At 38.2% G+C, this 72,089-nt stretch overlaps 2 protein-coding genes across 2 annotated transcripts; one reads left to right on the forward strand and one right to left on the reverse strand.

Moving 5' to 3' along the window:
* Window positions 1-22,012: 22,012 nt before the first annotated feature.
* On the forward strand, window positions 22,013-27,900 carry LOC104248926 (protein NRT1/ PTR FAMILY 8.3). Its single transcript, XM_009805283.2, has 5 exons — window positions 22,013-22,246; window positions 23,657-23,762; window positions 23,839-24,056; window positions 25,639-26,195; window positions 26,901-27,900. The coding sequence occupies exons 1-5, from the start codon at window positions 22,196-22,198 to the stop codon at window positions 27,721-27,723; spliced, it is 1,755 nt and encodes a 584-aa protein (XP_009803585.1). The 5' UTR covers window positions 22,013-22,195; the 3' UTR covers window positions 27,724-27,900.
* A 17,870-nt stretch (window positions 27,901-45,770) lies between these two features.
* LOC138873693 (secreted RxLR effector protein 161-like) lies at window positions 45,771-46,160 on the reverse strand. Its single transcript, XM_070152169.1, has one exon. The coding sequence runs from the start codon at window positions 46,158-46,160 to the stop codon at window positions 45,771-45,773; it is 390 nt and encodes a 129-aa protein (XP_070008270.1).
* Between the last annotated feature and the right edge of the window lie 25,929 nt (window positions 46,161-72,089).

Below are 72,089 nucleotides of genomic sequence, written 5' to 3' on the forward strand. Positions count from 1 at the left end.
ATTTCAAACAGTGAAGGAAAGCAGAATTTTCTCAGCTTCAATGGAACAACAGAGGTTTTTCTTTTGCCTCTTTTTTGTTTATTGTCTATCTAGGATTCAAGTCAAGAAATGATCTTTCTTCACTAGTTCAAAAATAGACTCTTTTAAGTTCTCCAAAAAAACTCTCCCTTTCTTGTCCAAAATCCAGTCTATTTAAAGACTGAATTGGCCATTCTTTTTTTTTTCAAACATTTCACTTTAGCCTGTTTTATTCCCTCCTCATGTGCATTTCTACCTTTTTATCATTAAACCCATGTTGTTTCCCACTAGTAAAGTCACTAAGCCAACTCAAGTAGTACCTTTTTCACTAGTTAATTCAAAAACCTGTCAGTCTTTTAACTGGCCATTTCTATTTTAAAATTAAACCCCATGCTATTTCTGACTTCCAGCCACTAAAGGCACTTAACATATTATCACTCCCACTATTGATCCCTATTTTATTCATTAGCTTAGTGGTATATTAGTATTAAACTGACAGACCATTAAAACTGAACAATTTGCAGGTTTCTAACATCCCAACCTGTTAAAACTAATTGACGACATTTATCCAATCGACTATATGAATTACAACATATATAGTCAATAGCTAATGATCAGAATCGAACAGTACACATAGGTGATTCAAGTTGTACTGACAAAACAGGGAATTACCCTGGAAACTAATTAATCGACCAAACTCATTCCAATCGATTATATAGTTTAACACATACACTTAACAATGAACAGACGAAAATTTCGACCAAATAATAGGTCTGATTTGGAGAAGAAGAAGAACAAAGCACAGAAATTGGAAATAAAATCATTCTAACCACACAAACGAATAACAAAACAAACAAAAAATAGAACAAACAGAAAGGGAAAATGAATACCTCAAGTAAACTAGATGACCCAGGTCCGAACTCAGACTCGACTTTTTTGAGGTCGAATGGACCTTAATCAAGTGTTCTCAATGGAGAACACTTCAACTAAGGTCTATTAGACCCCACACCCTCTGCTAATTTGGACAAATTCTTGGTTCTTGGATTTCTAGGGTTCTTTGGGCTCAGATTAGGGGTTCGAGCTTTTCTGGTTCGATTCGAACCAAACCAGGCTTGGTCTGGTCACGAGGGAGGTCATGGGAGTAACTGGTGTGAATTTGGGGTCGGTTAGTATAGGTTGAGGTTTGGCTCGAATCTTCAGATGAAGATTCGAGACGATGTAGGTTGATTCGAGCCAAACAGTTTGTAGATTCGTGTCCAGGGGGTCGAGGTGCACTAGGGGTGTTAATTTGATGGTCACCGGGATCGTTGCCGCCGGGTTTATGGTGAGGGGGTGGAAAGGCGGTGCTGGGGTTCCGAGGTCATTTGGTTCGTCTCTTTCAGAGACGGAGGGGGGTAGTGTTTGGGAATGAAACGGGTAAAAGGGTTTGGGGGTTTTTGGGTATATTAAATGTGACAATTAATTTGAGCCGTTAGATCAAATGATCTTAATGGCTCAGATTAATTGGTGAAGGACGGGACGGGGTTGTTTGGTGTAGAAACGGGGTCGTTTGGTTTTAATGAGGGACTGGGTCTATCCGGGTAAGCGGGTCGGGTTATGGGGTGAGATCTTGGACCGTTGGATGAGGATGGATGAACGGTCGAGATTCGCCGATCTCAAAACAATGTCGTCTGAGGCGTCTTTGAGAGCTGAAGGTTTGGACCGGGTATAGGTCTCGTTTGGGCCTGATTTTGGCCCAAAAAGGGAATGGCCCAGTCCAAATTTCTTTTCTATTTTTGTTCTTTTCCTTTTTAACTCCTAGTTTAAATTCCGAATTTACAAAAATCCTAAAAATAAAAATTATATCACACAGACATTAATTGATTCTTAGCAATAATTAACACACAATATCAAATATTAATTAAACAAAATCAACCATTAAACAATAAAAATGACAAAATTACCAAAAATAATATTTTTTGTGATTTCATTCCAAATATGATTTAATTAATTCCTAATAGTAGAATAAAATCCTAAATTCATGCAACATATTTTTTTTGTATTTAAACAATCATAGACAAAACTACAAATAACTATCTGAAATGCCGCACATATTTTAAAAATTACGCACAAAGAAAATTTTGTTTTATTTTTTGATTTCTTTTCGAGTAATTGTCGTGAGAGCAAAAATCACATGCTCACACATATATATACATAAACTTTTAAAAAGCATACGCCTCTGTGGGCATCATTATCATCATATCGTACTCGGCCTCAAAGAAGACTCGGTAAAAAAACGTTCCCGGCCATCATAAGGCTCGGTAGAATCGTACCCGACCACGTGGAGCTCGGTAATCCCAACTGCTCAGTGGTTGCACAATAGGTGTCGTACCCGACCGACTATAGCGCGACTCGGTAGAGTAAAATAGATACATACATACATACATACATACATACATACATACATACATATATACATACATACATACATACATACATACATACATACATACATACATACATACATACATACATACATACATACATACATACATACATACATACATACATACATATATACATATATATAATGCATGCTCGACTCATGGAATCACGTTCTAAACCTTTCGGAGTGATGTAAGGTCGGTATCCTCTGTACACGTTATTAGGACTAACTCTTCACTACGAACCTTATAAGAATCAGGAAGTATCAATAACATTGATAACATAAGAATAAGATAAGCAACATCAACATCAATTGTTCCATAAGAGGGGAAACAATGTAAGTACTATTAGCTTCTAAGAGTAGAGTATCTTTGGAAGCTCGTTAATTACATTATGTACAATCAGAGTCATGCAAAAGAAGGAAAGGGATAGCCTCACATACCTTGTATATGCACTGCCCAACCTCAAGCTACACAAATGTCACGACTCCTTAGTCTATAATAAGAGAAATGACACTATTGTTATCGTTTAAGCATCGTAACTATTATGTATCGACCACAACCTATTTTACAATGAAATGGACAGCACCTACCCTATATATATGACTTCACACAAGTCAAAACAATCACAAATAGCCCAACATACCTCTATCACTTCATACACAACACGACAACCATAATAGTGTCAAACAATCCGAAAATGTTACGACGAACGACCAGCAAAAAACCTTGCCATTATGTGGTATTTCTCTACATCCTTCCTCCTCTAAACTCCATAAAAATAGTAGCAAAAGATACAACCCAATACCAACACTAAACAGCCCAAAAACAGTCCCACAAGTTTATCAACTCAAAAATAATTTTTCAGTTTACTTAGACACGTTTCGACTGTCTTTTCTTTCAAATTGAGAAATACAACCAAAAGTACATCATTATACCTCCTATACAATAAACCATCCATGAATTCAACATAAAAATAAGTTCACAACCAGCCAACCATATACAAGAACAAACAACATACCATTCTTTCGAAACTAGCTAGGTCTATTCTTTACGATCGAGTTACAACTCGCAAACGCATAGATAATGGAAGGAGAAGCATAAACTTACCTTGTACTAAGTATAACCCACGAAACCTGGTATTTCTTCATCAAAAATAAGTTCCTAAACATGGCTACAAGGAGAAAGAGAAACTAGCAAGCTGTCCGGACTTTTCAGCACTAGAATCGCGTCGTAACACCCGGAATACCCTAGGGTTTGTGTGGGATTTTTGGGGAGGAGTTGTAGGGGTTTAATTTGGTTTTCTTGGTATGAAAGATAGGTGAAATAACTGAGTTGACAATCCCTTAAAGTCCCCTCTTTGTAGACTTTAGGTCTTTTAATTTTGTCATCTCATTTTGGCAAGTAGGTGATGCACCTACTTGTCACCTTACCAATCTGCGCAGGCTCGCGAAAATATGAATATCTCTATACTCCGAGACCGTATTGATGAACAGTTTAATGAGTTAGAAACTAGACTCATAGATATTTAATTTTATATGTAGATAATCCCTTAATTCCAAGTATATTGGGAGAAAAGTTCAGTTACATTTGACCTAATTTTCAGCACATTTATGAATGGAACTTGTGATGACCTTTTCCAACTACTGTTCCATAACTCACTTGACTTCAAAACATAACATCAACTATCATACGACTAAAATAACTCATATTATAATCTAATTATAATGTTAATAACCCTAGTTTCACCCCAAAAGTACATGGCAAAACATTCCAACTTGTCGACTTTCGACAAAACTTATTTTCTTCAATTTGTTTAGCTTCTAAGCCTTCAAACCCTCTTGCTACTTGGTATCAATGATCTTAAATACTTTTAACCTCCACGTTAACATGATAAAATAACTTTGTAAACTTTTCAAAGATGATTCCATTTCCGAGCTTACATTAATTGACTTATGACGTACTCTTACGTACGAAAACATGGGGTGTAAAACCCGGTACCTTGCTTAACCGAGTAACAACATAACATATCTTTCTTATTGTATATTCACTGGCAAATGGGCTAACGAGCCATAGGCTAACTAGAATAAACATAGGGGAATACTCAATATAAGACGACCCAACTTGATATAAAAATTTATATATGTGATATACGGGTCTATAAGGCCAACATAATCATTTGTAAACGCAAAACATAGGCCGGCAAGGCCATACAAGCATTCGTACACATGACATCTACCTACAAGCCTCTAAGAGTACACACTTAACATAAAGGTCGGGATAGAGCCCCGCTATACCAAACAATACGCACCTAAATCATACTGACCAAACAAGCAGCTCCGGAGCAAATGGAGCGCACCAACATCTTTCGCTGAGTTGATAGCCTACTTGGAGGACTCTCAACCTGTCTATCGAGACCCGCGGTCATGAAACGCAGCGTCCTCAAGCAAAAGGGACATCAGTACGAATAATGTACCGAGTATGTAAGGCACATAAGTACATAAAAGACATGGAAGAAATATAGAGTAAATGACTCAACTATAAGTTTGGATAACTCTGTAAATCATGAAATACTTATGGTGTCATGCATATGCGTATGAATATCATGTCATGCATAGGTACATGTGTTCATAACATCATCAAGCCTCTGAGGGCATCCTATCATATCATCTCGGCCACTGTGGGCAAAATCATCAACGTATACCAGCTGATGATGTGGTGGTGTCTATATAACGCTGTAACCTTTTCCCATATCCCATATACATATAATATACATATATACGCATATATAATGTCATCTGGTCATGGGTCAATGTACATGTATAAATGAATGTGATGCATGAGAAGTACGTCAATAAAATTTCTCTGAATGTCATAAGACCATTATGCCTTTGAATACTATCATGAAGTAAACTTTTTCAACTTACATATTTTCTAAGACCCATGAACAGAAGATGTAATAATAAAACACATGGGAATTCAAGAACATAGGTACCTTTAATACTTCTATGAATAGAGTTATTTATGGAAGTTGTGCATTTTCTCGTTTCGTTTGTATCGTATAGATCATTCCAAAAGGAAATAAGGGATAGCCTTAACATACCTGGAGTAGGAAAAAATTCGTATGATATTCTTAGAATAGGTTGCACCGTACTCCCTTAGAATCGCAAAATCTCACGTTGCTAAGGTGCTAATAAATCTCGTTGGAATTTTTGTTTCAAGAAATCTTGTTGAACCCTCGATGGATTTATGTTGCTAACGTTGGAATCCTTGTAGATGTTATGAATTCTCTTTGTTTTGTAATCTTTGCCATAGGAAATCATTATCATATTACTCACTTGAATATCTAAAGTCCAAATGAAGCCAAAATGCCAATCTCTTTAAGTCTTTACACGTATAGGATGTAGTGTTTTGTATTTAACGCTTTAGCTTGCCACCTTTCAATCTAGATGTATGAGTCACTCAATTTGAAGGGGGGGGGGCTGCCACATAATGCAGTTTTAATCTTATCCAATATATTCCTAACTAATTAGGTAATATCTCATTACCTAATAATTAACCAATTACTCACATAATTAAGAATTATCTCAACTTACTTGAAATACTATTCACTTTTAACATACCTTGTACACCTTACTATTATGGTCATGTGGTACCTTGTATGACACTAGTCCACAAATACCGGGTATTTATAGCCCGGACCGTATTTTATCTCAAAATGCCAAATTTCGACGAAATTTATTTTCATCGATTTGCTTACCATCTCACCTTCACGAATTTACTTATCACTTGCTTGAAATAGCATAATACTTATAATCTCAAAATAATCTCATTCCCAAGCTTACATCAATTATGTAACATCTTATTTTCCGAGCTTCCATCAATTTATTAATGACGTACTTTCATGCACGAAAACACGAGGTGTAAAAACCAGACCTACGGGATAACAAGTATCTGGGCGAGTACACATCATAGCGTACATAAAGCTCCAAACAACACTTAAATACAGAACTTGAGACATATATTCCTTTTCATTTTCAGTCTTGGGACACATTTCAAGGCTTAAAGTTCAACCTCTCGCTATAGGAGTATCCATGGATTTGAAACTATCCATGCAAAAATGCTCCAAAATTTTCTTTATAAGTTTCTTGAGATAGACTTAATAACGTTTTGGAACAATCTCTTTGGATCTTAACTCCCTGGATATAGTCTGTCTCACCCATATCTTCCATGTCAAATGACTTTTAAAGCCATGAATTGATAGTTTTCAAATACTCCAAATTATTTTCGGCCAATAAAATATAGTCCATGTAAAGAGAAAGAATTACAAATATCCCATTGGACTTCTTCACATAAATGTAATGGTCTTCATTGATCATGGTGAAATCATACGAGATTACCTCCTTATGAAATCTCAAATACCATTGCCCTGAAGATTGCTTTAGGACATAAATAGATCTTTTCACTTTACAGACCTTCTTTTCTTGGCCTTTAACGATGAAGCCTACAGGTTGTTCCATGTAAATTTTCTCGTTTAGTTCTCCATTGAGAAAAGTTGTCGTCACGTCTATTTGGTGTAATTCCAAATCCAAATGTGTAACAATAGCCAAAAGTAAACAAATTGAGGTAAACCTCACAACTGGTGAAAATGTTTGTTCCCAATCTATTCTAGCTTCTTGAGTAATGCCTTTTGCCACTAATCGTGTAACGATCCGACCGGTCATATTGAGCATTTGCACTTTGCTTGGTAGTTTGAGGGCATGAGTAGCTCCATATGATGTATTATGACTTGTGTGTATCGTCAGTTTTGGTTTTCAGGTGTTTCAAAATTAGTTTGGAAGAATGAATTTCTTGTTTGAAGCTTTAAGTTAGAAGCATTGACCAAGTTTGACTTTTTAGTAATTGACCTTGGATCGGAGTTTGGATGATTCTGTTAGGTCTGAATGGTGATTTTATACTAGGATATATGCCCGAAATTTAATTTGGATATTTTTAGAAGGTTTCCGCGCTAATTGGCGATAGTTGGAAAATTTGAAGGTTTAGAATGTTCATAAGTTTGACCAGGAGTTGAATTTAAATATATCGTGTTCGGATTGCGGTTTTGGGAAGTGAAATAGCTTCTTTATATCATTTGGTACTAGTGTGCAAAGTTTGAGTCCATTCCGAGTTAATTTGATATATTTCGACACGAGTTTTGGAGGTTGAAATATTCAAAGTTCATTAAGTTTGATTTGAGGTGTGATTCATGGTTTTGATGTTGTTATGCGTGATTTGAGGCCTGGAGTAATTTTGTATTATGTTATGGGACTGGTTGGTGTATTTTGGACGGGGTTCCGAGGGGCTCAGATGAGTGTCGGACGAGGTTCGAATCATTGTGGATCATTTTGGCTATGCTGGTTGGCAGGGATTTTGGTGTGGCCGCACCTGCTGAGCTATGGGAGCAGGTGCGGAGCCACAAAAGAGTTAAAGGAGTTGTAGGAGTGGAAGTGTAACTGGGAGCAGGGCTCCACAGATGCGAGAAATGGGTCGCACCTACGGAAGCGCGGAACCAGTGCTTTGGGTTGCAAAGGCGAGGTTTTGCGCAGGTGCAATGGCAGTGCCGCACCTGCAGGCGTGCAGGAGCGAAGTGAAATTCCACAGAAACGATGGCTGCTGAGTTTGGTTTGTTCGCAGAGGCGAAGATTGGGACGCATGTGCGAATTGGCATAAGCAAAAATTGGTTTGCAAATGCGAACAATGCTGGGCAGACTCTATTAATTCCCATTTTGAGGGTTAGAGTCATTTTATCATATTTGGAGCTATGAAGCTCAAATTAAGACGAGTTTTGAAGCGATTTTCACCATATGGATTGGGGTAAGTATTTTTTTACTCTATTTTGGTGATACGTGAATCTTTTTTTGTGTTTTGATAATTAGATTGTGAATTTTAAAGAGAAAATTGAGAGTTTTTGTCTAAAGTTTCATAGAGAGAATTTTTGAGTTTTGAACATCGATTCGGAGTCGTATTTGAGTGAAACTAGTATAGTTGGACTCATAATTGAATGGGTTATCGGGTTTTGTAAGTTTCGTCGGGTTTCGAGGCGCGATCCCGTGTCTAACTTTTGATTGACTTTGGGCTATTAATTAAAGATTCGAACTTTATCGATTGAGTTTGTTTCCTTTGGCATTATTTGATGTTCTTGAGTTGCCTTTGGCTAGTTTCAAGCCATTCAGAGGTCAGTACAAGCGGAATGGTATTCTTGGAGCATCATTTGTCTTGCTCGGTGTTGGATTTGGCTTGTTCGAGGTAAGTAACACTTCTAAACTTGGTGCTGAGGGTATAAACCCCTGTATATACATGTTATGTGTTTGGTGATGGGCGTATGGGCGTGCACCGTGTGAATTATGACTCGGTTGATTCTGTGATACTGTGTAGTTACCTAATCTTATTTTTATCCATGAAATATCTACGTGCTAGAGTAACTGAGTTATGATCTCTGTTAGAAACCATGTTTAGGTTATATGCTTATTATGTTGGGAAACACTGAGATCATACCTGCTGTTGAGTTAACTGCTTAAATTGCAGTTACATACTTAGTCATACTCATTCATTTGCATATCATCTCTTAGTCTCTGTTGCTATTTATTGATACATCATATCATCATTTTTGGGCTGATTTTCATGACATTGTGAGCCCGAGAGACTGGAGAGATAGATGAATGAGTTGGGGCCTGAGGGCCGGATTGTGAGTGATATTGATGGGATCAGGCTACACGCCGCATCAAGTGTTATTGATTTATGATAAGATCGGGTTGCATGCCGTAATAGGAATTATTGATTCATGATGGGATCAAGATGCACGCCGCGACATGCATTATTGATTCACAATGGGATCGGATTGCGCGTCGCAGCAATATTTATTAGTGCTTGGGCTGGATCTGCCCCTCCGGAGTCTGCACACCCATAGTGAGCGCAGTTGCTATTGATTCATGAAGGGATCGGCCTGCATGTGGCAATGGGTACTGTACAGTGTTGAATGACTGAGTATGTTGAGTGATTGAGCTTGATGAGTGGGAGTGTTAGACAGTGAGATTGAGTACTGTGAGAGTGTAAGTATATGAGTTCATCACCGTGATGTATTACATTTGACATGCATACTTGACATACATGCATAGAGATGCATTTCCTTATGCTACCCGATTTTGGTGACATTTATGATTTCACGTGTGCATTGACATGTAGTCATAGATAAGTACTTTCCTCATGCTATCTGATAATGAAACATCTTATTTATTGTTGAAAGGTTTTGGGGAAAATTACAGTTTTTCTGACTTACTCATACTTTGGTGTTTTCAGTGAAAGATTTGAGGTTTTAGTGTTATACCTAAAAAGCATGACTATTTTTCCATAAATGTGAACGAGTTGAGCAACATATTTTTGAGTCATTGCTTGTACTGCTTTTCTTATATTGTTAAGAATTGTTCTTGGCTATTGGTATTGGACTCTGAACTTTGTCCAAGCTCGTCACTACTTTCAACCTAAGGTTAGGATTGTTACTTAATGAGTACATGGGGTCGGTTGTACTCATACTACACTTCTGCACCTTGCGTGCAGATGTTGGATGCTAATGTTGCTGTGTATGGCGGGATCTGGATTTGGAGATGTACTTATGTTCCGGTCATAGCTGCCTCTAGTTCTTAGTAGCTTTAGAATCTTTAATTTGTTCATGTATATTTAAAAAAGTTGATATATTTATTTCATACCAGCTTTGTAAACTCTATATCTTAGAAGCTCATGATTTGTACTACAAGTCCTTGGAAATTCATTGTATAAAAGTTTAGTTGTATTATCATTACTTCTCATAAGGAATTTCATTAGAATTGGTTTATTGTTAAATGGCTTACCTAACGGGTTGGGTTAGGTTCCATCATAGCTAGTTGGATTTTAGGTTGTGACAAGTTGGTATCATATCTCTAGGTTCGTAAGTTCTACGAGTCATGAGCAAGTGTTTAGTAGAGTCTTGCGGATCGGTATGATGACGTCCATATCTATCTTCGAGAGGCTACAGGGCATTTAGGATAAACTTCTCATCTTTTTTTCCTTATCGTGCGACATTGATTCAACTTGAAGCGTATCTCTTTGAATTCCTTCCACTCACTCGTATGCGCATGTGAGCACTCGGTATCAAATGTACATCGATGACTTGTGAATTCCATGGATGTGGTGCGAGAGTTGTTCTCTGTGCTTTGATGATGGGCTAGTCTAGAGGACTTGAGGCTAGGTTTGGACTGTAGCTTAGGCTCGGTAGTTTCAGTTGCGTGAGCTTGTGCTTTTGAACTTCTATGTTCAGTGGTGTCCCTATGAGTGGATTGGTGGCTCGGTGAGTGGTTGGACGACTATATGATGAGTATGATGTGACTGCGAGATGTGTTCGGATGTTCGAATATATTGAGGAGAGTTTGTTTGAGATGCGAAAAGGGATATTAGGTGCTTGATTTTTGTGATATGTTATACGGTAAGGAGTTATAAGGGTTTTGAGGGATTCTTTCATGTTATTTCATTTATGGAATGAAGTAGATTTTCATGTCTTGTTGATGAGTTCTAACTCAGGAAGATTAAGCGATTTCATAGTAGTTGTGGCTGTGAAAGTGTATAAAGAGATATCAGTTTGAGGCTTAGTAGGTGAGTTATTACCTGCGAGGTAATCTACGGATGTGTGGCCCTTATGATGGTTGTGTGGGTAGTTTCTTGCTACTAGTAGGTGTTATATGTTGCGATCTGGTTTGGATCGCTTAAGGATGAATGCGAGCTTAGAGGATGATTTGAGGTATTTTATGCCTAGTATTGCATGAGCTTGTTAAGAATTTAGTTGAATCTCATAGTGGTATGATGGAAGTAATAGAGTATGTATATTGTGAGTTATCGAATGCTTAATCTTTGGCTTTGAGCCAAGTGGGGGAGCCTGCTATCGACGATTTGATTGCATAGTTATGTGTTAAATATTAGTTTTGGTCTAGGCATACTTGTGGATCAGTTCTTGCTTGCCGAGGTTGAGATCGAGGATGACCCGAGTAAGGTAATTTTTGGATACAGGTTATATTACACTTTATGGGTATATGGAAATCATGGGATAATTTGAGTCGTTATTTGTGACGGATGTAGTGCGCATAGAGTAGGAATTTACTCGGTTGCGCTAAGATGGGGTTACTTTCTTGGGTGGTGTTGTGCTAATAGGGCACAAGTCGTTTGGTCTCTTGGGTGGTAAAATTGATATTTGAGTAGAGTGGATGATTCTCGAGAGGGTTCTAATGGATTCAAGATTTATATAGCAATTGAGGATTTTTTTTCCGGATTTGTTTATGACTAGAGCCTGATTTTTACATTACATGGCGTCGAGACTCGCGGTATTTCTACATCATTATGGATTCTACATTTCAATATCAAGAAGGTGAAGGAAACGACACTAGATTCACAGAAGGTCTATTCCGAGTGGGTGTCTCAGTTTTGGTACTTTTGGGGTGCTTAAGAGGGAATACACGGCTTATGGGCCTTAGGGAAGTGTGGATTTATGCTAGAATCTCTTGTGGTGAGCTTTGGATAAGGATCATAGTGTTCTAGCAAGGAGAAGTGTCAACTTCAGGGTAATTTGGAAGGAACTCAGAGAAATAGGATAACTTGGTAGTAGGTTGGATCAGCATGGTAATGGATATGATTGGTTCTTTGGGTACTCTTGATATGGTGAGTCTCTACATGTGTTTTGTGGAAATAATCTTGGGTTTGGCGACTTACGTGGCTTGGTGGAGTTAGAGAGATTCAGTTATGATGGCTTGGTTATATGCAAATGGGTTTTGAAGTGTTCTAGATGATTTCTACCGCGGTTTGAGACGGATATTTCCTACCGGCGTGAGGAGCATGTTGTGTATTGTGATTTTTTTACTGGATGGGATCAAGTGAAAGGTTCCTGGTTAATTGAGTATGTAGTTTGCTTGTGACTCAGAGTTGATAATGAGGTTCTCGTGTTTCATATGATGGTCTAATAAAGGCAGCATATTGTGTAAGATTGGGATTTGCATGTGCAAGTATACAATTCAGTTCCAAAAGGAAGATCATGAGTTTATACAACACAAACAATTTCAGATGTTGGCACTAACTGGTATTACTTGAGAAGAGTGTACATTCAGAAGGCGCACTATGTTTTGGCTTACGAATGCTTCGTTGGTATTGTAGTACTTGCCTGGTTGATCGACTGTTGATATTCAGATTTTTTCTATGTGCCACGGAAAAATTATAAAAGTACTCCTCGTGGGATGATCGTGTATGCGATATGTGTTAGACATTCGGGCGGTGGAGCTGGGATCATATATGGTGATTTGTATGTTCTACAGATTTGGAGACTATGAGGTCTCAAATGCAGATTGTTTCGTGGTTGTGGACTATGAAAATGTGGCCAAAGCTAGCCAGATGATAGTATGTGTTATGGTTAGGTCATTGTGGACTTTCAGAGGGTTATTTATCTATTTGTGGATGACCAGAGTTGATTTGGGGTCTCATTGGTAGACCCAATGCAGATGTGTATTCTACATCAGGTCGAATTTGTTGACTTCGTACTGCGATTGTTAAGGGATGTACCATTCGGTTAGAATTGATTTTATTTTTATCTGATATGTTCTATGTGTTACTTCTCCATGCTACGAGGGATTGTGATTCATTGGTTATATGCACACATGGTGCGGTTTTGTTTGGGCCTTATAGCTAAATTCGAGCGAGTTGGTGATTGGGGTGTGGAATTGTTGATTGCGCCTTGGTTATGGTCTTTCCAGGTTGTGATATATTATGTTGTTTGCTTCTCCGTGGTTATAGTAATGCACTTTGGGTACTTGTTTTCAAACTGTGATGGTTGTTGATTTTGAGCATTTGTGACTTGAGGTATTTCATATGGACCAGTGTTTGGATGAGGTCGTGCATTGCAACAGAGTTGGGGTATGATCCTTAGTGATAGATTCATGTGTCTTTTTTCTACTATGTATGACAGATTTGTAGCATTGCGGTTGTGGTGGTGCTTGTTGAGCTTGCGGGACGGTCCTCTCTTTTGAGTCATTTTCCTTGTTTGAATACACTTGAAATGTTGCTTATTGGTGCACGGATTGCACTTTGTGATTCTAAGTAGTATTGGCATGGCGTGTCAGCAGAGTAGCTTGTACTTGATGAGATGGAGTCTTTGGGCCTGAAGTAATTAGTATCGAATTTGATTACGGTATATTTGGAAGGATAATATCGAAAGTCGGCTTAGAAATTGGCTATAGTTCTTGTCGAAGGAGGGAGACTCCATAACTTGTTGATCTGATGAGTAGTTATGAGTTTTTGCGTGTTTCTTTCATCATCGGTAGTATACTAGGGTGTTGAACGAGGTTTTATTTGATATGAGGTTTATTACTGGTACCGGGTTTGTTTTGAGTTGTTACTGTGATCGAAAATTTTTCTATGAGTATGCGAGTTGTGTGGTATATCTTGTGATTACATCTTGGATTATGGTTATGACTTGATATAACCTGTTCAGACTCATACAGTGTGTAGATGCAAGATTCGGGTCTTGTAAAGAATTTCGGATGTTGGAAATTGGGTACTAAGGCTTACGGATCTACGAATCACAACCCAGTCCAAACCTATTGAAACTATGAACCTCCAACTTTAAAAACTAACGTCGATTCATACCAAACCAACTCCGATTGACCTCAAATTTTGCATATAAGTCATAAATGACACAACAGACCTATTCCAGCTTCCGAAATCAGAATCCGATCTCAATATCAATAAAGTCAACTCTCGATCAAACTTCTCAATCCTCCAAACCTTCAACTTTCTAACTTTTGCCAATTCAAATCAAAACGACCTACGGACCTCCGGATCAATATCTGAACATTCTCCTAAGTCCAAAATAATCATACGAAGCTACCAGAACCATTAAAACTCCATTCTGGAGTTGTCTATACAAAAGACAAACTCCGGTCAACTCTTTTAACTTAAGCTTCCAACTTTGGGACTAAGTGTCCCATTTCACTCTGAAACTTACCTGAAACCGACACCAACCACCCCGACAAGTCACATAACCACAATATAACATAGAGGAGGCAATAAATAGGGGAAAGAGGCTAAAATACTCAAAAAAATTCTGCTAGTTCGTTACAACCAGTAAGTTAATTCAGACTTTGCAGAAACTTCAAGGTATACCTATTTGACGCTTGCAGGTCTCGGAGTCACCATCTAGTAATCTTATGCTACTGTTTCTTTTGTTTTCGAATAGTATTATATTAGAGATTCTTAGTGTATCTCAGTAGAGCTTATGACTTTGTACCACAATTTTGGAATGGTATGAGTGTAGTTCCGCTTTGGTTTTATTATGTTACTTATCAAAATAAATCAACAACTTGGTCGTTAACTGCTAAATTCTCAATGTTTGTTAGGCTTACCTAGTCTAAGAGACTAGGTGCCATCATGATTTCTAAGGTGGGATTTTGGAGTCGTGAGAGTAATCTAAGCAACCATGAACAAATGTCGGCTAATAACTTGAACGTCGAAGTTTCCAATGTGCATTCTCGAAGGTTGCAACCGCTAAGCTCAAAGATATCTGCGCGCAAGGTATAAAAGTGTAGTATAAGTACAACCAACTCAATTTACTCAGTAAGTATCTTCACTAACCTCGGTGAAGTAGTAGTATGGTTTAGATAAAAGATATTCATGCCTGTGCAGTTTATAAGTATAGAAAATAAGAGGAAGGAAACTACATAAACAAGTCAAAGAAACAAAGAATATCAACAATAAGGTACAGTTTAAGGAGAGAAAAAAATATGACAACATGCTCTTCCAACTTTCTAGGTAAAAAACATTTACCAAAAACACCAAATACATATACGGAAGAAGATACGCACCTAGTAGCACTAACTCAAATACTCCTACAAGAGGGTAGAGTGCTTATACATAATAAGGTTCCAATTCCATATTAATTACTATTCAGAACTTTTACGTATGCTTTTACATAAGTCTGGTATATCAAGGTATGAGGATTACTCTTTCTCTACATCAATCTGGCACCTCCCAAATGTTCAACAATGCATTAACAAGTCCAATACGTACCTAAGAATATGTCTAAAATCGTATAAAGGTGTTAAGCATGTAGGTTTCATGTATCAATATACGGATATACGTATTACATTATACCAACTCAAGTCAACAAAATCATAATATCGTACCAGCATACTGATCCCACATCGTACCGTTGTGACATGCAACACCATTCAATATAATATCGTTACAGTGTATAATCTGATCCAACATAATATTGTTGTGACATGCAACATGATCCAATGGCCATAATACCGTTGCAACATGCAACGCGATCCCACGATATTAACCCACACAGAAATAATAACAACCAACAAACAACTCAATAAGGTAACAATAACAAACAATGTAGAAAGCATAGATGTAATAGTAACAAACAAGGCATGAAGCATAAATATAACAGTAACGAGTAAGTCAAGATGCATACATGTGTATACAAGGAAAGGATAAACACTGTAAAATGCATGTCCCTCTTCCTCACCCACACGAAAATACTCGTCGTACCATGAACTCTCACCCTCACCTGCACAATAACACCAGTAGTGCCAATTTCGTGTCACGATTCAATTTTTCCATCTTAGAATGTCGTGATGACACCTAGTCTCTAAGACTAGGTAAACCTAACATGCATAGAGAAATAGCAAAAATAATCCTAAAACTTCAAATTTAAACCATCTAAATTATCGTAATAGATCTCAATAGTACACCTGGCCATAACTCCCAAAATCTAGTAGAACTGAGTCATAAGATCTAAACGAATATACTGTAAAATCCCTAGTACAACACTATCTAGATAAAGAGTAAACAATAGAAAAATAAGGACAGAGGGTGACTCTGAGACCTGCGAACTTCGAGCAGGTATACCTTGAAGTCTCCAAACTGAATGATCCACTCACCGATGCCTAGCCTGAGTCAAGGTACTTGGATCTGCACAAAAATATGTAAAAGAGTAGTATGAGTACACCACAACGGTACTCAATAAGTATCAAGCCTAACCTAGGTAGAGTAGTGACGAGGGCAGGTCAAGACACCTACTAGGATAAGAAAACTGAACAAGTATAATATAGCCTAATAATGAAAACGAGGAAATAGTTGCAATAAAGCAATACCATAAGGTAAGCTGCAACAACTGAATTTAAAACAATAAAGGAAACAAGGAAGGAACAAAGAATAATAAGAACATCAAGGAAATAATGCGGACAAATACAAGTGAGGTAAATGAGAGATAACAACAAGAATCACAATCGAGGTACCGCCTCGTACCCCTATTCCACAATCACAATCACAATCTTTTCTTATACCGCCGCGTGAGCCTTACATTTAGATAGTTTTGAAAAAAATATTTTTTTCCGAAATAGCTACACGCACTTTAGCCCATCTTATGTCGCCGCGTGGCTTCTAGTAATTCCCTTATTAGCAACACACACATAAATTCCACTTTATGCAGCGACATGAACATTAACTCCTATCCTTGTACCGCCGCATGTGCATCAATATCACAACACATTAACAACTCGCACCACAAGTGCCCATATGGCGCAACTTGTCAAAAGAATCAACAATACCAATATTTACACAATAAATATCCTTTGTTTGTACCACAATGTGTACAAGAATCTCAATAATAACAAAATAAAAGTGAATATCTCAACAAGAAAGATATCTCAATAATTTATCAACTTCGCCTCAATGTGATAACGGCTTTTACAACTTCAACATCAATAACTCAACAAGAAGGTATTGCATGAAATAATAACTTCAAATAAGGTAATTCAACAATTAAGAAATTAACAAGAAAATAAGGAAGACAATAACTTCAACTAAAGCATGCAAGTGCAAAATAACAAGTAAGAGATAGAGCAAGTGTTAACAATATCAAATAAATCACGTAAGGATAGATTAATACATGTGAGGGTAGATTAACAACGAAAGTTATAACATGTTATAACAATGAAATTAAAGACATGAAAATAGTCTAAATAGCCTAAACCGGTCAAATACCACATATAGCCCGTGTACCCAATCCTCGCCTTGCGTACACGGCTTTCACTTAACCCAAATAGTACAATCAACCCAAATTCTAAGGGGTAGTTCCCCAACACAAAGTTATGCAAGATACTAACCTTAAACAAGCCAAATCAATCCCCTAATAAGCCTTTTATGCGAAAATCCATCTCCGGATTATTCAAATCTAGCCAAAATAACTTAATACCATAAATACAAATCATAGGAAACTATTCCAGATAATAAAGTTGCAATCTTTAAAGAAAATCAAAAAGTCAACCGGGTCCACACCTTGGAACCCGACCAAACTTACAAAATTCGAACACCCATTCAATAATGAGTCCATGCTAAAATTATCCAATTTTGACCTCAAATCGACTTTCAAATCCTCAATTATGATTTAGGAAGTTTACACAAAAATTTCCAATTTTTCCAACTCAAAACACTAAATAAATGATAAAAATAATAATGGATTCATGAATAATAAGCAAGTCCAAGTCAAAAACACTTACCCCTATCCAATCCTTGAAAATCCCTTCCAAAATCGCCAAAAACCGAGCTCTTAACTCAAAGTGTGAAATAATACTCTTACCTACGATTTGGGATTTTAAATTCTACTGCCCAGTTATTACACTTCGTGATTGCGGAAGTTCCCCTTGCTCGCGAAGAGCAACAAAACTCTAGTGGCAAAAACCTTCTATGCGAACGCCATATCAAAGTCGTGAACGCGATGACCATTCACCCATAACTACACGATCATGTACTACCACTCGAGATTGCGATGAAAAAACATGTGAAATTCCAAGGCTTCTCCTTCCTTCTCCACGAACGCATCCCCACACCCACGTTCGTGCTGAACGACCACTCAAAGCTTCGCGATCACATCCTTAACCACGCGAACACATAGAACAAATTACCACCTGCCAGAATTAACCCTTCGCGATCGCGTCCCTTTTCTTGCGACCCCGAAAGAGAAAGCCATATGCCAGTCCAAAATGAGTCCGAATTTGATCCGAAACACACCCGAGGCTCCCGGGACCTCATCCTAACATACCAACAGGTCCTAAAGCACGATACAAACTTAGTCGAAGCTTTAAATCACATCAAACAATATTGAAATCACAAATCACACCCTAATTCAAGCCTAATGAACTTCCAACTTCTAAAACTAATGCCAAATCATATAAAACCAACTCCGATTGGCCTCAAATTTTGCACACAAGTCATAAATGACACAAGGGGCCTACTCCAACTCCCATAACCAAAATCTGAGCCCGGTATCAACAAAGTCAACTCTCAGTCAAACTTCTCAATCTTCCAAACCTTCAACTTTCCAACTTCTACCAATTTAAGCCAAATCGACCGACGGACATCCAAATCCAGACATACGCCTAAGTCCAAAATCATCATACGAAGCTATCAGGACCATCAAAAGTCCATTCCGGAGCCGTTTATGCAAAAGTTAATATCTGATCAACTCTTTCAATTTAAGTTTCTAACCTTGGAACTAAGTGTCATAATTCACTCCGAAATATCTCCGGAACCAAACCAACCACCCCGGCAAGCCACGTAACTACAAGTGAACATAAAATAGGCAATAAACAGGAAAAACAGTGCTATAATACACAAGACAATCGGCCGGGTCATCACATATAATATCAAATAACACAAAAACAACCATTGTGCCAATATCATATCAAATCGCATGAAAACACCCATTGTGCTAATATCACTCATCTTCATAGCATGAAAACACATATCGTGCAATGTGTTTTTGTGTGTGTATATATATATATATATATATATATATATATATATATATATATATATATATATATATATATATATATATATATATATATATATATATATATATCAATAACAAGCAATATGATGCATAAATACAATCAAGAGGAATAAGTAAGCATAATATAACCCATGAGAGACGATCATAACTATTTTACCAATAGGCAAGCCAACATTTCAACAGCTTCTTTGTTCAAATATCACAACGAAATCTACACATGATTAAGAAAGCTCATGTAGCACAAAAATGATAGGTTTGTGCTCGTCTAAGGCATGACTACGGTCAAATCTAGTATATTAACAACCTCAAGAATAGTCCAACATGGCCAATTAAGATATCACAAGCTAAAACATGATCTCTAGCATGGACATTGTGTTCATGTAGTCATAAAATTCAAATGAAACATAAGTCAAGAAGATCACATAGTCCAACAAGGCATCAGGAAGCATAAAATCTATCTCGAGTATGAATAACCATGTTAAATGCATATATACTCGTGATCTCGCATATACATCACCCTTTCATGTAGCAAACAATATCATTTATTAGGAAGATTGCCTCAAACTAAACTAGGAAAGACATTTATCTCATCCGGCTAGTCTAAGGCTCCAAAATTGCTTTTCCTTTTTTTGAATTCACCTCCAAATGCCTTGAATCTAACCAAATAACACTTAAACAAGTCAAAAATAAGCTTTAGGAGCTATTCTTATATCAAAAAGCTTCGATCTTTATCCAATTTAGAAAAGACAACAAAAGGTCAACCTGGACCATATGGTCGAAATCCGAAATCATGACCAAATCTCGATGATTCATTATCTCTAGAGTCCAAATATGTCATTTAATTTTCAAATTAGATTCCAAACCATAAAATTCACTCTCTTAAGTATTGGTTGAAAATCCAACTTTCTCTTGCTCAAATTCAAGTTTTGATGTTAATCTAGTGGTAGATTCTTGTGATAATCATAAATTCGAGTTATGTTTCCTTACCCCAATAAAGTAGATGAAAATCAACCTCAAAATCACCTCAAACCAAGTTGTCTAGCTCCCAAAATGATAAAAATAAAGTCCAAGTTCTAAATGGGGCTAAATATACAAGTGCAGAAATTTTTCAGAAATAATAGCATTACACCTCCTCCGCTAAAATAGTTATACCTTTATGTAAATGTATCAAAATAACAAATAGTTCAAATTTCTGAAAATTAAATTCAAAGATCTACAACTTTGATCAAGGCATATTCATCAAATTCCTCATAGATTCTGAACAGATTTCTAGCGAAATCTTGTTTGATGTAGAAAATTACTATTTCAGTATTTCAAGTCTTTCAAAACATGCTCCAAATGCGCCGAAACTCACCCGAGCTCCTAGGAACTCCATCCAATAATTCCTATAAAGTGTAAATACCCTATTTAGACTTGTCCAAAGGCAAAAAAACACCCACGAAAATATCACAACAAAGAATTGAGGTTCAATTTGAATAATTTTTTTTAAGTTGTTAAATTTTCGTTCTTTCAAAAAGTGTCCAAATCACATTAGATACTTCAGATTACTTTTAAACTTTGCACACAAGTTTACTTCAACTATATAGAGCTATCTAAAGTCTAAGAGCACATCAAAGTCAATTCTTGGTCAAACTTATATTTTTCAAATTGCCATTTTTTGACAAATGGTGTCGAATCCTTCTAGAAACATCCAAAATCCAATTCAAACATACGTACAAGTCTAAAACTATCATACGAACCTATTAGATTCATCAAAAAGCGATTTCAAGTCCGTTTACTCAAAAGTCAAACTTTGGTAAATTCTTACAACTTAAAGCTTCCAAAATGAGAATTAATCTTCCAAAATACTCCCGAACCTTTTGGAAGTCAACCCAACCATGCAAACAAGTCATAAAACTATCAAATGAACCTATTCAATATCTCGAATTGCAAAACAGAATGCTGGAACTCAAAACAACTAGTTGTGGCGTTACACTCTATGATGGAGACAATTGTATTCGATGGACCCATACGTTTTCAAAATCTAAATACGTCTCTTCCGGGCTATTTAGTCAAGGAAGTGAACAAATTTATACAGTTTGTACAAAGTTCAGCCGATCATATTACTCCATTTATCCTAAAATGACCAAATTGCCCTTCGAATCCCAAGTAGGCATGTGATGTGACATGCTATGTGCTTATTCTCCCTTGTTAGATGTTAGATACTCCCTCCATTTTAATTTATGTGAACTTGTTTGACTGGATACGGAGTTTAAGAAAAATTAAAGATTTTTGGAATTTGTGGTCTTAAACAAGTCAAAAAGGGGCTCAGAGTATTTGTGTTGTTATAAAATCTTCTCTTTAAGGGTAGAATTGTAAGTTTAAGCTAAATTTTTTTCCAAATTTTAAAAAAAGGAATTTTTTTTGGAACGGACCAAAAATAAAATAGGTTCACATAAACTGGAATAGAGGGAGTATAATATTTGGTATTCTAACGAAGTCATGTTACCTCGAGGAAACTACTAATGACCAACAAAAGAAATTGAAAAGTTAAAAGAAAAAAAAATAGATTAATAGGAGAAAAAGACAAAAGAGAGGGTGTGCTATGTAAATAGGAAAAACTTGGAGTGAGATTGTAAACTACAAAGTCGCATTATTGACCAAAATCTTAATTTAGAGGAGACGTCTCCCAATAATTTCCCCATTACGGCATTACCCAATTGGACCCATTATTGGAATATCTATTTCCACTTCTACCGGATTACCCGTCTGTTTTCTTGTGTTGTGTTGGGATCTTTCAGAGGAAAAATCTCAATTTTTAGTCATAGATAATAAGTGTGAGATCCATCAACTTGAAGGTGTGTGCATGGGTACTCAAACAGAAGCAACACCTCTTCTTGAAGATGAGATTCTAGAGGTTCTAATTTCTCCTTATTTACTTCTATATCAATTTTTTTTTCAATTTTTGCACACTTTATATTGAATAGTATATTACTTGGGAAATCCATTCGGGGGAGTTTCGATGCTTTTTCTTTATTAATAGTGTTTTCTTTATGAAGGCAAAATTTGTGTTTGGCTGATCTTCTTTTCATTTTGTTTCCTCTTTGGTCAAACTTTAAGGAATTTTCGTTTTGGCTTAATCGCAAATTATGACTCTGCCATGTTTTTGCTAGTTTCCTAGTTCTAGATCCTACTATTGGAAAAGTGAAAAGGTGGATTGAGTAGAAAATTAAACTAGAAAGAGAGCTCATTACCTTAAATTGGAAACAAGTGGAAGTCCTAATAAATGGATTCCTAATCTAGGCAGTTGAAATTAAGTGTAGGAGCAATATGAACCAACACAGACAAGGGCGTACGCAGAACTTTTTGAAAGCGGTGTCGACATTTAATATATTAATAAAACACAATTTAAGCACCAAATAGCCGTACAAAAATCCAAGAAAATGGGGCTCAAAAATCATAAGAAGAACATGTCTGCTAGGAGATTCGAACACATGACCTCTTCAAGAAAACGGAGGCAACCCACCAAGAGAGCTAAAGTGCAAGTTGTGACAAACAGGATCATTTTACGCGTTTTTAACAATATTTTGTATTTATATACTATTTACATACATATATTTACTAAATTTTTCGGTGATGACACCGCTACAATCAAGGTGATTCCGCCCATGAACAGAGATGATATTTTATTATACTTGTATTGTAATTGATCATTACCGAGTAAGTCTCTTACTTCAAACAGTACAAAGCATCATTCTCAAGAAAGAAAATGTAGAATAGGACTCATTGTTGATAAAAAGTCCATACTGGAAAAAGATTTAAGCATGAAATTGATATATTCTCAACAGCCCTTTCATCTAACTTTTTTCAAGGAAAAGCATAAATGATGTTCCTAAATTTTGTTAGACTCTACACTATTCAAACCCCAGTCTCTATAATCCTTTTGTCATGAAGATAATCTGTCACATCTTTTCTCCGTCTTTGCTCAGTGGTTATCTGTGAAGATTTGTGATTCCACAAAATATGAAATAAAGAATTGACTGGAGAAGGAACGAGGTGAAATAAGTTCTTAATTTAAAAAAAAAAGTAGCGAAACTATTTGGCGAGGCCCCTTTAGTTTCATTGGTCTTCAAACTTAGCTGCTGTATATTTTTTTTTATTATATAGATCTTTGTTTTACAAAATTGAGCTGGGCATGTATAAGTACTCTGGCTCTTCCAGATGTCAAAGCATGGAGTCTATCATTCTTATTTAATATAGAAGATGATAAGCAGATGTGAATGTGAGTCTCTTCAAGTTTCTTTTCTTGATAATTTCCTATTTTCAGGATGAGAATAGTGGACTCTACACTGGAGATGGTTCTGTTGATATCAAGGGTAATCCTGTTTTGAAGAGTGAGACTGGGAACTGGAGAGCTTGCCCCTTTATTCTTGGTATGTCAGACTCAGATTTCGCTTTTCTCGCTCTGTTTTATAGTGTGAGTGATTTGCTTGCCGACCTTGGTGTCAGGTAATGAGTGCTGTGAACGTTTGGCATACTATGGCATTGCTACTAATCTTGTTACCTATCTTACAACAAAGTTTCACGAGGGAAATGTCTCAGCTGCTAGAAATGTCACCACTTGGGCAGGCACTTGTTACCTAACTCCCCTAATTGGAGCTGTGCTAGCAGATGCATACTGGGGAAGATATTGGACAATTGCTACCTTCTCTACCATCTACTTCATAGTAAATATCTCACTTTCATTTTACAGAAAATACAAAATTATGGTGTGTGTAAGATGGTTTTAAAATTATCTTCTTGTGACTTGCATATTCATATTTTGTCATTTTCCCTTTCCTACCAGAGAGTTCCTATGACATAACTAACTTCAATCTAGTGATTCTTGTTTAGTTCTCATTCCATGGGAAATGCCAAAACTTAATTTTGATGTTTTCCTAGAAATAGTTGAAACTGTATTGGTTAGGGAAAAGATCTGAATTTGTTCCTATACTAATTGCTATACCCCCCCCCCTCCGGGGTTAAATTTTTGGTTCACTCATACCGTTGCCATTAGCAAGTCGTGTCGTATTCTTGCCATTAACAGAGCTCTAAGGTTAAAAGGGTGGACTCGACGTATCCAAATTCTTCAAGGAAAAAGGTCTAAAATTTAATCCTGAACCTTTGACAATGGATTAAAATTATACTCAGGTTGGAGCTTTGTAACTGTCAAGGTCAGAAATGAGATTTTTTCCTAATGGCAGGAGTAATATTATACCAGAACTCTAACAGAGTGCAAAGTTACTCAATTTTGGATGGTACAGGGGAAAATTTGACCTTTTTTCCCTCTTTATATTAATTAGGAAGCTCAACGTAAGGTCTGGCTAATGGTGTTGTGGGCCTTCACCTTTTCCTCGATCTTGGTGAATCATATTCTTCTACAATTTGGTGAAACAGAAGACGTACTGGTGCAGGCCGGCCATTCAACCTTGCGGTTAATCTTATTTAGACATTTAGATGACTATCAAACTATATTCACCTTTGATTACCTGTTGTGTATCAGTTAGTTTGTCATTCCTATCTGGAGCATTAGGATAGACAATGGAATGACATTCCTCGGGAATTTTAGATATCTTGAAATATTTTTCATTCCTATCTGTAACACAATAAATTACGGAGAAAAGAATAAGAGGAATATAGTGGAAATTACGGAGTCAAGTTATTCATATTTAACTTTTTTCATTTCTTTATAATTGGTGGGTGCAATTGTGGTACCAAATGATGTGACGTTGGTTCTAGGTTTGCATATTGTTATGGCAACTTTGAGGAAGGTCGAGAAACTTTCTCAGCAAACTGCTTAAGTGATAATTTTCCTGTTATGACTGGTCCAAATAGATCTGCTTTACCCTCTAATACTGTTTTAACTTAGCTATCAACATTGTGATATGGCACTTATCACAACTTTGTGAAGTGTGATATTTACAAAGTTTTAAGCGAACTAAAGTTGGGAAACAGGGAAGAAAGTAATAGCTGTATATCTGCTCAGTGCCTTGCCTCTTTAGAACTGTTATATTTAGAGGTCTCATCTTTACAACTAATACAGCTAGTCCAAGTGAGACAGTAAATACGTGTCTTGTCTTGTGAACGGGAACCTGATTGTCTACTGCCTTATCTCCCTTTTGCAACTGAGTTTTTACCTTTGCTCTAGCCTCTAGTGCAACATGAATTATGATGCATATCTTGTTCTTGCAGCCATTCTTTCTCTTGCATCTGCATGCTAGACTTACTCTTTCTACTTCATGTTTTTTTTGGTGTTGATTGGCTGTATAGGGTATGTGCACGTTGACACTATCAGCTTCAGTTCCTGCCTTTAAGCCCCCTGAATGTATGGATTCTGTGTGCCCAGCAGCAACTCCAGCCCAATATGTCATACTCTTTTTGGGCCTCTATCTGATTGCTCTTGGAACTGGTGGAATTAAGCCATGTGTCTCGTCATTTGGTGCTGATCAATTTGATGACACAGATCCAAAAGAGAGGGTTAAAAAGGGTTCCTTCTTCAATTGGTTCTATTTTTCTATCAACATTGGAGCTTTGATATCAAGCAGTTTGATTGTGTGGATTCAAGAAAATGCCGGATGGGGCCTTGGGTTTGGCATCCCTGCACTTTTCATGGGCATTGCCATTGCAAGTTTCTTTTTCGGTACACCACTCTACAGATTTCAGAAGCCAGGAGGAAGTCCTCTCACTAGAATGTGCCAGGTTTTGGTTGCAGCATTCCACAAATGGAACTTGTCTGTCCCTGAGGATAGTACACTACTTTATGAAACTCCAGACAAGAGCTCTGCAATTGAAGGAAGCCGAAAACTGTTGCACACTGATGAACTGAGGTACTAATATTTTTCTTATTGCCAAAGAGAATGTTTTTATATTCCACTCTCTTCTCCTCTGTGTTCTTTTCAATCTTCACTTCAGTATGTTTACTTCACTAGATAGTGATTACTTGGTGTATAGTTTCGAAAGAATCTCAAATTTCACTTAGCATATTTGTGCAGCCTTGCTTTTTGGAATGTGTAATCTTTCATTCCTCTCCTCTGTTGTTCTTTATTTCCAATTCTTGATGGTTTATGGCTATCTTTTGGTTCTCTTGTACATATTATCTAAGCACACGGATTTGTCTTTTTCTCTCCAACATGTAGTGATTCAAAGCTTAATGATAGCTTCATATAAAGTGAACAAAATCAGTTTATGCTACATGGCCAAACTTCTTAGCCGCTTGGACAACCTTTGCAAAAAATTTATGAAACTTTTCTTCTGAAAAAAAAAAAGTTTGTGTAAAAGGAAACTGTGTTTGGATAGTTGGATTTTTTTTTGAAGATCTGAGCGTTTTCTGAGGCCTGCTTTCAACATGACTTTCTTAGCTTGTCAAACTTTCCCTCCTTCACCAAGAAAGTTATCCGATAAGCAAGATCTTTAATTGATGTGCTTGAATAAGGCTGATCAATTCTAACTACTTGGAGCTATTGAGAAGCTAAATTTTCCTGCAAGGGTTAGAGTTAGTGTGCTTTTTGATCTTCTAACATTATCTTCTTCAGGTGCCTTGACAAAGCTGCTGTAGTTTCAGACGTCGAATTGAAAACTGGGGACTATTCAAATACTTGGAGGCTTTGTACTGTCACGCAGGTTGAGGAACTGAAAATTTTGATCCGCATGTTCCCAATATGGGCAACTGGAATAGTCTTTTCTGCTGTTTATGCACAAATGTCTACTATGTTTGTGGAGCAAGGGTCGGTGATGGACACTGCCATTGGTTCGTTCAAAATTCCTGCGGCCTCTCTTTCAACTTTCGATACCATCAGTGTTATTGTGTGGGTCCCAGTCTATGATAGGGTCATTGTTCCAATTGCAAGGAGGTTTACTGGAAAGGAGAGGGGATTTTCCGAATTACAGCGAATGGGAATTGGCCTTTTCCTTTCAATGTTGTGCATGTCAGCTGCTGCTATTGTTGAGATCAAGCGTCTACAACTTGCAAGAGACCTTGATTTAGTGGATGAAGCTGTTGCAGTACCTCTCAGTATCTTTTGGCAGATTCCTCAATATTTTATATTGGGAGCAGCTGAGATATTTACATTCATTGGGCAGCTTGAGTTCTTTTATGATCAATCACCCGATGCCATGCGTAGCTTGTGTAGTGCGTTGTCGCTGATGACTACTTCTTTGGGGAATTACCTGAGCTCTTTCATACTGACTCTAGTAACATCCATAACAACTCAAGGTGGCAAACCTGGATGGATTCCAAACAACTTGAACAGTGGGCATCTCGATTATTTCTTCTGGCTCTTGGCTGCACTTAGCTTCTGCAACTTAGTAGTCTATGTTTTCTGTGCCAAAGTGTATAAATCCAAGAGGGCATCCTAAGTCCAAGTTGGTTTTACCACCAAAATTTCATTCTGTATAAAGAAAACTTGACGTGATGATTGACTCTTATGTGAAAGAAAACATCTCTGTGCAAGTCACAAGCTAAACAAGTTAGAAATTCTGTACGTTAAACTTTCAAAATCTTTAATGTATATATGAATGGTCGGAGTTGAACTACCATCTTATTGTTCTTTCGAAGTTGCATCCCTCAACGCTTCCACTATTCAAATTATGGTAGTTTTTAATTTTCCTTCCGACTCATGCTTGCGTTCTCTTGATTATGACTTTTCGGGTGATTCCTATATAAGACTTATTCACCTTGGCCACTCGATATACCAAATCACATTCAAGTTTGACGCAAGTTGAAATTAGCATACTAAAAACCAACACTAACAATAAAGGAATTAACATATGGGAATGCTATGATGCTGAAAAAGTGACCCCAAGGACACTCTTAAGAAGGAGCAAAAGGAAGACGATGTTTTACATGGGTGGCTCAGTTCATATAATCCTTCATCGAGCCCACAAACAACTCTGGCTAGATGAAAGAGAGGAGCAACTTAAGATACTGAGATTATTTAAATAATAATAATAATAATTAAAAAATGAACAAGGAGGAGGGGTAAATTCATCTGTTAAAACCAAAACCAAGGCAAGCTTAGCTAAAAGAACCACTTTGTTCGCATAAATTACAAAAACAAAGGGAGAAAAAAAGAACGAAACCTAACCTTGTCAAAAAAAAAAAAAAAAGAAAGAAGGGAAACTAACTACCTAGAGGACAAGAAATATATATACGAGAACGACATCATGTATACTCAGAAAAAAAGACTGAAGCTATCAAATAATGCCCCATTCAACCTTTATTTTAGTTTGATAAGCAAGTCTAAGTATGCTATAAATAATCATTTATATTTTGATACTATAAAAATTCAAATTTCATTTTTGCACGAAGTTACACAATATAACTTTTATTAGTTTAATAGTTTGCTCAAGAGTTACTCAATGAATCAGTTGATTGGAATTACGGGATGGATGAATATTACAGATGATGAATCAATTTCTTTTATGTGCTTGTCACTTTATCTTTGTTAGTGTGATCTGCCAATAATAATGGATGAATCAAAAACTTTTCATTAGACTTTTTTTTTAATTCAAATTGAGATTTTGCCAATCCTCCTATTATTATTATTTTATTTTTTTTGCAACATCTGAAACTTAGGTAAGTGATGTTTAAACTTATGTACACGAAAATATATTTCATTTAATTCAGCCCTTTCATACTTACTATAACTAGTTATTTAGATTTTCTATTAGCGACTTTAACTGTAACCTTACCTCTATTTATTAGTTTGAGTAAGATACGACTTATTTAAACTGAATATTTAAAATGAACAATTTCAACCTCCATTTCCAACCAAGAGGTTGTGAGTTTGAGTCACCCCAAGAGCAAGGTGGGGAGTTCTTAGAGGGAAGGATGTCGAGGGTCTATTTGGAAACAGCCTCTCTACCCCAGGGTAGGGGTAAGTTCTGCGTACACACTACCCTCCCCAAACCCCACTAGTGGGATTATACTAGGTTGTTGTTTTTGTTGTATTTAAAATGAACAATTCATAAAAAAAAATTGTTCTGCGGGATTACATGTATTTTATATTACTTACTTTATCAGTTATCAATTCTTGTTCATTCTCATTGAGATTGATATCAATTTGGATTAATATTTAGGTACCGATAAAAATGACTGATTTTTTTCTATTTGGAATCGTGTTAGGTCGAATTTCTATTACTTTGGCTAGATTATTTGTAACTGCATATTTACAATATAGGCTTGGTGATTAGCTGGTCCTTTGATTAATTAACATCTCTTTTTGATTGATCTCCTCCTTTCTTTCATTCACAGGCACCGGAGGTCAACTTTTAATTGTTGTAAAAGTTATTGAATGAATCTATTTTATTCTAATTCGATCTAAGAAGAAAAATCACATTGTGTATGATTTAAACCTACAACATCGGATTTTGGAGACTTATGTTCTATCGAATTGAACTAAGAACGCTTACTTATCAGAATAGATAGGGCCGTAAATAAAAGGACTCTTTTCATAAACCCCAATATATTTTGTATACATATATTATGATAGCATGATAAAATCAAACATTATGTCCAATTTAAGACGATCTCAATGTCACGACCCAAAGCCCCATCAAAGCCTATGATGACGCCTAACCCGCTCGCTAAGCAAGCCAATACTCTATAGCAATAAAATACTACAAAAAAATTAAGTTTTAGCGACGGACAAATTCTGTAGCTAAACAGAAAAATCTGCCGCTAATCTCATTTAGCGACGAAATAGCAACAAATTATCAAGAAATGCTGCTAGCTACAAGTGTTTTAGCGACAGATTATCGACGACATTCGTATCTAATTCTATTTATTTTTTTGTAGTGAAAGAATCCAATTATTAAACTATCTAACTATTTCATGATGTAAATAACAATGTGGAATAAATCTCAATTCAACATTATAATTACATAGTCAATGATAAGGTCCAAACACGACTACAACCGTCTACAACGCTCAAAACCCGGTATCACTATATCACGAGAATCTAATAAGAGCAACTAGAATCAACTTAATAAACACATCTGTCCTGAAAAGAAATGCATAGATATCAATTAGGGAAAGAGGACTCCATGTGCTGCGAATTGGTCATGCCAAGCAGTTCATCACGAAGCCCCCAATAACACTCCTACTCAGTTCAAGGATACCACAAATACTAGTCTCAAAACCTGCACAAAATATATAGAAGTATAGTATGAGCACAAACTGCGGTACGTAGTAAGTATCAAGTCTAGCCTCAAAGAAGTAGTGGAGAGGGTTCAACTTCGACACCTACTAACAACTCAATAAGCATATGAAGTATGAATATAGTATGAAATAAAGTAGGATATCATTTATCAGGCCTGCCAACAAATCACAATAGACTGGAATTTAGATATACTTTTCAGGAATATCAGTCAAGGCATCAACGTTTTCACAAAAATAACTTAGACAGAAATCTATCGAGGTATACTATAGTTTCAAGCTCTAAACCTCAAATAGAGATACCAATTACCAATTAGCATGAGAAAAAATAAAACTCTATGCCTACATGTCAAATATACATGCCAAATCAGCAATTTTACATTTAAATCAACAAGTATACACAATCCCAGCACATTCATAGTGCCTGACACAAGTACCTCTCCATCATAATCTTAGCACTCTTGCGGTGACTGGCATAATGTTCCTGAATCATACTCTCAGCACTCTCAGGGTGCCTGGCTAAAGCCACAAGTTAAGATCTTTCTGCTTGAATAGATGTTAGAGACTCCGGAGGTCGGTAAATACCTCACATAGGATACCGTACAAATAATGCAGTCCAAATCATCAATGCGTGAACAACAGCTGCCAATTCCAAGCCATAGACTAAATAATTCTTTTCATGAACCTTTAGTTGTCGAGATGCGCAGGCAATCACCCGACCATCTTGCATCAACACCGCGTCAAGCCCAATATGTGACGCATCACAGTACATAGTATAAGACCCCGAGCACGTAGGCAACACCAACACTGGGGCTATAGTCAAAGCAGTCTTGAAATTTTGAAATCTCACCTCACACTCTTCAGACCATCTGAAAGGAGCACCCTTCTAGGTCAATCTAGTCAAAGATGCAGCAATGGATAAGAAACCCTCTACGAAACGACGATAAATCCTGCCAAGCCAAGGAAACTCCGAATCTTAATAGCTGAAGATGGTCTAGGCCAACTCTGAATTGCCTCAACTTCTTTGGATCTACCTTGATCCCCTCACTGGACACCACATGACCCAAAATGCCACTGAATCAAGCAAGAATTCACACTTTGAGAATTTTGCATACAATTTCTTCTCTCTCAAGGTCTGGAGCACGATCCTCAAATGTTGCTCATGATCCTCCCGGCTACGGGAATACACCAAAATGTCACCAATAAATAGAATGATGGATGAATTAATATATGGCTAGAACTGTTCATCAGGTGCATAAATGATGTTGGGGTGTTGGTCAACCTAAGATGACATTACAAGGAACTCGTAGTGTTCATACCGAGTCTTGGAAGCAGTCTTCGAAATATCCAGATGCTGAATCTTCAGCTGATGATACCCTGGCCGCAAATCAATCTTCGAGAACATTCTGGCACACTGAAGGTGGTCAAATAAGTCATCAATGTGCGGTAATGGATACCTGTTATTCACTGTAACCTTGTTTAACTACCTATAACCAATACACATCCGCATAGAACTATCATCCTTATTCACAAACATAATCGAAACACCCAAAGATGACACACTAGGCCGGATAAAACCTTTATCAAGCAACTCTTGCAGCTGTTCTTTTTAACTCTTTCAACTCCGTTGGTGCCATACGATATGGTGGAATAGAAATGGGCTGAGTGCCTAGGAACAAGTCAATACAAAAATAGATATCCCTATCAAGCGACATGCCCGACAGGTCTCTATCACGGAAATCTCTCACTACCAAAATTGACTCAACGGTAGGAGTATCAGCACTCACATCCCTCACAAAGGCTAAATATGCTTTATACCCTTTCTCAACCATCCATTGTGCCTTAAGGAAGTACGCAACCCTACTAGGAATATAATCTAATATACCTCTCCAATCCAATCACGGCAAACCTGGCATAGCCAGTGTCACAATCTTGGCGTGACAATCCAGAATAGCATATAGGGTGACAACTAGTCCATGCCCAAGATCACATCAAAGTCTACCAGATTGAGTAACAACAGATCAACTCTGGTATCAAAACCACTAATAACAACTAAACACGATCGATACACGCGGTCCACAATAATAGAATCTCCCACAGGCATAGACACATATACAAGAAAACTCAAAGAATCACGAGATATATCCAAATACGGAGTAAAGTAAGATGACATATATGAATAAGTGGATCCCAAATCAAATAAACTGAGGCATCCCTATGACAAACCGGAACCATACCTTTGATGACAGCATCCAATGCAACCGCCTTTGTCCAACCCACAAAACCATAGAATCTGGCCTGGCCTCCCCCTCTAGGGCGACCTCTACCTTCTTAACCTCCACCCCTAGCTGGGTATGTAGGTGAAGTGGCTGTAGACATGTGATTTTTGACCCTCCCCAAGATTTTTCATATTTTAGCATGTAAATATTTAATTTAGGCCTAATATAGCTATTTCAACTCATTTTTACTCTTTTACTTTATCTTGTTACAAGAAAAAAAAATTTAGTATGTATCTTTCATAAATTTTAAAAAAATATACAAAAAATAGTACCTTATTTTTATCTTTATATAATTTTGAAAATACAAAAAAATATATAATAGTTTAATGTTAGCTTTTGCATTGTGTAGTATTTTATCTTATTTTAAAATGAGTCAATTAAAGTGATGGATCACAATTTTAAGAGTTTTAGGGCCCAATTCAGATTAGTCCATTAAGCCTAGGGACCCTTCTAGACTCTTCTTTGGAACAAAAACAAATAAAAAAGACCCTAAGGACTTAACACAAAAAGACCTAGGGACTAATTGGCAAAATACACAAAAAATAACCTAAACCTAGACCTAGACTACACAGAAAAAAGAACGCAGGGACATTCTGCAAAGAAGGGAGCAGCGCAGCTTTTTACAAAAACGGGCTCCCCGTGAATCTTCTTCTTCTTCGACCCCATCCAGTTACCCTTGAACTTCCAGCCATTTCTGACCAAACGACCCTTCCCCATCTCTTCAGGCTGAACTCCAAACAGACCCGCCATTAACACCCAAAAACCCCTCCCTAGCATTCTGCCTCTTCAACTAAAACAAGCCCCCGTTCTTCATCTTCTAACCTAGCCGCACCACCATAATGCCGACCCTCCATCAGCCGTTTCCATCACTTTGAGAAAAAACTCCAAAAATTACTCCCAACACCCTAAAGACCTAAGACCTTGAAAGAACAAAAAATAGAAAAAACAAACGGCAGCTAGCCTTTGGATTTGGAAAATAAACTCAACAATTTTGGATTCTTACACAAGAGTAGAGGAGGTCACGAGAAGAACATAGGGGAATGGAATTGTTTCAGTAACAAACGAGATTTCTGTTTCTTCTTTACGATTTGAAGTTTGATTTTTCAATATGGAGTATGACTGAGGTGTTGTTGAGGTGAGTCCGAGTTCAGTTCGGCAAAATCAATCCGTCCGCGGTCCCGCTTCGAATTCGTCAACTCTGTTTAGTTTCTGCTCGGAAGTCCATATACATTTTAAAGGCTTTCAAGGAAATCCGATTCCTCTACTCTAAGGTATTGAATCAGGACTACAAGTTTTGGATCTATTCAAATGTTGATTCCATTTGTTCTGTGGTAAACTTTAAATCAGTGCATTAATGTGTTTGATGTTCTTCATGTTTATGTTTGTTTGGCTTAAGTTATGATTAAATGGTTCTATTCTAGAATAATGAATTAAATGGGTTTAGCCTACAACAGTGTCAGTGCTTGGGTTATTTGATTCTTTTTTTGTCAATAGTGGGTGCAATGAAAACTGAGAGAAGCCCATTGCTAAAGATGTTGCTCATTCTTGTATAAACCAAATGTGGTTATTTTATTTGTTTAGTATTGCTTGGTTTTAAAAGAATGACCTGGCAAGTTGTAAATTTGGGCTTTGGATTTGAGTGTCGGTTCATATTAAAAAGGATATCGGATTGATCATACCGGCATGAACCCATTTAGTTGTGTTAGCTTGGAATTGAAAGGAATCGAGGTGTGTTGTGCCAAATAAAATCTCAAAATGCATGGACCTCGCTTAATTAATATTTTTTATCTTTAGAATTCGAGGCGTGCCATTTAGTTGAATTTCCATGGCCCTCGCAAAGTTGGAAAATGCGTAGTTACTTTAGGCGCGTTATTTAATAATTAATTTTCTTAAACTCGGGTGTGCATTTCATGTGACCTAAATTCAAATCCCAACAACGTTAAATAAAATGTGTCGCGGACCGCGAGTGCATTTCATGTGGTGTGGTCCAAAGACGTGTTTTGTATGTTGTTGAAATCTTCCTAAAATATGAATTAAAAGCGGCTCAAAGTAAAAGACACATAGGTTTAAAATTGTTTTAAAATCAGATAATTAGGCCAATAATAACAGTTGAGCGACCGTTCTAGAACCACGAAAACCGGGAATGCCTAATCCGAAAGATGGTACAGGAAGAAATGACCCAAAGAGTGAAAATCTTAGAACAACTGTTGAAAAACAAGCAAGGATTGGCAGGTCAAAAGAGTGTTGCCTTCAAAGATCTATGTATGTTCCCCGATGTCCACTTGACGCTTGGTTTCAAGACTCCCAAATTTGAAAAATATGATGTCCAAACACCAAAACACCCCAGAAGGCGAGCACGAGCATCACGAAATCTCCAACAGCCTCCACAAGATTTTCAGGTGCCCTATAACCCACATCCAAGACAGAGGTATAAAAAGGAACAAAGGTTGAAAGATAATTTTACACCAATAGGAGAGTCCTATGCAAGCTTATTTGAGAAGTTAAAGCATTATGACATGATTGCACCTATTCCTCCAAATCATGTGGACCCACGTGCGAGAAGCTTTGACCCTTCTAAAAGGTGTGAATACCATTCCAATGCCCAGGGGGCACAATGTTGAAAGCTGTCGGGATTTGAAAAGAGAAATAGAAAGGATGATCCAGGAAAACCTTATTGTGATCCAAGACAGTGACCCCAGAATATCGCGCAGAATCCTTTACCTGCACATGATGATGCACACTTTGTGGGGATGATGCGTGGTGACAGGGAGTATGAGAATCCTCTCGGGAATTTGCTAACTGAAGTTAATGATTTTGAAATTGGAGAAGGCTCTGCTGATTCTGATGAGAAAATTTGTGGCTAAATATCAAGTCTAGCAATTAAAAAATCATTCCCTCCTCACTAGGAAGGAATCTTGGTAGTTTGTTTTGATGTTTTTCTATTATTTGGGTTATTTCAGGGTTGTGATCCAGATTTTATTTTTTTTATTGAGTCAAACCCCTCTATCCCCTACATTCTGTTTGTGTGAGTCTTGTCTATCTGTTCTGTTGCTATTTTCATTAGCCGGGTTATTTTAGGGTTGTACTCGGATTTTAGGTTGCTTGTTTAGTTGTCAAACCCTTCCATCCTTATTCAATAAAATACAGTTTGTCCTTTTGTGTCATTCTATTTCTAGTTCTTTTCTCGCTAGTTCTAATGACATGACATGCATGCGAAAATTTTGGCCAGATTTTAAAAACTGATTTAATCTGGAATTGGATAACAAAAAAAAAAGAAAAAAAAAACATTTTTGAGGATGAATAAAGAGTTGAAATACTTTAGAATTAAGGTCGAGTAAATTCACCTTCACATCATTGTGAAGATCGGGCTTGAGGATGTTTAATCAATTGAAGATTGATAGAAATTTTGATATTAAGGGATGGAAAGTGTCTTGTGACCACGACACACCAAGAGGACAATCATGTTCGTCAATGCTTTGATCGCGAAAAATACTATGTTTGGCATTCTCGAGGCTGGGAGGCCCTCTTTCTTCTATCCAAACACTTTATATACTTCGCTACCCGTTTTGAACCTGTGTTATTTTCTTTGACTACCCTTTTTTGGAATCAAGTTTAGAGTCAAGAGTCAAAAAACATATACAAAAAAAAAGATAAAAAGAAAAAAAAGAGAGAAAGAGAGAGAGTCTATGTCCCAAGAGTACAAACTGGGACAATTCTTAGGAAGTTCAAGTGAAAAAAAGATGAAGAAGAAGAAAAGAACTGGCAAAGGTCCATGCCTCCAAAAAATAGAAGCTGGGACAACTTGTTTTGAAAAGAAAAAAAAAAGAAAAAGCAACAGAAAGAAAAATGAAAAAAATTAGTTAGGTCATATGTTTGAACTACGTTAGACCTGATTCTTTTAAAAAGGATACATAGGCAGCCTCACGGTTCGGTCCAACCAAATAAGAATTTAGAAGAAAAAGAAAAAAATAGAAAAAATAGAAAAATTCAAAAATCCCCAACATCTGAAATTGGGGCAAAGATTTTATTTCATTTTTGAAAGAGTCGATTCCAAGAGTTGTAAGTCTACAACCCCTCATTTTGAGTTTATTTTGAGTCTTCATGCCGACCTTTCTTTCCAACCCTATCCAAAAACCTTCCAAATAAAGGCCTCCCAATATGCCTTCAAGAATGCCAAGAGACGCATGCAATGAGCAACAGTTGTCACACGACATAAAACACTGTCAAGTTGCCCACACAAGAAAGTAACAGAAAGAAAAAGAAAAGAAAAATGAGAGAGTCTTATTAGTGAAAACCCTCACGGGCACAGTAAGACGACGGTAAGTAAAGATGAATAAATGAGAGAGGCTTGTTGGTGAAAATTCCTCGGGGCACCATTAGTAGAAAGTGAGTCGTGACGCTGATGCAAAGGATTGACACGGATAGGCCCAACTTCAAAGATCATATGAATGGTAAAAGGGAAGATTTGGCCAGTTTGATAGATCGACTGTTAAGTCCAAAATGCATGTCATGATCATTAAGGCTAGTTATTGAAAAAAGAAAATAATCCTTCCTTTTGTCCTTCCGACATGGGCATTTCTTGTTAATACTTGTTTCTTTGCACCATTGTGTCCTTCACTCTGGGTCAGTCCTTGTCAAAATAAGCAAGAAAAGATTTCAAAACTGCTACTAGCTTTTCAGTTGCACAAAGTGAATTTGGCCAGCACACTCAGTTGTTACTGTCAACATGCTTTGAGGATTCATGCAAAGGCTCCCCCTAAAGACTCTTGTCAGCCTACTCGGCACAAACAAAGATAACTAGTGATTCTCTCTGACAGACAAATTGCTCAAAAGTAGGAAGTCATTCACGATATCGGAAAAGGTCACCTAAGCAAAGATCTTCAATTGGGATAAGGCTGTTTGAGCTGCAAATACAAATGGTACTGGTGTGAAACAATCAGAGTTGGTGCAGAACAAAAGTCTTTTGAGACTGACTCAAGCTGATTGAGCAGAAGCCAAGCTGCCCAAGACTCAAGGCCACAAACCGACTACCATTTTCAAAACTGACAATTTTTTCTTTGTATGAAACAGGAACAAAGCGGTGCAAGGAAAGTGATTCAAAAAGAGGAAAAAAATGAAAAAAGAAAAAAAAACAAAAAAAGAGAAGAAAAAGAAAAGACGAGGAGTCGACAAAGGGAAGTTTCTCAAATCTTTACATTTATTTGTCTTGCTATTGTGCATAAAATCTTGCCATTGATCTTCACATTTTTCCTCCTAGGATAAAAAGTCCTAGTATGATGGATTTTCCTCCCAATATAAATCTTAGCCTGATGAATCTTTCTCCTAAGATAGAAAACCTAGTCTGATGAATTTTCTCCTAGGATATAAATCTTAGTCTTATGAATCTTTCTCCTAAGATAACAAAAAAGGAAACCTAGTCTGATGAACTTTCTCCTAGGATCGAAATCTTAGTCTGATGAATTTTTCTCCTAAGATAGAAAACCTAGTCTGATGAACTTTCTCCTAGGATCACGATCTTAGTCTGATGAATTTTTCTCCTAAGATAGAGGACCTAGTTTGATGAACTTTCTCCTAGGATCAAAATCTTAGTCTGATGAATTTTTCTCCTAAGATAGAAAAACTAGTCTGATGAACTTTCTCCTAGGATCACGATCTTAGTCTGATGAATTTTTCTCCTAAGATAGAGGACCTAGTCTGATGAACTTTCTCCTAGGATCAAAATCTTAGTCTGATGAATTTTTCTCCTAAGATAGAAGACCTAGTCTGATGAACTTTCTCTTAGGATAGATATCTTAGTCTGATGAATCATTCTCCTAAGATACCAAAAAAAAAAAAAAAGACCTATGTCTGATAAACTTTCTCCTAGGATCAAAATTTTAGTCTGATGAATCTTTCTCCTAAGATACCAAAAAAGAGACATAGTCTGATGAATTTTCTCCTAGGATCAAAATCTTAGTCTGATGAATCTTTCTCCTAAGATACCAAAAAAGAAGTAGAAAAGAGACCTAGTCTGATGAACTTTGTCCTAGGATCAAAATCTTAGTCTGATGAATCTTTCTCCTAAGATAGAAAACCTAGTCCGATGAATTTTCTCCTGGGATAATAATTTTTAAAAAAAAAGGAAGTCTGAATTTGAAAGAAGAGGGTCAATTTTTAGTTATCAATGTCTAGTTTTCTTGAAATCAGCTGGCCCGCCTAGAGAATAGGGTCAGTCTTTACTTTAGTCAAGCTTAGTTTATAGTTTTCCTAGTCTATTCTTTAGTTTACTCTCATCATCTCATCAATAGTACAAGTGGTTTACAATTTCTCTAACAACTCATAAATCTTCCTAGTGCAAACTGGGGCAGAAAAAAAAATTCTTTTGTTTTGTCTGTTTTGTTGTAATCAGGCGCCCACCTAGAGAACAATGGAAGACTACTCAAGTTTCAAGGGAAAGCAGTTTCGAAGGACGATAACTCGAGTTTCATGGGAAAGCAGTTTCGAAGGAAGACAGTTCAAGTTTCAAAGGAAAATGATTCAAGGTGCAAGGGAAAACAGTGTCAAGTAACAAGAGAAGACGGTTCAAGTTCAGCAATCAGGCGCCCACCTGGAAAATAAGAGAATTCAATTCAGAATGCAATTCAGGTCAGCAACAAAAGAAGCTCGCATCAAGAATGTGAGTCTGCAGTCCAAGATGATCAACATAAGTTAGTCACAATCCAGAATAAAAAGAAAAAAACAAAAAGAAAGACAAGAAGTGAATCCAAATGCAGAAGTTAATGAAAGATGTAAGATGCTCAAGATAGGTTGAGGTCACAAGCTCTACATGTCCCGTTTTGGTCTGAAAAGCTGAAGAAGAACGAACTAGTACCTGCAACTAGCAAGCGTCAAGGTTCAAATCTAAAGTCTGCATGAAGAACCACTCAAGACTCGAGATCAAGCTTCAGAAGACTTATAGATAGGAATCTTGTAACTCGTAGTTGATAGGCTTAGCTAGTCTTTTTTATGTTTTGATTTTGGATGTAACATCAAGACCGCGGACAGGAACCTCGGCGGAACGGCACCTCGACCGGCTCTCCACGCCGGCATACTCCATCATCTCACTCACCTCCGAACTACACGTGGCCTGATTCCTTTATAGCCAAGGATATGTAGGCAACTCAGATACCAGGGCTCGATCACATTCCCCTCTTTCTTAGTTTTAGTCTCTCCAAATAAGGGTCGGGTCAAAAATCTTTCTAGTCATTCTTTGTCTGAAAATACTTCGTCTTTCCAGTCAAAGAGGGGCAGCTGTAGACATGTAATTTTTGACCCTCCCCAATATTTTTCTTATTTTAGCACGTAAATATTTAATTTAGGCCTAATATAGCTATTTCAACTCATTTTTACTCTTTTACCTTATTTTATTACAAGAAAAATGAAAATTACAAAAAAAAATATTTTAGTATGTATCTTTCATAAATTTTTAAAAAATATACAAAAAATAGTACCTTATTTTTATCTTTATATAATTTTGAAAATACAAAAAAATATATAATAGTTTCATGTTAGCTTTTGCATTGTGTAGTATGTATTTTATCTTATTTTAAAATAAGTCAATTAAGGTGATGGATCACAATTTTAAGAGTTTTAGAGCTCAATTCTTGGCCCAATTCGGATTAGTCCATTAAGCCTAGGGACCCTTCTAGACTCTTCTTTGGAACAAAAATAAATAAAAAATACCCTAAGGACTTAACACAAAAAGACCTAGGGACTAATTGGAAAATTACACAAAAAATAACCTAGACTACACAGAAAAAAGAACGCAAGGACTTTCTGCAAAGAAGGGAGCAGCGCAGCTTTTCACAAAAATGGACCCCCCTGAATCTTCTTCTTCTTCGACCCTATCCCGTTACCCCTGAACTTCCAGCCATTTCTGACCAAACGACCCTTCCCCATCTCTTCAGGCTGAACTCCAAACAAACCCGTCGTCAATACCCAAAAAACCCTCCCTAGCGTTCTGCCTCTTCAACCAAAACAAGCCCCTGTTCTACATCTTCTAACCTAGCCGCACCACCATAACGCCGACCCTCCATCAGCCGTTTCCATCACTTTGAAAAAAAAACTCCAAAATTACTCCCAACACCCTAAAGACCTAAGACCTTGAAAGAACAAAAAAAAAAAAAACCGCAGCTAGCCTTTGGATTTGGAAAATAAACTCAACAATTTAGGATTCTTACACAAGAGTAGAAAAGGTCACGAGAAGAAGAGAGGGGAATGGAATTGTTTCAGTAACAAATGAGATTTCCTTTTCTTCTTTACGGTTTGAAGTTTGATTTTTCAATATGGAGTATGACTGAGGTGTTGCTGAGGTGAGTCCGAGTTCGGTTCGGCAAAATCAATCCGTCCGCGGTCCCGCTTCGAATTCGTCAACTCTGTTTAGTTTCTGCTCGGAAGTCCATATACATTTTAAAGGCTTTCAAGGAAATCCGATTCCTCTACTCTAAGGTATTGAATCAGGACTACAAGTTTTGGATCTATTCAAATGTTGATTCCATTTGTTCTGTGGTAAACTTTAAATCAGTGCATTAATGTGTTTGATGTTCTTCATGTTTATTTTTGTTTGGCTTAAGTTATGATTAAATGGTTCTATTCTAGAATAATGAATTAAATAGGTTTAGCCTACAACAGTGTCAGTGCTTGGGTTATTTGATTCTTTTTTTGTCAATAGTGGGTGCAATAAAAACTGAACAAAGCCCATTGCTAAAGATGTTGCTCGTTCTTGTATAAACCAAATGTGGTTATTTTATTTGTTTAGTATTTCTTGGTTTTAAAAGAATGACCTGACAAGTTGTAAATTTGGGCTTTGGATTTGAGTGTCGGTTCATATTAAAAAGGATATTGGATTGATCATATCGGCATGAACCCATTTAGTTGTGTTAGCTTGGAATTGAAAGGAATCGAGGTGTGCTGTGCCAAATAAATCTCAAAATACATGGCCCTCACTTAATTAATATTTTTTATCCTTAGAATTCGAGGCGTGCTATTTAGTTGAATTTTCATGGCCCTCGTAAAGTTGGAAAAGTGTAGTTACTTTAGGCGCGTTATTTAATAATTAATTTCTTAAACTCGGGTGTGCATTTCATGTGACCCAAATCCAAATCCCAACAACGTTAAATAAAATGTGTCACGGACCGCGGGTGCATTTCATGTGGTATGGTCCAAAGACTTGTTTTGTATGACGTTGAAATCTTCCTAAAAATGAATTAAAAGCGGCTCAAAGTAAAAGGCACATAGGTTAAAAATTGTTTTAAAATCAGATAATTAGGCCAATAATAACAGTTGAGCGATCGTGCTAGAACCACGGAACCCGGGAATGCCTAACACCTTCTCCCGGGTTAACAGAATTCCTTACCCGAACTTCTGGTTCGCGGACTGTAATATAGAGTCAATCTTTTCCTCGACTCGGGATTTTAAACTGGTGACTTGGGACACCATAAATCTCCCAAGTGGTGACTTTGAATTTTAATAAATAATCCCGTTTCGATTGTCACTTAAATTGGGAAAAACTCTCTTATATACCCTCTTCCGGGGTATAGGTAAAAAGTAGGTGTGACAGCGGTAACTGGAGTAGCAACCATGACTTGTGAAGTCTGTGGACTAGGTGTAATTCGAGAAGCCTGAGTAGTTTGTGGAGGTGCACCCTTCCTAAGTCTGGGGAAGTCCCTCACCATATGTCTAGTGTTGCCACACTCAAAATAAGCTTTCGGTGGGTGTGGCTGTTGAAGCTGACTCAGGTCTGGTTGGCTAGACTGACCGCTAAAGGCACCCCATGCAAGAGGTGCACTGGATAATGGCTAAGCAAAATGGGCAACCTGAGACCTCGTAATAGTCGGAGTACCACTAGAAGCTAGAAGTGCTGAATGAACTGGATGGATCACAAAGCCCCTGCCATGATGGACTTCAGCTGGGCCACGGGCACCACTATATCCTCTAGAATCTCGAGGCCTCTTGGCGTCCCTTTCCTCTCTCTCTCTCACGGCCTCGCATAACCTCCAACATCCGTTCGATCTCTACCAACTGTTGATACGGAGTATCCGTCTCTAACTCTCGAGTCATGCTGAATCTAATACCATAGTTGATCCCCTCGATGAATCTACAGAATTGCTCTCTGACTATAAGGCAGGTACATCTCGAGATAACTAACTAAATCTGATAGCATACTTTGACACTTACATGGTACCAAGGCACAACTACTCAAACTCCGTGCGCCACGCATCCCGAAGGTCTAGGGAATAAACTCTCACAAGAATATCTCTGAAAACTGAGCTCAAGTGTGTGAAGCTGCATCAGCTGGGCTATCCTCCTCGTAAGCCTGCCACCACTGATACGCTTCTCTTAACAACTGGAATTTAGTGAAAGCAACTCCGCTCGTCTCCACAATACCCATGGTGTAGAGAATACAGCGGAATTTCTCTAGAAAACCCTGCGCATCCTCAGTAGCTAGGCCAATGTAAGTAGGAGGATGATACATATTGAACCTCTTAAGTTTCAGCTGCTCATCCTCGGATGACATTGCCCTAACCTTTGGTTTAACCGGAACAACCGGCTACACTGTCATAACTCCCAGGACTTGATCAACCTGGACCCACTACTCTGGAGTACGGGCTGCGAGAGTCTGGGATCCTCCCCTTGCCTAAGATGTAGCTGGTGCGAGGGGGATCAATCCCGCCTAAGCTAGAGCACCGAACATGCTCATAAATTGTGATAGAGTCTCCTGAAGTGCAGGGGTGACAACAGGCACCTCCGGTGCCTCTCCCACAGCTGGAGCTACTGATGGCTCCCCAATCACTGCTTGGGCAGGTGATCTAGCTGCACCACGTGCCCCTCCTTGGCATTTTCCCTGACCCCAACCTCTCGCGGCTCTAGAATGGGCGTGGGTGTTTGATCGTCGGATCCAGCAGTGCATGTCCTCACCATTTGTGAAATAATAGAAAGACAAAGATTCAGATTTCCAAGGCAACCAATTTGCACCATAAGGAATAAAAAAAGTGGAATTTCCTAACAGTTCCATAGCCTCTAGAAGATAAGTACATATGTCTCTATATCCATTCGCAAGACTCTATGAAACTTGCTTATGACTCATAACACCTATGAACCTAGAGCTCTGATACTAACTTGTCACGACCCCAATCTCCCACCTTAGGATGTCGTGATGGCATCTAGACTTTAAGACTAGGTAAGCCTAACATGCAATGGGAAACATCATAAATAATAATAAAACTTCAAATTAAACCATTTAAACTATCATAATAAAACTCAACAGTACAACTGACAACAACTCCCCAAAACTAGGTGGAATGGAGTTATAAGCTCTACAACAATATACAATAGTCTCGAAATACAATACTATTTTGGAACAAGGTTAAACAGGGGAATATCTAAAAGTAGAAGGTGACTTCGAAGCCTTCGAACGTCAAGCAGGTGTACCTGAAGTCTCCAAAAGTAGCTAATCAATCAATCACTAGTTTTCAATACGGGAAGACGTACTGGATCTACATGAAATATACAGAAGCGTAGTGTGAGTACACTACAACGGTACCCAATAAGTATCAATCCTAACCTCGCAGAGTAGTGATGAGGCCAGGTCAAGATATTTACTAGGAAAAAAGAAGCTGAACAGAGTATATCATAATCTAAATATGGGGAACGAAGAAGTAAATGACAAGTAAACATTTCAATAATGTAGACTAACAAGGAATTTATGCAGTAAAGGCAACTAGGAGTAAACACAGGATGAAACAATAGGAAGACAAATAAGGATAATTACAAGTAAAACAATGAAGAATCAACAAGAACTGTTCAAACAACAAGGATAATTACATGTGGTATCAGAGCATACATTTTCATGTAAACATAAATAATTTAATTCATACCAAGATCTTGAACATGATAATCTTACATAAAATTGTTACAAAAAACATACATGAATCGTAAGCCATTATCACGAAGCGGAAGCGTTAATTGAAATTGGTTTCTCTCCCCTTACCCTAGCTTTCATTACCGCCGACTTTAGTGATAGAAGAGAGAAATAAAAAATACAATAACCCTAATGGGTGGGGAGACGACCAATTTATAGAGACTCTGACTTAATCTGGTATGCCCATCAAATAACCGATCGGACGGATGAGATTTGTCTTTCATTAAATATTAATTATGAGCTTTAATATATTGGGTCATACACATAATAGAAAAAAATCTAAAATTCTCCCACTTGACCCAATAATCACATAACATTAATATTTAATTATATAAATATTAATTGTGCATAAATAAATCTCTTCTATAATGTCCATCATAAATACCATAATATGTTAAACTACTAAATGTGAGTTATGGCGGTTATACATATTTTGTCTACATACTCCCTTCCACATACTACAACATTAGCAACTCATCGTACCAGGTGCATAAGCTATAAAATATTATGGTCCACAATAATGTCTCATTGAGACTTATCCTGTAATATCTCAAAACAATAATGTGTACACCATTATGAGAAACATAAAACTATTAATGTATATCAGAAACACATAAATGAGTTCAGAGTGTCAAAACATTATAAATACATCCAAGACCCATTCTATGTACATGTTCTTTAAATATATTTGGTTGTAAACCTTTCGTTAACGGATCTGCAATTATGAGATCAGTTCTAATATGCTCAAGTGACACTTTTTATTTCTGAACTTCCTCTTTGATGGTAAAGTACTTTAATTCCATATGTTTGGCACCTTTGGAGTACTTATCGTTCTTGGAGAAGAATACTATTGCCGAATTATAACAGTAAATTTTCCACGGCTTGGTAATGGTGTCGACAACCCCAGGTCCTGAAATAAAGTTTCGCAACCATAATGCATGAATGGTGGCTTCAAAACATGCCATAAATTTTCTGCTTCCATCATGGATGTAGCAATGACAGACTGTTTGGCACTCTTCCACGATATTGCTCATTCAGCTAATTGGAACAAATAACCAAACGTGGACTTTCTAGTGTCAATACATCCAACGAAATCTGAATCCGAGTATCCAACAACTTCCAAATGCTTGGATCTCTTATACATGAACATGCAATCCTTTATTCCTTTCAGGTACCTCAAGACTTTCTTTGCATCTTTCCAGTGATCAATTCTTGGGTTACTCTGATATCTTCTCAGCATTCCGACTGCAAAACTAATATCCGGTCTTGTGCAAGTCTGAGAAAACATTAGATTACCAACAATAGAAGAGTAAGGAATTGATTCAATTTTCTTTCGTTCTACATCATTCTTAAGGCATTCCATGAGACTAAATTTGTCCCCTTTTTGAATTGGAATAATTCCTGCTAAATAGTTGTTCATGTTAAATCTCTCTAGAATTCTTTCGATATAGTGAGACAATCCCAATAATCCTTATGATCTATCACGAAATATTTCTATTCCTTTCACATTAGATGCCTCAACTATATCTTTCATTACAAAATTCTTAGAGAGAAAATCTTTAGTCTCACGCAATATGCCTAAATCATTAACAACAAGTAGGATATCATCAACATATAAGACTAAAAATATAAACTTGCTCCCACTGATCTTTTGGTATATACACCGATCAATGGTATTTTCCACAAATTCAAAAGATTTTACGGTATCATTAAACTTTATATACCATTTCGTGAGGCTTGTTTTAGTCTATATATTGACTTCTTCAGTTTATACATCATTTGACCTTTCCTTTAGTTTCGAAACCCTCTAGTTGGTCCATATATACTTCCTCCTCGAGGTCTCTATTAAGAAAGGCAGTTTTCAAATGGTGTAACTCTAAATCATAATGAGCCACCAAAGCCATAATAATTCTTAATGAATTTTTTTTGAGACCGGTGAAAAAGTCTCTTTATAATCTATGCCTCCTTTCTGAGTATAACCCTTGGCAACAAGTCTGACTTTGTATCGTTCAATATTGCCATTTGGATCTTGTTTGGTCTTAAAGACCCATCTACACCCGATTCTTTTAGAACTTTTCGGCAATTCAACTAGATTCTAGACTTTATTGTATTCCATGGATTTTAGCTCTTCCTTCATGGCATAAATCCATTTGTCAAAATCATTACTTTCTATGTCTTGTGAAAATGAAATCGGATCCTTATTAAGACCAATGTCAAAATCTGACTCTTGCAAATAAACCACATAATCATCCGAAATAGCCAATTTTCTAACTCTTTGAGATTTTCTTAATGGCATTTCTTGTAGTTCATTTGTGTAAGATATTTGTGAGTTAGTTTCTTCATGATATTGTCATAGAGAAGTGATACGGGTGGCTACTATACGAAGTGATACGGGTGGCTATCAGAGAGATGAGGGTGGAAAATGTCAGTGATGACGTGTGATGGTTTGGAAACACTGTATTAGTGAATTTCGTGTGATGGTGTGACTTTCATTGTGTTTGCTATACTTTCGGTGAGCTATTTGATGTCCTTGTTATTACTTATTAATTTGTGCTTGTTGCGACCCAAAATCCATTAAAGCTCGTGATGGCGCCTAGCACCACTGTCAAGCAAGCCAAGATAAATAATTAACTTGATTACTCATTTTAGTATTTGAAAATTATAATTTTTCCTTCAATTAAATAATAAGAAATAAAATTTCAGAGTGAATGATAATATTTTCCCCAAATACACTATTGAAAATATCATAAGTACCCCAGAACCCGGTGTCACAAGTGTATGAGAATCAACTAGGAAGATGAAATAAAATACATCTGTCTGGAATACAAATTAGACAGGAAAAATATAAATAACACTGAAGGAGACTCTACTAGCTGGGGGTCGTAATATGGAATGCAGCTCACCTAAGTCCCCGCATTAACCACGCCTTTGCTCTCACAAGGCCACTAGACATATATGTACCTGCACAAAAATGTGCAGCAGGTGTAGTATGAGTACATAAATCAACGCGTACCCAATAAGTATCCAGTCTAACCTTGAAGAAGTAGTGACGAGGGGTCGACTCCGACACTTACTATGGGCCATAAATAAAATATCGAAGATATAATTAAGCATGGATTACATAGAACGGCTGTAAGCTCAATATCATGAAGTAAGTGAACAATTGTTTTGTTAATAAGAAGTTTCCAAATTTAGTTTTCATCATTTATCATTTCGTATCTCAGGAAAATGAAGCAATATCAATTATTATAAATTTCAAAGCAACCAATTCAATCATGCGCAAATTATGTCGAGGTCGTATGGTCCAATCCAACATAAATATTTAAACTATGCACTGCCGAGGGTCGAACGACACGAACCATAGCTGCATCTATCTGCTACCAAGGCGTTCGGCCCACTCCACAAAAGAGAAAAATACATTTAAAACAACCAATTCAAGATTTGTTAAGGAACACTTATTCAAAGAAATGCCAATTCTCATTAACGATCAAGTAAATAAAGTTTACCCTTTTTCAATTCCTTTACCAAGTTTCAATATATTTTGAACAATTAAATTAACAAGTAGGTTGCAAACATCGCCAGTATAATATGATTTGGGTCCTAGACTGCCCGGACATTAAGTATTATAGTAGCTATGCACGAACTCTCGTCACTTAGTGCATACGTAGCCCCCACAAATAGAAGAGCATATTAAACCAATTCACCTATGGGGTTAATTCTCTCTTACATGGTTAGAAAGGAGACTTACCTCACTCCAAAATTCCATAACCGGCTCTCAAGCCCTTCCAACAACTCAAACCGATGCCCAACGCTCCAAAACTAGCCAATAAGTGCAAACCCATAAATATATACTCTAATACTCATCATAATCTAACTTATAACAATTCCTAACTCCGCTCGAAAAGTCAATAAAATCACCCTCGGGCCCACGTGCCCGGATTCCAAAAACGTTTGAAGATAAACATTACCTTAACCCCACGAACTCAAATATATAATTTATTCCCAATTCCATGCCCAAATTCGTGATCAAAATCCAAAAATACCAATCTTTTATGTTTTTTCTTCAAAATCCCAAATTCCTACAAACTTTCATGTCTAAATCCATATATAAACCTTGTATTTAACTCACAACTAGTAGAAATCACTTAACTCTTGATGTTGATGGAACCCTTCTGAAGATGCTCTCAAAAATCGCCTAAGTCCAAGTGGAAAATGAGGAAAATGAGCTAAGTCTCGGAATTAAAAAGCCCTTGGGTCCAGTCGCAGATGTTGCATTTGCGACAAGGGGTTCTCAAATGCGACCTTCGAAAATGCGGACAAAGCATCGCAAATGCAACCCCTAACAGACCAGGCCTTCATCGCAAATGCGATACAGAGTTGGCAAATGCGAACTCTTCAGGCTTCGCAAAAGCGACCATATTGTCGCAAATGAGAATAATTCCCCAACAGCCCAATTTCGCAAATGCAAGGACTACCTCGCAAATGCCGTAGGATTTGCGACCAAAACATTGCAATTGCAATTATACCAGAACCAGCACTCCAAATTCTTAACAAAACACTCTGAAGCTACTTCAAAACTCGTCCGAGCCCCCGGAGCTCCAAACAAAACATCCACACAAGTCTAAAAACATAAAACGAACATGCTCGAGGCCTTAAATCACATCAAACAATGTCGAATTCATGAATCGCACCCCAATTCAAGCTTAATGAACTTTAGAACTTCAAACTTTTACATTTGATGTCGAAACCTACCAAATCACATCCGATTGACCTCAAATTTTGCACACAAGTCATATTCGATATTACGGACATACTCCAACTTCTTGAATCGGAATTCGGCCCCGATATCAAAAAGTCCACTCTCGGTCAAACTTCTCAAACTCGAAATGACCTACAAACCTCCAAATCCACTTCCGGATGCACTCCCAATACTAGAATCACCATTACGGAGCTATTCCCAGACTCGGAATCCCAAACGGACATCGATAACATTTAAATACACTTCAACCCATATTCACAAAATTCTTCCAAAATGTCAACTTCCACAATAGGCACTAAAATGCTCTCGGGTCATCCAAAACCCGATCCGGACATACGCCCAAGGCCAAAATCATCATACAAACCTGTTGGAACCTTCAAATCCCGATTTCGAGGTCGTTTACTCAAAAATCACATTTTAGTTAATTCTTCCAACTTAAAGCTTCCGAAATGAGAATTTTCTTTCCAAATCAACTCCGAACTTCCCGGAATTCAATTTCGGCCATGTGTACAAATCATAATACCTGAAGTGAAGCTGCTCATGGACTCAAACCACCGAACGTTGCACTAGAATTCAAAATGACCGGTCGAGTTGTTACATTCTCTCCCACTTAAACATACCTTCGTCCTCGAACATGCTAAGAATTGCTCTGGAGTTGTCCGAAATCATTGTTTAACACCTCTTGCACCTACCCGTGCTATCACAACTCAGTTGAGCACATTAGCTCGAGCAAATCTGAAGATTCTCCCTTTTATTTAGTCAAATTAGCCTTAGAGCCAGATTCCAACATCTAAAATTCTCTACCAGGCATGTTTCCAACATACGAACACCGTATAAATCACTACACGATGTACCAATACATGATTGTATACTCTTACTGAATTCACACCATGCACCGCATAATTCACATGACCATAATAACATCCTCTGATAACAATAGCTGGAATCCCACGAATCTGATGCCCACAACACAACTCATGACGCATATAAGTCCAGTTTCAACTCTCGCAATACTGCCATGACAGAAGAGGTGTACAAACTCTTAACTACCTATCGAATCACAATTAATGGAGTCTCTCCTCCTGACAAAAACCATTACCTCATTCTGGATTAAATAATAATATTTACTCTTTAATATGCCTTATATACATCTGATCTCACTGATCCCAGGTCCAATAATCTCGTCTTACCTAGTATAAGCTGCTCCGGCAATAAGCCAACTCAGACACTGCAAAAGCCTCATATGATGCCACAATATGCTAACAAGCTACAACTCAAATGCGATATATAAGGACAACGAACCCTGGAACGAATTACTCAACCCACGTAATTAATTAAACAACCGAAAAGGTGTAATGAACCTTCCCCAAAAAATGAGAAACAAAACACACAAGGATAGATATGGGGAATTATACTCAACATCATACTGTTGCGGCGTGCAATCTGATCCAATCATGATACCTGTGGCGGCGTGCCACCCAGTCCACACAACATACCCATAATGGTGTGCCACCCGATCCACACATAATAATCTATAAGGAAATACTTACTAAGCTAGAATGCTCATTCCTACGAAATACTCGAATATTGACCGCAAGCACACCAAGTGCATAATACCATCCCTGGGGAGACAGATAGTGTCATACTCTACAAAACTCGAGCACGATTGAGGTGTGATATATGATATGCATCTCAAGAGTCGTGATGCTCATATAACACCATAAACTACACTGAATCTCAATAGGAGTGCAAATAATCAAACTGCCTCACAACCCGCACGACACAATAGAGTATTACATGAAATAGACGATGATGAAATAACATCCAACGTTCGATTACTCCTTCGCACTAAGGGCTATGCTGAATGGATACGCCCATGTTGGTATAGTACACATCCACATTTGGACCCATCAACGGACCTCAAGCGGATTTTGATCATACCGCACTAGGCTAATAACCTTTCAAGGATCCACAATAACCCCTTTTTCCCATGACACCTAACAACATCCTTCAAATCTAGAACAAACTTCCACAGCTCACAACCTAATGAAAAGAGCGCCTTCCAGGCATAAAATCTCACATTAGCAATAGTACCACAACCTCTATACTTGGCTCCAATCTTCAGTCAATAAAGTGACTACTTGCCACACTTATACAGTCTTCCGGTGGGACACGCTCCCACGACCTTCCGCACCAGGTAACCAGTCTGCACATCCATACCACCGGCCATACTAATGTTGTAAAGTGAATCAAGGATCTGCAAATCAGTATGCAAAGCCTTTTACATATGACACCGACCTCAAGTGACGGTGAAGACAATGCCATCTTACTCTAAACATCTGAATCATTTTATGCTCATCCAATCTTGTGACATTCTTGTCAACACCAAACCACAACCTTGATCATCAACTTCGAATTCACATGCTACCCATTGCACCTAATCATGCCAATACGCAAGAGTGCAAGAATCTCATCCTTACTCCTGAACCACTAATAGGATACACCCTTTATCATATATAAACCTTTAACTTAACTCATTTTAGGAGAACCATTGCAACACGTGGCTGATTTCCCATAACCACAGAAAATACTACCTCAAGTAGTGGTCTAAACCACCATAACTCTTCCGGGATCCATCTATGCATAACATGCCATAATAATTGAGTATACCTCCAATTAATTCAAATTATAGCATCTGTCAAGCCTCGCACATACCGCCACAAATCACCTGTATAACTTAACACACTGAAGAACTGATCATTGCCACCATCATGCCGATTCAACCATTGCTAACCGAACCAACTTCTTCTAATTCACTATGGACTTTCCTTAGTGATAATAATGGCTCCATTCAAATATAATGAACTCAATCCTCGCTCATCCTGAGTGACCTTATTTCAGAGACCACGCTATCTCAAAACCCACGAACCATCTCATGCCCTCCTTATGCGCATATTCGCATCTTCAACTAGTACACCCATTCTAAAAATTCCTCTATGAGTCCGAAGTTATTTTCTTCCGTTCCCCAATTCTAAGACACTTTTCATAATCTATTGTAAAAGCTCGATACTTAACCATACTACGGACTCGAAATTCCGAGGCACTGCACTTTAACTTTTGAATTTACTAGGACCTTTGTTGAGAGTCACCCACTCCGGCTTGGTCTGAATATAACCAACTCCAAGGCCTTGCTAGCACATGAACACTCTCTCAAAGAAGCACCCGACTGGATCACTTTCCTTGTACTTTACATCTACACGAAACATAAACTCAGAGTCTTCCCATAGCCTCAACATGAATTGATAAGGCCTATTATAGCACACATTCTTCAAGTCCTTTGCTAAAATCACCATTGATGTTTTCCTTCCTTAGTTGTAATAACCCATCAATGCACCGACAACAGGGAACCTCACAAGTAGACAACCACACAATCAATTCGTAGATGGTGGGGCTCTCCCATTTAGCTTGAAGCTACCATTGCATAACTTTGGAACCCACCAAGATTCCTTATCCCCCATTGACATGATCTTGCACAATCAACCCGTCAAATTCCTCAAAATCCTTTTGTTAACATTTCATGAACACTCTGAATCACTAGCCACATTTACATACTCGACCTCTTACCGGATAGCCAGTAGAATTCTTCGTAGGAACTTTGTCAACACCATGCGATTTCTAACCTATTCACAGGAGATAACCCACCTGTGAAAATTCCATGCCAATAATGCTGCACTGGGCAAAATTACTACAAAATCAGTAAACCATCCTGAGCCTGTGCTCATCCACTAGCTGTACAAGTCCGTTCACTCCCTATTGAAATCACTAAAAGTGCGACAATACATTCCAATCTGAAGTCATGTTGCATTCCTCTTCATATTATGGAAACTCCTTACTGTCGTATCTAATCTTCCTCAGTATAGTAGTCATATGCCAGTTTGCCACTCTCCCACTTTGGCTAACCTTCTTCTTTAAGTAACTGCTCGACCTCTGCTTTTCATACTTGACCTATGAGTAATTCAACAACCACGAGACACCTCCCGCCATATCCTTCCTCATTTTTCGCTACCCAACCGTTGCCTCACATCTGAATCCATCTCTGTAGCACTTGAACTAATAGATTACCACCAACTCTAAGCTTCCTATAAGATCAACCATCTCAAGTCACCAACATTAGAAATACCCCTTCTATCCTAAACCTCTGCACGCCGCGATCTCTGGGAACCGTTTTTCTGGCACCGTTTCACAATACCCTACCTTGAAGGCAAATTGAGAAAGACCATAACACCAGCAAACTTCACATATTCAACAAGGACAACGCCGTCACATCACAGATGGGGATTCTACTACGTTCGAAAATACCAAGTCTCGTTACTTCATCAACCCAAACCTGGACATTCTTAGTCCAATTGCCTTTCCTCCACCGGAAATAAAATACTAAATCTTTGAATCATGCACTGAGTAAAACCTTCTTTCAAGTTATTCACTACCTGGCCGCATAGGCAAGCATCCTACCATTACACAAATATTGCGCGATAGAAATGCATGAATCATCATAACAATCAAATGTCATATCTCCAAACCTTAGTTAATACTGTTACTAAGCTAGAATGACAGAACGACCTTCTGCAAGGCGATGATAATAGCCCAATAAAATACGCAAGGACAAAAATATCCTGCACCACATCTATAGTACCATTACGATTCCTCGGTTCCCAATTGATAGAAAGCACTTCACGTCACATAAAATTGAATAGGAAATAAATAAAGGCATAAGACCCAAAGGAAATCAAATCGTACGATGAGGAAATCAAGGAGGGAAGTGCTCCTAACAGCCCTGTAGCCTCTCAAGGATAAGTACAGATGTCTCATGACTGATCCGCAAGACCCTACTAGATTTGCTCATGACTCGTGAGACTTTCGTGAACCTAGTGCTCTGATGCCATGTTGTCACGGCCTAAAATCCTTTAAAGGTCGTGATGGAGCCTAACACCAATGTCAGGCAAGCCAACGATATATAATCAACTTGATTACTCATTTTAGTATTTTGAAATCATAATTTTTCCTTCAATTAAATAATAAGAAATAAAATTTCAGAGTGAATGATAATATTTTCCCCAAAAATACTGTTGAACATCTCATAAGTACCCCCAGAACCCGGTATCACAAGTGCATGAGTATCAACTAGAGTTCAAAATGACTGATTGAGTCGTTACAAGTCTAGAGTAATACACTTGCACAAGCATACATTGTAGCATGCCACTTATACTAGCGCATGAGTACGAAACTTGACATCTATTAATCATGCCCATGTATTCTGGTATTATCCGTTTCATGTTTCTATTGATCATGTGATCATGCCGCTGAATTGTGATTGTGAGCCTATGATTATGCTGGGTGGATTGTAATAGTAAGCCTGTGATTATACCGACAGATTGTGATTGTGAGCCTGTGATCATGCTGGACAAATTGTGATTGTGAGCTTGTGAGACGACCACAGGTTCCACCAATCCTGCTCTATCCAGTTTGAGTTTGTCTGAACCTTTGTCGAGGGAGCAACCCCATTTTTCACCTTGAATTGGTCAAAATATGTGGAATTTCTTACTTTTCGTGGAGGATTAGATCCTGTAACTGGGGGTCTGTGGCTGACTAATATTGCCCATCGCCATTTAGATATTGTATTTATTTTTCTCTTTGTTGGTCATATGTATAGAATCAATTCGGGATTAGGCACAATATTAAAGATCTTTAAAATCCTTGATAGTCTAGAAAGGGAACGCGAATCTAGCCACCACTTTATTTATTTAAAGAAAAGAAGGAGGGTACGGGTCAAATCTGCATCTTTGTGCCTTTTACTTACTTCAAGGGATGGTGCGTTCGATAAATAATTAGTTAATGATGATTTTCAATAGATCTTACAGGTTTTACTGCACCCTTCAATCAAATAAACCAAGCTCACATAAAAAAATCTTTTACATCGATGTATCGTACTCTCTCAACCGAGTCATCATAAGAAAATACTGAAAAACTTTCCAAAGTGGGAGAAGGAGGGAAGGCGCGCTACAACTAACATAATAGCCAGCTGAAAAATGTTAGCTAGCTAGGCTATCATGCAATGACTTTCTCTGATAGGGTCTTGCTTCTTTAAGCTTCGTCCAACCTATACAAGGTGTTGCTCGAGACAAGATGTATTTCACCGAAATGCTTTGGATTCTAGGAGGACTATAATGAGGAGGAGGACACCCACTCACGATAATAAGGAGAAGTAGTGGTTCGAATCCATATCGTGAGACCAGGACAGTGTGGAGAAGATTCATTTCCTTTTAATATGGACAAATGGGCATACCTAGAATCAGTTGCTCTCCTATCATGGGACGGTAGGCATCAGAATTCAAAAAGTTCTCTTTTTTTTGTTAGCGGATTTTGCTCATCAAGTTCTTCTTTGATCTGCTGCTGTTAGAACAACCCTGAGGAACCCCGGAAAGGGTTGCCATCCGATGGGTACATGAAAGTAACGAAGTTTCTTTGACTACAAAACCATGCCTATTTGGACAGGCAGGAAAGAGAGATCGGGATGGTGGAGACTTGAAGAAGTATAGTATAAATCAAATAGAAGGCTCGTTTCAGCACAAAGCTATTAATCTACTCAACTTTGGATCTTAGCACTAAAAAGTCTATCTGTACAAACGATCTAGGCTTATATTCGAAGTTTTCCTAGGGTTGGTAAGGTGAAATGCGGCAACCCTAGCAGTACCAATATCCACTAATCCTTGTTTCCAGATATGGTTATCAGTTGACATCTCTTCTAATTCATCGATACAAGAAGCAAATTGCTGTGTGAATGAATCAATATCTATACATAAGCTAAGAGGCAGATCTTGTGTCGCTCCACCTGGTCGTATGAAACTGGAATGTCGGGCAGATTGTGACTGTGAGCCTGTGATTGTTACTGGACGGATTGTGATTTTGGCACATGAGTTGTCCGTGCGGTTGTGATTTTGAGATGTGGGTACGAGGTGCCATGAGTATATATAATGGGGGGTTGAGACCAGGGACTTATGACTATGTTAAGAGGTAACATAGAGTGATTTCTTTGTAAAACTTGTGGCTCGGATACTAGGCACACCATGAGTCTCGAGTGGCTTGGATGAGTTGCGGATGAGTTTCGGATCATTTTGGATCAATTTTGGTCAAGGCTGGTTGGCAGATTTCTTGTACTGTCGCACCTGTGGACCACTGAGTGCAGGTGCGGAGAAAAAGGCACAGAAGCAAGATGGTTAGGAGCTGAGGTCTTGCACATCTGTGATGTTTTTGCCGCAGATGCTGCTTCGCAGGAGCGAGTTAATGCATGCAGGTTGGGGCATGAGCTGGGTGGCAAGTCTTTGTAGGTACGCTTTGTGGTTCGCAGAAGTGACACCGCAAGTGCGAGGGGTTTTTCACAGGTGCAATCCCTGGGCAGGTAAGTAAAGGCCGCAGATGCGGCAAATTTCTCGCAAGTACGAGAGTGCAGGTGCACAATAATTGTTCGCAAATGCAGAAGTGCTAGCCAGAATGTTAAAAGTCAAATGTTTGGTTATTTTCATCACTTTCTAAGTTAGAGGCCTCGGTTTTGAGTGATTTTTGAGGGGTTCTACACGTGTTCGATTTGGGTAAGTGTTCTTTATCCGAAATTTTTTATGTTTCATGATTCCATAACTATTTATATCATAACTTAGTGAGGAAAATGGGAATTTTTGTAAAAATATTTCAAACTGTAACATGGGAATTTGAAGGACGATTTTTGATATCGGAATTTGATAATTTTGGTATGATTGGACTCATATCGAAATGGGTGTTCGAATTTTATAAATTTTATCGGCTTTCAAGGTGCGAGCATAGGGTTGACTTTTAATATTTTTATTATTTGGAATTTATTTCCTATGAGTTTTATTTATGATTATGAAATGATTTGGCTAGATTTGAGCCGTCCGGAGGTTGTTTCACTCAAGAAGGTCATTTTAGAGTATCGATTTAGATTCGTCGAGGTAAGTATCTTGCCTAACTTTGGGTGGTGGAACTACCCTTATGATTTGAGTCATTTGTGCTATTTGTGTAATGTGAAAGCCATGTACACAAGGTGACGAGTATGTACTCGGGCTTATAGGTGGAAATTCTACCGGTTAAAAATCTTAGGCATCTTTTATGTATCTAATTGGAAAGTGTTGGCACATGTTATATCCTTTATTCGTCATGTCTACTATCACATGCCTTACTTGAAGAAGTCGTTACATGTCACATTATTTACTTGCCGAGCTTGCTCGTATATGCATTATTTGGAGTTATTACCACTTTTACCATTATGTGATTTCTTTTCTCGTTGAGTTAACATTTCATGGAGATACTTTCACTATTAAGTTTGTTCTTAAACAATTAATTGGAATTGAAGTGATCGAACATCATTAATCTATTTTACTTGAAGTTGTGTTTAAAGGAGGTGTTGTTCCTTGCTGAGTTACTTTTCCGTTCATGTTGTTGTTATTGAGATTCTATACACGTTATGCTAAGCGGTGGGCTATTTGTTATCTTAGAATCTATGGAAAGGTTTTGGTCTACGGGCACTTGTGATACGAGTTGATTAGGTTGTGTGTGAGCACGTGATTTTTGCCTCACACGAATTACTCCAAAAGAATTCCCAAAATTAGGTCTTTTCTTTAATTATGTGTTATTCTAGGAATTATTGTGCGATTTTCCTGATTGTTTGCATATTTTGTGTGCATATTTAATTTTATTAATGCATTAAAAAATACAAAAATATAGCATTTGAATTTAGGATTTGATTTTACATTTTTAGTTAATTTAGTAAATTGTTGTTTTACAAAAATGAAAAAATTCACAAAAAATAATGTATTTGTTTAATGTCGAAATTTTGTGATTTTCTTTTTAATTTGGTATTTAATTATGTGTGATAATTATTATTAAGCATTAATTATTATTTTTAATTAATTTTGGTTTTTTATAATTTAATTTAGGATTTTAGTTTTAATTTTAAAAAAAAGGGAAGAAAAGAAAAAGAAAAGAATTTAATAAAGAGAAGGAAATTGGAATTGGGTCATTTCTTCAAGCCCAGACTTTTAGCCCCAATCCCGGCCCAAAAATCTGTCCAAACCCGTTCAAAACCAACCAAGACCCACCCTAACCCAGTCCATCGCCACACTAAACCAAACGACGTCGTTTGGACATACTTTAATCTGGGCCACTAAATTAGTTTGATCAAACGGCCCAAAACCTTACCCATTACCCGACCCCGACCCGACCCTAAACTGGTCCAGCCCCAGCCAATTAAAACGACCCCATTTGATTAAAAAGCTTTGATCGGGGCCGTTGGATTCTCATCATCCAACGACCCTAATTTAATTACCCATTTTAATATACCCAAAACATTACCCCTACCCCAAACCAAACCCCCTTACTTCTTCGTCTCTCATCTCTTCAGAGAGCAATATTCTCCACCGCCTCACACCACCCTCCTCCTCCCACCGGAAATCGCCTCACAGCGGTTCCGGTGGTCCAATACCTTCCAAATTTACACCCCTGACTCCTTTCCACCTCCTTATTCCAAACCCCCAAACCATTTCCTTCGAATCTTAGCCAAATCCTTCGAATTTCAAATCTAAGGTCGATCCCCAAAACCCTAACTTACCCAATTAACCCCAAATTAACACCATACAACCCCCTTGGCCCCCTCATACCTAATCCATCACTAGTTTTCCTCGAATCTTGCTGGAATGTCTCGAATCATAAATCTAAAGATTCGAATCCTAAAAGCCAAAATCCAAAACTTGGTGCTCCAGTTCCTCATGAAGTTTAGGACTGATTTTATCACAAAATAAGGTTATTCACTTGTTCTTGACGAAGAACAAGTGATTGACCTTATTTGGTGATTTAAATTGGAGGGTCGGTCACAAGGTGAAGCCAAATCAATGAGTTCCTCTATTTTCAATTTATTTTTGTATTCCAGTTTCCCTTCTTCTCCTTCTTTTCTTTTACTTTGAACAACTTAGTTCAAATTCGAATTAGGTTTTATTCGCAATTGTTAACTGTCCGTTTGTTCTTCTTTAATTCATTCCATGTTTGTGTATGTTAATCAGTCTTATAGATAGTTTTAGTTTTCGAACCATTCAAATGATTGTTTTCTTCTAATTTTGTTAAAGTCACTGAATTTGGGCTTAGGTCAATTTGATCGTTTGGGACTTCAGGCCATTCTTGATCCCACTTCAGAGGCCTGATAGGTTTTGGGTCAAGATTGACCCATACCCATTTCAGGTCCGGCAGTAATTAACAGGGATTTTAAGGGATAATATGAGAATTCTGTAATAAGGGAAATCTTACCTAACTTTAGGAAGCTTCTAATAGTGGTAGGCCTAGGATTGCAATAGCTGTTTAAATTAAGAAAGCACTAAGCTAGTGGATAGTTAAAAATAAAAAGGTGAATTGATAATGGAGAATACACTAAAATGAATGCCTATTAAAAGGCTGAACTTGAGAGGTTTTAAAAAAAAAGGAGAAGGATAGAAATTACAGAGATAGAGAACAGGGGAAGAGCCGAAAATACAAGAAAATCATAGTGGCTAAACATCAGTGAAAATACTGTTACATTGGGTCTTCTTTGTGGATTTCTTAATTTTCTAGCTTCTAAGAACAAATTCGAATCTAAATAAAGCTGAAATGGTTTAAGGATACTAGTCAAAAGGGTCTGATTTGAAGCTCTGGTCGATTGGGTTTAAAGCTTGGTTTTAAAGTTCTTTTTCCTCTTGGTTATCTCTGCTTTGGGTCATTACTGCTACTGCTACTGCTGAATTCCTTACCCTTGTATTTGTTCTTTCAATATCCAGGTACTTCTTGCATCCTGAATCGCATGTGAAATGCAAATATGTGTTCAACATGGAAGACTAATGATAAATGTTGAAATTCAGCTTTTGTCCTTCAAAGATCTTGTGATTGCTATGTAGTTTATGCCTTCTTTACATGTTTTGGTTGTTCATTTATATTTCTGGTTTGAATCTCATTTATAAGATAGCCCGGTGTCATAATTTAGGAAGTTTGGATTTGTAAGTTAGGTGAAGTTCGTTTGTTTGGATAGGAGTATAATGTTTAAATCTCTCGTAGTATAGTTGACTTATTCACCCTTCTGATTATGGAAACTGCAACGCTAAAGTTAAATCTTATCTCTGTTTCAAGCTACAATCTTTATTTTTTGTTGTATAACTTTCATTGCTATTGAGATATGGATAGCATTAGGGGCCAGTCTATGGGCTGTAGGGTAGTGTTGTGTTGATTTTCAAGCAATGAGGCCTACTGTTGTGTTTGGGTCACTAGAGTAAAAGCAGGAATGGTCCTGATGCTTGTCTCATTTGGAACTATTAAGCCTTGAAATTTGGGTCTCATTTGGTCTTGTTCGGTTGGTAGGTTATCACTTCATGCATGTGTTTGAAATTAGTAGTGGTTCATGTTAAATAATGAAACTGAACAAAATGGCATTTAGTCAGCGTATTCATTGTTTGGTATGAAAAGATTTGTATGAAAAGCATGCTGGATCTTGGTTATGTGCCAATGAATTTTTCAAACCATTTCTTAATTGAATTTTGATTTTTCTTGGGGTGGTGATGTTCTCTTGGATTGCTAGGTGACAGAAATTGTTGAGTTTGTTTAATTAGTTGAAGTTCATAAATAATTTCATTAGTTTAATTCCTTGTCTTCCTATAGTTTTCAACTGATTGACTTTATTTGGTCGTGCGAATGTGGGGATTCATAGAACTGGGCCTAACGTTGGCCCAATTGAGGAAGCTCATGATAGACTTGGCAGTTTGTCACCTATTTTTGGATCTTCTCGTCCATTTAAAAATGGGCTCCTCCCAGGCCAAGTCTCAGAAGGCATTCATAAAAAGACTTGTGTATTTCATGGACTTGAACTTGTTTAATTTTGCTAAATCCATCCTTCGTCCTTGCGAGGGCATCTTTGTTGGAACAATACTCGTTTAATAGCTTAGTCATTTGACGCAGGATCAACTACCAAGTAGACTCGATTTTCAGTAATTAGTACCCCTTCAATGCCTTTCTTCAACTAGTTTCCTTAAAATGAATTGGGGCAAGCCATATTAGAAAAATAATAATAGTTATGGCCCTCCAAATTTTAGTTTGAATAACCTTTAAAAATGGAGTTGAGGTGTGTTGCGCTAAATATAATCCCAAATGCGTGGCCCTCACTTAATTATTTCCCTTAAAATTATTAGAACTCGAGGCGTGCCATTTAGCAAATTTCCATGACCCTCGCAAAGTTAAAAACGCGTAGTTTAGGCGCGCTATTTAATAATTTACCTTCCTAAACTCGGGTGCGCATTTATGTGACCCAAATCCAAATCTCAACGTTAGCTGAAATGTGTTGCAAACTGCAGGTGCATTTATGTGACGTGGTTTGAAACATAATTTAAATGACGTTGCAATCTTCCTTTAATTAATTAAATAAAAGCGGTTTAAAGTAAAAATGCACATAGGTTTATAATTGTTTTAAAATCAGATAATTGAGCCATTTATAACAGTTTAGCGACCGTGCTAGAACCACGGAACTCGGAAATGCCTAACACTTTCTCCTGGGTTAACAGAATTTCTTACCCGAATTTTTGGTTCGCGGACTGTAATACAAAGTCAACCTTTTCCTCGACTCGGGATTTGAACCGGTAACTTGGGACACCATAAATCTCCCAAGTGGCGACTCTGAATTTTTAAATAAAAATAATCCCATTTCAATTGTCCTTTAATTGGAATAACTCCCTTATACCCTTCCGGGGTGTAGGAAAAAGGAGGTGTGACAGCTCTGGCGACTCTGCTGGGGACCGAACCCAGAACTTCTGGTTCAGGGTTCAGAATTCGAGCTTGGAATAATTGTTATAGTTGGGTTTTATTTATTATCTGATTTTTATGTATTTGAACCTAATGTGCTAAATGCTGCTTTTTACCGCTTTGGTATTGCTTGAATTGTATATAAAACTGTTACGAAACCCTCTTCTTTCTTAATCTTCTGAATCATGGAGAAGGGTTCACTTCATGTGGCTTCTCTTCTATCTAGAGTCTTATCCCATTTTAGAACGAGGTTCAGACAAGTTGCAAAGCCGGTGAAGCTTCTATATTCCCGGTACGCTGCCCCCCTCGGCTCGAGTCGTCCGCTCGGGTAAACCAGGTCTAGAACAATAAACTCAAGTTTTAAACCTAGAATAACTCAGCCTCATGCCGGATCCCTAATAGGAACGTTGATTGCATCATGTGCATTTGACTTAGGGGACTCAACACAAGGGTTGGGTCCGTCTAGGACAGGTGTACCTATAATCAAAGACCATACTGATGCATATTTTACGTGCTACTTGTATATTTATTTGCATTAGGTTCGCATGCTGACCGGCTTTTGAATGATGAGAGAAAAATTGGAAAAGAAAATAGCGGTATAAGGGTTGAGTGAGTTAATCACCTGTTTTGAAAAAAACAATGTCCAAAAAGTATTGAAACTCCGCCGAATTTTTTTTTTTTGAGAAAAATGAAATATAAAAAAAAGAGTTTTGTTTTCAAAAATAGTTTTATTTTCCCAAACTATTCCAGTTTGATTCTCACCGGATGTGGGATACGTAGGCAACCCTCATCGGGTCCAACTTTCCCTTTTTGTAAGAATCGCCCAAAAACAACAAAATTTTGATCTGTGTCACAAATAAGTCGGGTGATTCCATTCTTGTTTAAAATAAGCCGAATGTCCCCAAAAGGGCGCCAGAAGGCTGTTTTTGCAAGAACATCCACCTGGGATCATTTTTAACGGTTAGCAGGCACAGCCTTAAAATCTTCTTCCCCAAAGTGCTGAAAGGCTGTATTTGCGAAACCAAGTTTGTTTTTGAAATGAAAAAAAATTGAAAAATGATGTTACTTTTTCTTTTTGGGTCAAAATAATCACCTTAATAATGTGCAGGATGAGCACAAACAAAATTGAACCCTTCACAGTCCTTAATGACATCCCCTTAGAGCTCCATATGTGGTGGAATGACCTAGAAAAAGGCAATAGAAAAACAATGGTAAAAGTTCTGGGAGGCCTCATCGGACTATTGAATGTCAAGCCAAGGTTGGACATAATTGAAGCTTTAATACCTTTTTGGGACCCGACTCGCAATGTGTTCCGCTTTTCTAACTTTGAGCTTACACCTACATTATAGGAAGTTGCGGGTTATGCATGCCTTAACTGAAACCTTAGAAGTCGATACCCATTGGCACCAAGACCGGTATCCCCCCACAGATTTTTGGATTTGCTGGGTATTAGTCGGGATATTCAGGACAGGAACTTATCTGAAGTGTATTGCACGCTCTAGTTCTTGTATCTTCGAGAAGTGAAACCCCGAGGGTTTGAAGAACCGAACATTGGTCTAACCCATGCCGGAAATAAAGACAAATGGGAGGCAAGGCGAGGTTTAGATTTTGTGGTAGCCTTCTTGGGTGTTGTGGTTTGTCTGCGAAAAGATGGTAATATAGAGATAGATCTTGTGAGAATGATCGATGTTGCAATCAAGAAAGCCAAAAACACTGTGGTTCCTCTAATCTTATCTGAAATCTACCGAGCCTTGACTATCTGTCGGGAAGGGGGAAAGTTCTTCCAAGGCTGCAATCTGTTCTTATAATTATGGATGCAAGAACATCTCGGCCACTAGGTAAGGTATATGAATTACGGTTTGACCGATTTGAGCTGCATTGAAGAATTCGGAAGCCGGGTGGCAGGTATTGAATTCCCCGAAGGAACTAAAGTTTGGCTTACACATTTGAGATCCTTGACTGCTGATAAAATTGAGTGGGCATTCGGATGGCTTCTTGTCACCGAAGCAGTGTACACGTCAGCTGAAGTATGTTATATCCTCTTGATAGGCATCCAGAGCATCCAGCCTTATGCTCCCTTCAGGGTTTTGTGCCAATTAGGAACATTTCAAACTGTCCCCAATGATGAAGATTTGAGTAAATATAACATTGAACTTGGCCCAAAAGCCGCATTTCCAGAAGGGAAAATTTGCCAGATATGGAATGAATGTAGGTTTCTTGAACCTAGGACCATGGTGCGATAACTAGAGGTGAAGTGGATCCTAAGTACATTGCCTGGTTCGGGAAAAGATTCTAGATCCCCGAGAGGCTCGCAAAGAGACCCCATGTCCAACAATTCACCGATGGGGCACAGGTGCAATAGGACTGGTTGACCAAAGAAAACGAGTACAGGGCCAAAATAAGCCAATTGGAAAGGCGAGTCATGGAGCTTCAGTTTGAAAAGGGTGTTCAAGCCGCTGCAGACAAGGGAGAAAAGAAAAAACTAGCTCAGGAAAATAAGGCCCTCAAAGCTCTGATCTAGAAGATGAAAATAGCTGCCAAAAACCCGGAAAGAAGCCGGGCTAATAAAAGACTCATAAGCGGTCTGAAAAAGAAAGCCCTCGAGTATCAAGAAGACCTAAAAATAAAGGGGCCATCACTATCCTAAGAAGAAAGATAGCCACTCTCGAGAATGAGGCAGTCAAGCAGGCTAAAGATTTCAAAGTTGATAGAGAGCGTTGTTAGGATCTGATAGCTAAGATGGAGGAAGGAATGCAGCAGTTGCAAAATCAACACCTTCATGACTCTCAAATGTTAGAAGCCCGGAATTAGCAGATAAGGCGGTTGCTTCAGGAAAAATGCAAATTAGAGAAAGGATCAGAACCATCGCTGACTACATTACTATAAAGTGCCAAGCATGCGAGGACATGACTCGTACCACCTCTTTTGCTGTAGTGAGGACTTTCGTCCACCAAGTTATGAGTGATTTGGAGCGACTGCAAGGGGATCCCGCATTTAGGCCCACGGCAAGACCGAATGATGTCCCGCGGGCACTAGGAGCATTAATGTATTCTTGATTTTACTTGAGTCTGTACCTTTCTTTTTTTGTTGGATTCTGTTGTTTTCTTTTTTGAGTCTTTTAGCTTTGAATCATTGTAATGCAAAGAATTTCCTTTTTATGAGAAGAATTGAAAATATTTTGTTATTCATTTTTACACTTTATCCCCAGAACTACGCTCGGTCTGATTCATGCGGGGTCATGATACGTAGGCAATCTCTATAGGATTCGACCACAACCAAAAGAAAAGAATAAAATGGAAAAAAAGGGAATAAAAGATAGGCGTGAGTAACAATAAAAGGGAAAGGTCATAAAAAAGAAAAGCCAGGATGACACAAGCAACCGAGCAAATACATGATAGAAATGACTAATTGCCTAGGTGCATTGCATTCCTATGTGTGGTTGCCTATTTGTTAAAACTCTAATCACTAACAAGTTTTGTTGTTGTTCCTAGAATTCAAACAGTTAGTTCACCTAAGCATACTGGCAACCCACCCATACCAAACCAGATCCAAAGGTGAAATAATCATGTCTATCCCAGATGTAGACACCAGTGTCATCGATCCTTCGAGAGAAGAAGAAGAAGAATTGGATGTCAATGCCATGAAAGAAGAGATGTACAAATTGAAACAACAAATGACCGAAATGTATTAGGCCTAGGCTAAAGGACAACCACCATCAGCTTACCCTACCTTCACCCCACCCCCGGCTCAGTCTCAAGATCATCCTGTCACTAATCTGTCCCCGAGTTTTCCCATTTACCAACACTACCAGGGCACCACTTCTCATACGCCACAGTCTTCACCCCCTAAATCAATTCCATGCCCTCCTCCACCAGTAACTCTTGTCTTCGTAGCACCTCCACCAGCTACACTCCACAAATCTCCTAGCGAGCCAATGTTCCAACCCGGACAACCAATACTACCCCTCGGAGCCCACTTTCAAAGCTCCAGAAGCCCATTCCTATACTTCTCGCTTTGACTTCCCAATAGAAGCTGATAAACCATCCAAAAATCCTGAACAGGAAGAGATGTTCAGGAAAGTCAAAAGCTTAGAATAATCATTCAGGGACATGCGGGTATTAGGGGGACAAGTAAGTGTGGCCTACAAGGACCTATGTCTGTTTCCAAATGTGCAATTGCCGGTAGGCTTCAAGATGCCCAAGTTTGATCTATACAACGGGCATGGTGATCCAGTAGCCCACTTGAGGAGTTTTTGCAGCAAGATGAGGGGAGCGGGAGGAAAAGATGAATTGTTAATGGCTTACTTCAGTCATAGTTTGAGTGGATCAGCATTGGAATGGTATACCCGCCAAGACCATGGAAGATGTTACACATGGGATGATCTGGCGCAAGCATTTGCTTGTCACTTCCAATACAATCTTGAGATCATTCCAGTTCAGTTGTCCTTGACTAAACTGGAGAAGAAGCACAGTGAAAGTTTCAGAGAATATGGTTTCCGATGGAGGGAGTAAGCAACAAGAGTAGATCCCTCAATGAAGGAAAGTGAGATGGTAGATTACTTCCTACAGGCTTTGGAACCTACCTACTATGGCTATCTGGTCTCAGCTATGGGAAAGTCATTCAACGAAGTGGTGAAGATGGGGGGCATGGTAGAAGAAGGCCTCAAGTCGAATAAAATTATGAGTTATTCGGCCATCAAAGCAACTACTCAGGCTATTTAGGGCGGCATAGGAGGGATTGGAAAAAAGAAGAGAGAGGACGCGACAATGATTAATATAGGAACTTGGTCCGGATCCAGAGGCTCACCTTACCACTACAATCAACCTCGACCCCACCAACAAACTTACCATCACAATCCACCCCAACACTATTATCCCCCACCAGAACCTCATTTTTCCGTCCACCATGCACAAGCATACAACCAACCTCCTACCCATACGCAATGGCGTGCTCCCGCTCCATAAAATACTTATCCACATCTACGAGGACCAAGTTTCCGGCCTAGTCAAGCATTTAAGGATGAAAGGTTACAAAAAAAGAAAACCTTTACTCCGTTGGGAGAGTCGTACACTAGTCTGTTCCACAAGCTAAGACAGCTGGATATACTGAGGCCGATACAGTCCAAACAGCCAAATCCTCTTCCAAAGAATCTTGACTATATTGTCCGCTGTGAGTATTGTTCTGGTACTCCGAGTCATGATACAAAGAAGTTCTGGCACTTGAAAAGTGCGATACAGGAGCTCATTGATACCAATAGAATTGAAGTTCAAGCTCCTGAGGCACCCAATATCAACAGGAATCCGATGCTAGCCCATTAGGAGGCAAATATGATTGAAATAGTGAATGAGGAGAGGGAACACAAGAAGCTATCACAGAATGTCATGATGATTCGGTCCAGTGGAATCAAGACAGTTGAATAATTAGCAGGTGAGGAGTCGGTGTTCATAATGGAGTTTCAAGAGCTGGATATAGCTGTTTCCTATAATTTACTGTTAGGTCGACCATGGATCCACGCCACTAAAGCAGTCTCATCAACACTACACCAGGTAGTCAAATTTGAATGGGATAGACAAGAAATAGTTGTGCATAGGTAAGATAGTTTATGCGCTCACAGCAATGCCATTTTACCGGTCATTGAAGTGTAAGATGACTAGGGACCATGGGTCTACCAGGTTTCTGACACGATGTTGGTAGAGAAAGTTCCGAAGGGGAAATACATTCCAAATTCGAAGATAACCGCCGCATCGGTCATGGTGGCCTATGAGATGTTGAAGAATGGTTTTGTACTCGGTAAAGGTTTGGGCTCATCTTTGCAAGGCATCATACAGCCGGTGCCCCTTCCTGAAAACTTGGGAACATTTGGTCTGGGATTCAAACCCACTGCCACAGACATAAGAAGGGCCAGAAAGCTAAAACGGAAGGCATGGGTCCTTCCAAAGCCAATCCCACGTCTTTCCAAATCAATTGTCAAGTCCGGTACCAGAAGTCACCCAGTAACAACAATTCCCAATCCTATGATTGAGCTGGATAAGGAGTTAATTGAAAGATTTGAGAAGTTGTTTGACGGTGTGAACATGGTGGAAAGTGGTGAAGGTCCTAGCAATGCAAAAATTCAATTTGTTGGGCCATAAACAAAGCTTAATAATTGGAAAGTCACTCCTCTCCCCATTCGAAAGGAGTCCTGGTAGTTTATTTTGATTTTCCTTCAGTTTGTCTGGGTTATTCCAGGGTTGTAATCCAGATTTTTTTCTTTCAGTCTGTTTGAAGTGTGCAAACCTTGTTATCTTTCATCATTCAATGAAATGCAGTTTCCCTTTCTTTATTATTCCTGATAGTTTTTATTTTGTTTTTCTTTTCTTTTCTGTACAGTTATTTTTACGCTGGTTCTAATGACATGGCATGCATGAGGAATCCTCAGCCCAGTCTAAAAAATTAATCTGATTCTGAAATAATAGTTCAAGAAGTAGATTATGATTACGAATCAGAATATGATGAGGATGAAGCCTTCGAAGAGATTAGTAAGGAGTTAATTCACTTCGTAGAAAAACCCAAACCCAATCTGAATGATACAGAAGCCATCAATTTAGGGGACACAGATAATATCAGAGAGACTAAAATAAGTGTCCATCTCGAGCCAAAGATCCGAGAAGAGTTAATCAAAGCACTCATCGAATACGAAGATGTTTTTGCGTGGTCGTATGACGACATGCCGGGTTTAAGCACTGATTTAGTGGTCCACAAATTGCCCACTGATCCAACGTTTCCTCCCGTCAAGCAAAAATTGAGGAAATTCAAAACTGATATGAGTGTGAAGATTAAGGAAGAAATCACCAAACAGTTGGATACAAAGGTCATTCGGGTCACTCGATATCCTGTTTGATTGGCTAATGTCGTGCCTGTGCTGAAGAAGGATGGCAAGATCAGAGTATGCGTCGATTACCGCAATCTCAACAAAGCAAGTCCGAAGGATAACTTCCCACTACCCAATATCCATATTTTGATCGATAATTGTGCCAAGCGTGAGATTGGATCTTTTGTGGATTGTTATGCCGGGTATCATTAGATTCTATGGATGAAGAAGATGCAGAAAAGACGACATTCATCATGCCATGGGGAACTTATTGCTACCGGGCAATGCCATTTGGTTTGAAGAACGTCAGGGCAACTTACATGAGGGCGATGACTACTGTGTTTCATGATATGATACACAAAGAGATTGAGGTATACATAGATGATGCGATCATAAAATCAAAGCATCAGGCTGACCACGTTAGGGATTTGAGGAAATTCTTCCAGAGGCTTCGTAGATACAACCTCAAGCTTAACCCTGCCAAGTGTGCATTTGGTGTTCCATCCGGAAAGCTGTTGGGGTTCATAGCTAGCTGGCGAGGCATCGAGTTGGACCCATCAAAGATCAAAGCCATCCAAGAATTGCCGCCTCCGAGGAAAAAGACTGAGGTGATGAGTCTGTTAGGGAGGTTGAACTACATCAGCAGATTTATTGCTCAGCTCACGACAACTTGTGAGCCTATTTTTAAGTTGCTGAAGAAGGATGCCGCAGTAAAGTGGACTGACGACTGTCAAGAAGCATTTGATAAAATAAAAGGATATTTGTCGAATCCACCTGTGTTGGTCCCACCAGAACCAGGGAGACCTTTGATTCTTTATTTGACAGTCTTGGAAAATTCATTTGGTTGTGTATTGGGTCAACATGACATCAATGGCAGGAAGGAACAAGCCATCTACTATCTTAGCAAGAAGTTCACAGCTTATGAGGTTAAGTACACTCACTTGGAAAGGACATGTTGCGCCCTAACTTGGGTGGCTCAGAAATTGAAACATTATTTGTCATCCTACACTACTTACCTCATTTCACGCTTGGATCCATTTAAGTATATCTTTCAAAAGCCTATGCCGATAGGAAGACTTACGAAGTGGCAGATTTTGCTCACAGAGTTTGACATCATCTATATGACTCGGACAGAGATGAAAGACCAAGCATTGGCCGATCATTTGGCCGAGAACTCGGTCGATGATGAGTACGAGCCATTGAAAACTTATTTTCCCGATAAAGAGGTGATGCATATCGATGAACTGGAGCAAATCGAGAAACCAGGTTGGAAACTTTTCTTTGACGGGGCGGTCAACATGAAAGGAGTTGGAATAGGAGTTGTGCTTATTTCTGAAACAGTACATCACTATCATGTTACGCCTCAGCTTCGGTTTTATTGCACCAACAATATGGCTGAGTACGAGGCATGCATTTAAGGTTTAAGGCTAGCTGCAGACATGGATGTACAGGAAGTCTTGGTCTTGGGAGACTCGGATCTTCTGGTACATCAAATTCAAGGAGAATGGCAAACACGAGATTTAAAGCTCATACCGTACCGACAATGTTTGCATGATCTTTGTCAACGGTTTAGATCAATGGAGTTCAGGCATATTCCAAGGGTCCATAATGAGGTTGTCGATGCTTTGGCTACCATGGCATCAATGTTACACCATCCGGACAAAGCTTATGTTGATCCTCTGCATATTCAAGTCCGAGACTAGCATGCTTACTGTAACATGATAGAAGAAGAACTTGATGGCGAACCATGATTCCACAATATCAAGGAGTACATCAGAATGGGTATATATCCAGTGCAAGCCATGGGGGATCAAAAGAGAACAGTTCGATGGTTGGCAAGTGGTTTTTCTTAAGTGGAGGAATTTTGTATAAAAGAACTCCAGACCTTGGATTGTTAAGATGCATAGATGCTAGAAAAGCTACGGCTATCATGTTCGAAGTACATTCGGGAGTCTGCGGACCATATATGAGCGGATATGTGCTGGAAAAGAAAATTCTTCGAGCAGGTTATTATTGGCTCACCATGGAGCGAGATTGTATCAGTTTTGTGCGCAAATGTCATTAGTGCCAAGTACATGGAGATTTAATTCATTCTCCACCATCGGAATTGCACACAATGTCAGCACCATGGCCCTTCGTTGCTTGGGGCATGGATGTCATTGGACCAATTGAACCAGCAGCGTCCAACAGACACAGGTTCATTCTGGTGGCCATTGATTATTTTACCAAGTGGGTTGAGGCTAAAACTTTCAAGTCTGTAACCAAGAAAGCAGTGGTTGATTTTGTTCACTCAAATATCATCTGTCGATTCTGAATCCCAAAGATGATCATCACGGATAATGGTGCTAATCTTAATAGTAATTTGATGAAAGAGGTATGTCAACAGTTTAAGATTACACATCGCAATTCTACCCCATATCGTCCCAAGGCAAATGGAGCTATCGAGGCATCCAACAAAAACATAAAGAAGATACTTCTAAAAATGGTAGAAGGTTCGAGACAATGGCACAAATAATTACCATTTGCATTGTTGGGTTATCGACTATTGTCTGTACTTCAGTAGGTGTAACTACTTATTTGTTGGTATATGGCACTGAAGCAGTAATACCTGCAGAAGTTGAAATCCCGTCCCTTCGGATTGTCGCTGAGGCTGAGATTGATGATGATGAGTGGGTCAAAACCCGTTTGGAGTAGTTGAGCTTGATTTATGAAAAAAAATTGGCAGTAGTATGTCATGTCCAGTTATATCAAAAGAGAATGGCAAGAGCATACAACAAAAAGGTGCGTCCCTGGAAGTTTGAAGTAGGTCAGCAAGTGCTGAATCGGATTCTTCCACACCAGGTTGAAGCAAAAGGCAAGTTCGCCCC

The sequence above is a fragment of the Nicotiana sylvestris genome, chromosome 7 (assembly GCF_000393655.2).
Source record: "Nicotiana sylvestris chromosome 7, ASM39365v2, whole genome shotgun sequence".
Taxonomy (NCBI): Eukaryota; Viridiplantae; Streptophyta; class Magnoliopsida; order Solanales; family Solanaceae; genus Nicotiana; species Nicotiana sylvestris.

Coding starts and splice junctions, on each gene's coding strand:
- LOC104248926 (XM_009805283.2), top strand. CDS start 22,196: ATGGGTACTCAAACAGAAGCAACACCTCTTCTTGAAGATGAGATTCTA. Junction 24,057..25,638: donor TCTCTACCATCTACTTCATA/GTAAATATCTCA, acceptor TTGGCTGTATAG/GGTATGTGCACGTTGACACT. Junction 26,196..26,900: donor TTGCACACTGATGAACTGAG/GTACTAATATTT, acceptor TATCTTCTTCAG/GTGCCTTGACAAAGCTGCTG.
- LOC138873693 (XM_070152169.1), bottom strand. CDS start 46,160: ATGAACAACTATTTAGCAGGAATTATTCCAATTCAAAAAGGGGACAAA.